Source organism: Homalodisca vitripennis, chromosome 6, assembly GCF_021130785.1.
Source record: "Homalodisca vitripennis isolate AUS2020 chromosome 6, UT_GWSS_2.1, whole genome shotgun sequence".
NCBI lineage: Eukaryota > Metazoa > Arthropoda > Insecta > Hemiptera > Cicadellidae > Homalodisca > Homalodisca vitripennis.
In genome coordinates, this window is record NC_060212.1 from 95,728,462 (window position 1) to 95,789,176 (window position 60,715).

Sequence of the window (60,715 nt, forward strand, 5' to 3'; positions counted from 1 at the left end):
TGTTATGGGGTGGAAAACAATTCTGCTAAAACGCCTACTTCAACTGCTTCAGCTGTATTGGGTCGACCGGTTCTGGGCTGATCAGTTCACTGAAACTTCTGAATTAATTTAGAGACTGCTGTCCTGCTAATAGTATGGCCAGGGTGTCTTCCATTAAATGATTCTTTAGCACCATTATAAGATCCAATTTGTTCATAGAGTAAGACGAGTTCTACATGTACTTCTATTCAAAAAAAGCCATGTTTTAATTATCCGAGAAACTCAATTACTAAAAGTGTACACATCACTGTGAATAAAACTACAACTTAACTCACTAGGCACTCAATGTTTGGTAACTGAATAACCCAAGACCTTTCAAGCAAACTGTTACAAATTTGAGAAAACTTGTCTTAAACTGATTACATAAGAGCATCACAGAAGTTAAGAATTAGATAAACAGCATAAGGTTGATTGAACAGTATGGATTAATCTGAAAGTTGTTCAGGCGAATGGTTGATCAGAGAACTGATGTGTGTAGGGAATTTGACCGCACGGCTGTCTGCAGACTGGCGTCACTATTAGTTCAGTCGAGATTTGGATGTGTTCGTGATACCAAAACACAACCTTACTTTCTTTTAACCTAAGTAATCTGACGACCAATCGGTATGTGTGTGAGGGACAATCGTTCTCAGATCAGACTGATATTATTCGTCTACCGTTTTTAATCGTCCTACGGATCGTTGCGTGTATGGTGTGCTTAACATGACAAAGAGGTACAACCACCATAAGTTCCACTACACTAATGGAGGCAACCTTGGATTGACCGGACTTGCAACCACATTGTTGATTACACACACTGTAGTAACCATGTGCCTTACACGGATTCCTTAAATATTTCGGTGATATCATCACCAATATGTCATCAATCTTCATTCATCAATAAAGTCGGGTGGCCCCCCTGTTTACACTTTTTTAACATCAGGGTATTTCGAGTTACAAATAAAAAACAAATAGCTGATGTAAAGTCATAGTTTTAGAAATCCAAGCAAAATGATGCCCAAGCGATCTATATAGGAATATTATAAACTATGTAGATATGTCCTAATAATAGTACAGATGGTGAAACAGTTCAGGCGGAATAGCTCCAGGAGAGAATTTTGTGATGCCAGAAGACATCCAAGGAGTAGTAGAGAGAATGTTGTGATGCCAGAAGGCAACAAACAAAGGGTAGTATAGAGGATTTTGTGATGTCAGAAGACATCCAAGGAGTAGTAGAGAGAATGTTGTGATGCCAGAAGGCAACAAACAAAGGGTAGTATAGAGAATTTTGTGATGCCAGAAGACATCCAAGGAGTAGTAGAGAGAATGTTGTGATGCCAGAAGGCAACAAACAAAGGGTAGCATAGAGGATTTTGTGATGTCAGAAGACATCCAAGGAGTAGTAGAGAGAATGTTGTGATGCCAGAAGGCAACAAACAAAGGGTAGTATAGAGAATTTTGTGATGCCAGAAGACATCCAAGGAGTAGTAGAGAGAATGTTGTGATGCCAGAAGGCAACAAACAAAGGGTAGCATAGAGGATTTTGTGATGTCAGAAGACATCCAGAGTAGTAGAGAGAATGTTGTGATGCCAGAAGGCAACAAACAAAGGGTAGCATAGAGGATTTTGTGATGTCAGAAGACATCCAAGGAGTAGTAGAGAGAATGTTGTGATGCCAGAAGGCAACAAACAAAGGGTAGCATAGAGGATTTTGTGATGTCAGAAGACATCCAAGGAGTAGTAGAGAGAATGTTGTGATGCCAGAAGGCAACAAACAAAGGGTAGTATAGAGAATTTTGTGATGCCAGAAGACATCCAAGGAGTAGTAGAGAGAATGTTGTGATGCCAGAAGGCAACAAACAAAGGGTAGCATAGAGGATTTTGTGATGTCAGAAGACATCCAAGGTGTAGTAGAGAGAATGTTGTGATGCCAGAAGGCAACAAACAAAGGGTAGCATAGAGGATTTTGTGATGTCAGAAGACATCCAAGGAGTAGTAGAGAGAATGTTGTGATGCCAGAAGGCAACAAACAAAGGGTAGTATAGAGGATTTTGTGATGTCAGAAGACATCCAAGGAGTAGTAGAGAGAATGTTGTGATGCCAGAAGGCAACAAACAAAGGGTAGCATAGAGGATTTTGTGATGTCAGAAGACATCCAAGGAGTAGTAGAGAGAATGTTGTGATGCCAGAAGGCAACAAACAAAGGGTAGTATAGAGGATTTTGTGATGTCAGAAGACATCCAACAAGGAGTAGTAGAGAGATTTTGTGATCCCAGAAGACATTCAACAAAGGATAGGAAAGAGTTGATTTTCAAATTTAATAAAAGAACAGTATTTTCAATAGAAATTTGTTGTGTGACAAATTGTATCCCCCAGTTATAAAACATTACCCACTGACCGAACTGTACACTTGCTATAGTCCAGTCATATTATGTGTCAACCTCAATAAGTTAAATTATACAAATATATTTAAAATTTAAAAATAAACCTAATTTATGTTCATATTAAAATGAAAAATATATTTTCTTTATGTATCAAAATATGTTTTTTTCCAACAGATGATTGACTTTTGGGCATGTACATTAAAAATATACATTAAAAGAGAAAAGATCAAAAGAAAAAGTTGCATGTTGTTCTATATTTTATTTGAGTTTCAAGAGCCACCAAATATATCAACAACTTAAGTTAAGAAAATGAATGACCATTCTATGGTTTGGGATGTATACAAAAACACCTAAGCTATAAAAAATATTAAATTATTTATTAAATTACATAACAAGAGTTCAATATATATCATACTACAGCACAGCGTTCATACAATAAAAATAAACATAAAACATTAAGATGGCAGCAGACTCTTTTAACAAATAGAAAATTATCTTTATAATCGTATAAGCTTTTTAGACACAGAACACAATAAATAATTGAAGTGTACAAAAGAAACAAACGATGTCATGTGGATGTGAGTGGGGAGTTCTGGGAGCAAGTGTAAACAACGACTTGTAGTTATACAATTATTGTTTATTGATCACAAGTGGCAGAATACCTATCAGCTGTACTGTTCAGTATTGTAAACAATGTAATGGCATTCTCGAATTAATTTATGAATAAATATCTCTAAGATTAATTATAATATTATAAAACAAAACAAAAAAAATATATAGAGTTCATATGTACAAAATCGATTAAAATTATTACAAAGTGTTAACAAGAAATCTAGAGCAAAATAATAACACGAAAAGCCTTTAGTTACAAAATTTTCACGAGAAGCACCTCGGTGCTTTTTATACAAATATATATACGTATAAACATGTGACAAGCGAAGGAGACCCTAGACTAAATGAACAGCAATCAGAGTCTGCGGACTTGCCTCCTCACAACCGAGGTAAGCAGCACGTGTTGGCACTCCTGACTGTGTACTGCCGACCTTAACAAATTATAAAACATTGTAACGATATCTAGCTATGCGATGAAGCATACAAGTCCAGATTAGATCTTATTCACAGAAAAACGAATACATATATATATTTCCACAACAGTAACACATCTCTTTTTAAACATTTGATATCAATAAAGTATAAATTCTTTTTTTGATTAGGCAAAAATAAAATACAGTTATACATTTATACTAAACAAAGATTTACAAAAAATACTGCATATGGTTTTGTACAAAAATACGTCTTGTTCATTGATAATGAAAAATAAATACAAAAACACAATCGATATCAGCCAATACATTAAATGTTGCGTAAGTACAGAGATGAAGAAAATAATTGGGTTTTTAACTACGAAACACAATTTTTAATTGCCGTTTCATCGTTATAGATCATTTATAAAAAAATTAAATCAAATCCTGCACCAATTTACGATCGGACCAGATTCCATCCTAATGTTGTGTCTTTTAAGTGCAGTTACTGATTATTCTTATTAGGCGGGATTAAATCTGTACTAGATAATACATTAATCTACTTATTAGAACTGATTTCAAATAATTATTTCTAGCGGCTGAGCTTAGCCAGTTAAGTTAAGTGGTAATTTGTTAGGAAGTTAATGTGAGCAGCTAGTACAGGTATTGCACTATATGACAAGGGTCATGTCGCGTTTGCTAGGCAGGTTCACTTTCTTGCCCTGCCAGAGGCTGTTGTGGATGGTAAATGCATCGATCGTCACTGTTAAATGCTTCGTGTGCACCTGAGAGAAACACTTTCCACCCGAGTTATACCTGGAAAATAACAACATATTTAGTCAACTGCCTCAAGGAAGCTATTGAAATAACAAATATTTACAGTAGTACTAATGTAAGTGTCAAATGATAATTAACAAAGCACAACTGCGGAAAGTTGTTACCAAAAATAAGGAAATATTGTATCTCCCAGAGGGCAAGCCAAGCACTTCCAGCGCTACTCTTGTGTTTACACGTTCCGACAAGTGCTCTCACTGCTACTCTCGTGTTAAAACATGTTTGATACACGGTTATTGTCTATTTTTTCCCGCTTAAGGAGCATTGACTGCTCTCTGGTGGCTACTGACCGGTGTCTCAATCTGGTTAAAAACTTTGGTACTACGTTGAGAACACCGGTGTACATCAAAATATTAGCCTGTGACTACTGCAATTATTAGCGATGAGTGTGTTTCGTTGTGTGACAATTTTATAATTTTGTTTATTTTATGTGAGGTAATTATAGCTGATAATCACTATAACAAAATTGAAATAAGGCAATTTCCTGAAGAACCCAGTTCACATTTAGACAACAAAACACCTGGTTGTCGGAAGATGATGGATTATAACCAGCAAATTGTTAATAAAAACTTACGTAAAGAACGGTTTTTTATATGAAGTTCAAGCAGTTGCTGTAAAAGCAACCATACTTGTTAATATGTCTACAGCTGTTAAGGGGTTACTTGTAAATCTTATTACTTATCCCATATTAATTATCTATTAGTGCATAACTAAAAGATCGGGGAAAATATTGCCAACTCATCACTGGCTTTGTGATGCAAAATAAGTTGAAAATGAACTAATGAGCAATAAATATTGAACAATGTTGTGTATTGGACTGTTACACAACATTCATGTTCAAAAACAAAACCAATAATACCTCCTAAAATTTGCAATTTAATCTTGGTTACAAAATTACTGATTGCTTATGGTAAAGCAACGACAGAAGAAACTTGGACGATATGATTCACGGCTATGGACTGAGCAGACTTCACCTACCCCCTACAAGAATAACCAGTCACAGCAAGACTTCTATAGATTTCATATGCACAAACATTAACGAAACTGAAATATCAACCAGAGTGCTAAAAACAGGCCTCTCAGATCACACTGCCCAGTTATGCTTTATCTCTACAAACATGACAAGCCCCACGCAGACACAATCATACAGAAGACAATTTAACACAAGAACCGTAGAAGAACTGAGGTATAATCTACAAGCATAGGACTGGTCACAAGTTATGCTCACAGACAATGTGGATGCTGCTTATAAAGCGTTTCATGGGATCCTCCAATCTGCAATGAACATAGCCTGCCCTCTCAAAATAGTAAAACATAAAAGAAATCCCACCAAGAATATATGGGATGATGAAAGCCAGGCGCTAAAAAACGCATACTTAGAGGCACTAAATCGAGAACACATTACGGGCCATCCTGACGACAAAAAAGAAACAGCCCAAAGGAACAAATCCTACGACTTAAAACTAAAAACACTAAGAAAACAGCTTAACTCCTCCTACATTGAAAGATCTGACAACAAATCAAAAGCCATGTGGAACGTGATTAACAATGAAAGAAAAGAGAGATTAGAAAAAAACTCAACTTGAACGCTTAAACATACAGGACTACGCATCAGACTCTCCAATAGACATTGCCAATTACTTAAATAGCTTCTTTGCTACAATTGCTGACAGAACACTTGATACCAAAGGAAATGAACAACGAACAACACACACAATAGAACCAAATTACATACCCCAAATACCAAGACTAATTTTCCATGAGACAAATGAAATAGAAGTCGGAAACATCATAGACACCTTAAAATCAAAAACATCAACAGGAGACGATGAAATATCTTCTAAATTGGTCAAACAATGCAAACATGAAATTATCACTCCACTAACAACTATTATAAACAAATCACTTTTACAAGGGACTTTTCCCAGCGGGTTGAAACTCGCAAAAATGTATCCAAAATATAAGACTGGAGCAACTGACGAAGCCACCAGTTATCGGCCAATCTCACTTATCTCCACTTTTTCCAAAATCCTGGAGCGAGTAGTGCTAACTAGACTACTGGACCATCTCAAACAGCATCACCTTCTTACTCCGAGACAACATGGTTTTGTAAAAGACAGATCTACAGCAACAGCTCTGGTCCAACTAATTGAAACCATCATTGATAAATTGGAAGCAGGATATATAGCCACAAGTATACTTTTGAACTTTACCAAGGCCTTCGATTGTCTAGACCACAAGCTCATTACAAAAAAACTGCAAACTCTGGGAATCATTGACAAAGAAATAGACTGGTTCAAGAGCTACCTCAGCAATAGGACACAGATTGTGGAAATTACTTACACTACACACAACACGGTCAAAAAAGTAAAATCTGAACCACTACCAGTAAGCAGAGGAGTGCCGCAAGGCTCTGTTCTTGGACCCGTCTTGTATATCCTTCTGGCTAGCGACTTTCCAGAATACCTTCAAAACTATTGTGAAATGGTAATGTACGCCGATGATACAGCCCTTATTGTAGCAAACAAAAACAAAGATCAACTAGACATTGACTCCTTTGTAGCTTTCAATATGGCTAAACAACAATATTGCAACCTAAATGATTTAGTTTTAAATGAATCAAAAACCCAACAACTAATTTTTACAGCTACTCAAAATAACTATCATGGTCTCCCAGAAGTAACTACAATAGAATTCGGAAAATATTTAGGACTCACCTTGGACCGAAATTTATCTTGGGAACCACACATCAACCAGCTCTGTCAAAAACTAAATAGCAGTCTTTACGCAATAAGGAGAATTGCACAAATCAGCAACACTGATGTAGCTATGACAGCATACTACTCGTTGTTTGAATCTCACTTGAGATACGGCCTGATAACCTGGGGAGGCACGACAATCTCAAATCTCCAAAGGGTGCTGGTTCTACAAAAAAGGACAATTAGAGCTCTAAAAGGACTAGGACCACTTGACACATGCCGAACAGCCTTCAAAGAACTGAGAATTCTGACTGTAGTAGGACTCTACATCCAAGAGACAATCCTCTATACAATCAAATCAGGGCAAGCAAGGACTGGAGACGGACACTCCTATAACACCAGACACAGGAGCAACTTTCTCCTAAATCAACATCATCTCAGCTTATTTGAGAGGAAACCTTCTTATCGAGGAGCAATGTTCTTCAACATTCTACCTGAATCCCTAAGAAGACTGCCAGAAAAGAACTTCAAAGCCCCCTTGAGAAACTGGCTACTGGAGCGACCAATTTACACCATCCAAGAATTTGTTCAATGTAGAACACACAATTTTTGACAAACACTAACTCATACACCAATTGTAACATAAACATGACTTTTGCCCTGTTCTCCAAGAATATGTGCAATAAAGAATATTCTATTCTATTCTATTCTATTCTAAGTTCACTTTAATTTGTTGTAAAATTGCTTTGAAATTTTATATGATAAACAATGGAATTTATTTACCACAATTTATTACTGATAAAAAGTTTAAATATTTACAAGAATGGATAAAAATTATAGAATTATATCAGAAAAACATGTAATAGCAACAAGAAATAACTGAACGTAAAACTGTACAGACAACTAACCAACACACAAAAGCATATTTCAATAGTCCAATTGTACAAATTCTACAAAAAGATTTAATGAGGTAAAATGAGGAACTTACTTAAAGAACTTATCGAACATTCTATCTGTGACTAGTTTAGGACCGGTTCCGTAGAGCTTGGTCACCTCCTCGGTCTCGGGACAGTAGGAGTAGAGAGCTCGGAACTGGCAGCCAGCATCGCGGAACAGGATTAGGAAATGTTTCGCTTCTGACCTCTGGATCTCCTCCAGGACAAGCCTCTTGGCCTCACGGTTCACAACGCCAGGAAACACACAATATTCCACTGCGTTTAAGATAATTCCCTGCAACCAACCAAAGTCTTAGGACTCTACACGTAAAATATCAAACTCATCGTATTATGTGCAGGAAAGAATTTAAGTTTTCACCATTTGTAAAGATAACCATATCTAGTTATTTAATTTACAAAAACATATCATTATTCCATTAATATAAAAAATACTAATTTATGTAATCTGACAAATAATATATCCTAAACAATATTTATAAAATTATAAATGTTCAAAATAATTTGCATGATTCTAGTAAGGAGCTCATCTCAGACTGTGTTACAAGTTAAGTATCATGTTTGAAAAATTCTAAAAAATTTAAAATTGTATCCCCATTGAATGCAGTTACACCAAAAGCATTAAGATGAGGATTTCCATCTGTTTAATTTTATAACTGAACAAGAAAAACATTCCTGGAAGAATGTACTTTTTCCAGAACATTTATGTAGTGATGTGAAAAAGCTACGTTAAAAAGAGTAAAATTAGTATATATTATGTTCTTTGTTTGAAGTTGGTTTTTGATGATGGAAGGATTGTGAAGAAAACATGATTTTACCGGACATTTGCCATTGTTCAGTGATACAAAAAAATCAGTTACAGTACATTTTGAGATCTGCAATCTGATCTCTTCTTCAGGTAAATACCTCACCTAACACATAATTTTTGTGATGTGTCTGATGAAGATAGCCTTGCTATCGAAAGGCCTAAAAAAATAAAAAGTTATTTATATTGATTGGTGTGTTCTTAATGAGTGAATAAATTAAGAATACCCAATACAAGTTCCAACTTCAACATTTCATTCAAGGCTGTTTATGGTTAAATGTTTGGTAATGATTTTTCAAACTGCATTGATTTTGAGAGGTTATCTTTATTTTGTCAGAACAGTAATAAAGTTTTTGCATCTAGCTTGAAATTGTTGAAGATGTGGAAAAATAACTTTAGAGGCATCGTTAAAAAACGCCTATTGTCTTCAGAATTTACTTACTTTTGACTATTTCCAGTGCTTGAGTAAAAAAAGTTGGAGTGGGGAACTTTACCCAAACATGTTGATAATTTCGCATGGCCTAGTGTCATGGATAAAAAAAAAAATTACAAGAAAAACTTACCAGAATATAGAAAAACATCTCAATTACAAATATTTTGCCCACCATTTTGAAATGGATACAAATAGAGTAGAAAACTAACTAAACTAAGCCTTGAACTATCACTTGAACTTTTACATTTTGACGTTTTCAAAATTCTAGACTTCGATTTTAAACTAGTTTTAAATAGTTAGGTAAATTTGATATTAAAGCAATAGATTACTCAAGAGAGTATAATTTTGTCTGGTAGTAACAACCCATATTTCTCTTTAGATGGGTGGTCTAGGGTTCTTGGTACATGAGTTAATTGTTTTTATCATTTTGATGATAGGGAATCTTAATTCCTTTTCCCTTTGGAACTCACTTGGTAACACAATAATTCTCGTAAAATGCTTGAACAATGTTACAATTTATCTTGTATTTTGATTGATATTTTATCTTCTGTTACCTTATTAGACTTGGTGGCGGGCTGCTTGTAGAGGCGGGGACCACTGTACTCGCTGCCGCCACTCTCCGAGGCCGCATCATCGTAGCGCCGCCTATGTGCCGGAAGTGACCCAGGGCCTGAAGGAGAAGGAGGATGCTGACCAGGCGAGGGTGCGCGGCGTGGTGGCGTAGCTCTACCCAGTCCTGAGTCCGTGTCTCCGTAACGGTACAATAGACTGTCCTGGTCACAACTAGAGCCTGCACACAATTATCCTCACAACGTAAAACTTTTTCTTCTACTCATAAAAACAGTAATCAAATGGAATGTTTACTACTGGAATAAACACAGAATGTTTGGTTAATAGGGATAACACGACCGTTGCACTTTTTATCAATACCATCGATCTTCGCACAGGCCAGTGCCCCATGAGGATGGGCAGAATAAGTCTTAAGAGGGAATCGGTTTCTCGTTTTTGTAAAAAAAGATAATTTATGTAACATAAAAAAATATCAAGTTTTACATCTTCAAAATTAAAAAAAAAAAAAAAAAAAAAAAAAAAAAAAAAAAAAAAAAAAAAACAATATCCATTCTCAGTGTCGGATTCTCTCCAACTCTTCCAGGATTATCTAAAAATTTAAATAATATTTATCCCTGTTCTACTGTCAATCGGTTCTAACTAATGCGAGTTAGTACAAGTGGGATTTTTACTTTCACTAATCCAACCTCAGAGACTTATTATGTTCCTTAGTCTTAAGCCCAAACTATCTAAAATAAATGTTCAGTGACAGATGCTAGATAAGACACCACTCTTTACATCCATTTTGGTCAAGGACATTAACCTTTAACATCTTTAATCCCCCCATAAGATTATTTATATACCATTTCAAACTGAAAGAATTGCTAATTTCAATGGTGAAATTTGTTTTGCTATTTTGGCAGCAGTGATGTCACAGTGACGTCATAAACTTGCCAGAACAATAATTGTCTTCATCTAGCCATTTGAAGCAGGTGTCTGTTTTGGTCTTTAGATTTAGTTACAAGAATTATTTATTTCACCAGATAGTGTTAGTTACTTATAAACCAGAATCTTTTTTAATTTATATTTATTGTTTTTGTTAGTAATTTCGTGGTTTTTAATATGTGATATGTTGTAATTAGTAAGCCTAGGTCAATCTAGGCTATTGTGCAGTGTAGTGAAAGTGTTTGGGAGCTAACAATATTACTGATATATTATGGGTATGGTTTATTATGTTGGTTTATAGCTCGTTATACTATTTTTAGGCTCTCATTTCAATAATGTCCCAAAATTTGGCTGATTTTTGACATTAGAGAACTTGTTGACCTGTCATACTTAGATAACCTAGGTTTTGACAATGACACCTAGTTTTTCCTTTATGCTTTCTAGAACCCCAAATTTGAAATTTGGAAGCCAATATTTCAGCAAAAGTTAAGAATTTATTTATTGTAAAATTAATATAATCAGTGAAATATTTCCATATGAAAATTTACATAAGAAGAAACTTTTGGTTTTTTTTATACCTGTGGCTCTCAACACTACTTTACACCTATGCTTGCACTGGGTAATGATTAATAATTTATTTATTATTTTGTAGTGCACAACATTCCCCGGTATATTTTGGAAATATTTAATATGAAAATTATATTTTTTATAATTAAAAAAAAATGATAATACTTGTAGCAACAAATTAAAGCACGTCCCACCATTTAAAAAATAAAGAAATTTACAGATTTGTTATTAATTTATCTATTATTTATTCTGTAGTGCATATAATTCTATACATTTTTGGTATATTTTGGAAACATTATTTAGTGTAAGAATTTAATTTTTTGTACATTTATAAAAATAATCGTACCCATAGTAACTACTATGTGGTACTATTTGTGGTTTTTACAATATATTTAATTTTTTTTAAGAGAACCGATTACGTTTATATATTTTCTGAAACTAAATGGAATGAAGAATAAATTTGCCATCTTAGATTCTGAAATTTGTTTTAATATTAAACTTGACAAGGTGCAGACTCCCACCACTTTTCAAAACTCAAACAATGAAAGAAATTATAAAAGTTACAGTTAAAAATTGTTTTTTTAATTATTTCTGCATATTTTGTATACCCTTATGATTATCTCCACATTCCCCTGAAAACAATAATGTATTATACATGTAGGTTTATAATGTAAATTAATTTTTACAAAATGTTTAAAGCACGGGTACAAAACAATAAAAAATTGCCTGTCAACTGGCAAAATATGATCGCCAGTACCAGGGTTAAATGTAAAAGACCACAACCAGTACTGTGCTGACTACAAATCTAAAATAAAGTGTTTGCAAATGGTAAAAAGCTATGCTGTAAAAATATATTGAACACAGAGTGATCTACAATAACTAGATATCTATGGCAGATCATTTAGAGGTGCTGTTATATTCGGCAAGGAAAGTACATCCATAGTTACATTTTCTCTGATGACAAAGATGAAAAACACAAACCTAAAATGGTTCAAAAAGTGTCATTTCAAAGGTATCCAATTAGTAAATAATCCAAGCTTGGGTGTTTAGGCTAATAATTGGATCTATAATTTACATTTGTGCGCTTTATTACATACAGAAATTTTAAGGATGGATAGCATTATTCTTACCAAAGATAACTTTCACTATCCGATATTTGAAACAATACATTTTATGAATCTATTAGGTTGGACTCTGTCACAGAATTATTTTGTCTGTTTATTTTCCACTAGTAATTGCAACCCACATCTCTGAGACACCCTCCACCATGATATGTACAAGACGCGACTGTTAGTGTTAGCGCAGGGAGTTAGTGTTTACACCCACCACCTATGTTGCTGGTGGCTTACCACTCAAGTTCATGAGAGAATTAGACTTGCGCCGGCTCTGATACGTGCTGAACTTGGATCTGTTTCTACCGGTGTCTAGCGACGAATCTGTAATCATGCAGCTACACTACAGATCTACAGTACTACCAACATTAGTCTCACAGCATTGCCAACTTGACCATCCCTTCTCGTAGCTTTCATATATTTACACTGTTATTTTATACAACACTTTCAAAACCACAGTTTCGTACAATTTGAAAGTTTGTTAACTCTTGAGTAAGGTGTGGCTTATTCTAACAAACTAAGAAACATTTTTATAAAAAATGTGGTACTACTTTAAAAGAGTGTGGATTCAATCAATTTAAAAAACTTTCTATTACTTCAAAAAGCTATCAGAAATTAATTAAAAAATAAATTTAATATGAACAGAGAATAATACAGAACACAAATTATTACAAAGGAAAATAATTATTGAGTTATTAAAGTTAATGTTAATCCAAAGAACTTATATGAGACTTTGTAACACTTTTATGAAGTGCAATCAATGTATCTGTTTTCCAGCTTAATCACTTTTACTCGGACATAGTTACACTTGTAATTTAGTTTATCAGTTAATACATTCCATTATTTTTTTTAAGTGATTTTTTGCATTATAATAATAAGAATTTTATCACAGATTAACCTTTTTTTAATAACAACATGTTTTGTTGAGAAGACTAAAACGACTGTGATTGCTCAGCTTCTACATGCAAGCTTTGCTACTAGAACTACAAGGGGCGTTCTGTCGGTAGCTTCTATTTGGTTATTAAAAGAATTCCAAAATTTATTAGAAAAATACTTGTTTATATAATGATTAACAATTTTGTTGATCTCCCATGAATCTGTACACTGTTTACCCTAGAAGTGGCACGCAAACTTACTGTAGAGGCACAGTGATATAGGGTACCTGGTATGTATCCTTCTAAAACTTATTTTAACTACAAACAATGCTCCAAAAGTAACACATTATACATAATGTTTCTCTGAAAAAAACAGAGGAACATGTTTTGTTGATTTTTTTTGCTTTAAACTTTGAACATAATTTTCTATTGCTCCAAAACTATCTGAAATTTGTTTTGTCATTCACCCCCCAATTCCGTTCTATACATATCTTGGGAGTATTTATAAGAAATCTAGGATATACATTTTTTTAGAAAATTCAGGTGTTTCGACGGACAAAAATAAACAAACAGTGCAAGTTGCCAGCTATTGCTTTGGGAAAAATTCATATGTAATACAACTCATGTTTTCTAGGGGAGAATCGTGTTACTAACACATAGCTGTTAAAATACATTTAATGCGATTACAACGTAAAATTAAAAGATCCGCACTCAAATTGTTAAAAACTATATCTGAGAAGTTTAGTTCTCTTTGCAACCATTTAAGTCTTATCGAAATCACATAATATTTACCACTTCAAATGTTACACAGTACGAAAGTACGGTAATGTGTCACATACACGGCACACGCCATATCTAGGGTTAATGATGAATATGACATGTCCTGCCCACCAACAAATAATGAGGCATACACTTCACACCCTCCAGGATTGTCAATCACAACAGCCATTATGGTATTTAGCAATTCTGATGAACGATGGATATCATAGGAAATTTCTTGACAAGACGTGCATAAGTCAAGCTATGTGGTTATGTGTTCATGCTCTCATGACCTCATACCACTGAATTAGTTGTAGATTTACAGCTTAGTTTCTCTTTGGTAAAATGTTTATCAGAGATTACATAATTCTGATTGTCCATTCTAGAATTACTTAATTCACAGCAACCGTTGACTCCAAAGTCTACATTTCACGCAATTCTAATAATGAAAATTACTACTTATTAATAGTGATACATCAACAGCAAAAATTATAAAACCAGCTGCGATTTCCGTTAAAAATCAACATATCAATTGAGAATTTATGTTGGAAAAATTCATAGCAGAGATAAACATAAACAATAAATAAAATCAACTGTGGAAAATTTGTATTAACATCACTTAGTATTTAAAAGATTAGAAAAATCTCAATCTACTAACAAATGCAGCATGAATTTAACTTTGTTGATAAAAAGATTAATATTTTGGAAGCAGTTTCAAATCAAATTCTTTTGAAATCAGTCCGTCTCAATTATTTAGTATTATTGGGTTTAAAAAATTTAATTCAACATTTAAAGATCAACCCTAGTTCAAACAAAAAACCACCCTATTAATGTACATCACTCACTATCACTTAATTGTGAACAAAATAACCAAATATAACAGTTAATTTCTAAACTAAATGTTAAATTAAAGTACTAAAATTCTACCCAGGTATATTTTCTAAAATAAGTATAATGAAATACATCTGCCAAATTATATATTTAGTTTGAATCTAATACAAATAACAGATTCAAAAATCAAGTTTAAAGTACACCTTAAAACAAATAAGTAAACATTATATCTGGCTGAAAGGAATAAACTCGACTAGTTGAACATTTACCTAAAAAAAGCTAATCAAAAATTCGAATGGCAAGAAATCATTGCATTTTATAGCCAAACAGATCAATAATAAAAGATTCTTGGAATCAAATAAACAATAATGTGAGGCGAGTAACGATAGTCAAGCTGACACTTGCAGGCCTACCTCTAGACGTCTTGTATGAACCGCGGCGACCCAGAGATCTGCCGGGGGAAGCTCCTCTGCTCTCGTCTCCCATGTCTGTAACACGGCAACACACTCACAACATGCCACGACACGCCACAACATGCGCCAACCACTCGGTCACAGTAGGGGGATTATGTCAAAAGCTCTACACCTCGCAAAGGTCTGCTTCATTCACACCTCGTAAAGATCGAAGCAGTTCAGCAGCAGGATAATAATTAGCGATAAAGTCCAAGTACTGTTGTTAAACGTTTTGTGGCAACATGCTGAGTCCGGTCAAATATCTTTAGTCGGCAATAATGATTTTAGTAACTACTCTTAAAATGTTAAACAAACAAAACATATCCGAGTACGTCTGCAGGCCAGAAAGTTTCAGATTAGGATGAATTTAATGGGTTTCATTTTCATTTCCTCTGAAAAATGACTTCCAACTTCCCTCCCCCTACACCTTTTTATAACAATAAGATTAACTTTTTGAAGAGTCCGAAAATCCCAACCTTCAAGAAATAATCAAAATAATAAAACATACTTTACATGTTTTTTAAAAATCCTACAGTTTTTATTTAAAACGTAAACATATTTTATTGTTGTAAACTGTAGATCCAAACATTGATCTGCACGTGATTACTTCTAGAATCGTGATATTGATTATTATCATATTAATTAGTAGCATTCAAAATCAACATTTCCCATCCTATTCCAACATTTTTACTTTATTGTAACAAGTATTTGAAGTGGTGTTGTGCAAGAATGCAAAGTCCAGACAACATTTTTAGGTGGCATTAATGAACTAACACAACAATTTATATAGGTGTTTCAAGCCATTTTAAATTTATTTAAAGTTTTCATTCAATCTACCACACGTACTTTATATATTTTTCTACATCTATTGAGTTTTGTTAAGAAATGCATAGATCCTTGTTAAAAAATATTACTCAAGGTATTTAAACGGGTATATAATACAAAGAACACTTAAAAAGTGGATTATAGGACATTAAATTTGGTAGTTATATTTAAATGTAACAAAAGAAGAGAAAGTTGCCTTCATAAGGGTTTTCATGACGAGTGATTAACGCATGTACAGGTTAGACACATACAGGGTCATCGAAAAATAATGCCTAGATTTTAAATAACTGTCATAAGAAAACTATTAAAGGTAATTTAAAGGTTGTAGTCTTAAAATGTGCGGAAAGATATAAATTTTTTTTTTCATACCTTAGTATGTTTCAATGTGAGCACCGTTCGTTGCCCTGCAGATATCAAGTCTGTAGTCAACTTCCTGCCACGTGTGTCCAATCATATCTGGCGTAACAGTTAAGATTGCGGAAGAAATTCGCTCCCGAAGATGGTCTAAATCCCGAATCTTTTCTGCGTAAACTATATTTTTTATGTACCCCCAGAAAAAGAAATCCAAAGGGGTAAGATCAGGACTTCTAGGAGGCCAGGAATTGGGGGGCTGCTCTACCAATCCAACCGTTTGGGAAGCGTGCGTTTAGTGCAGCGCGTACCTCGCGATGCTAGTGAGGTGGAGCCCCATCTTGCATAAAAATGATTCGCTGTCCAGTCTGTTGTTCGATATCGTCTAATTGGGGGAACACAAAAGGTTCAAGCATGTCCAGGTAAACTAGGCCTGTAATGGTTTTTTCTACAAAAAAGAAAGGTCCAATAACTTTGTCATGAAATAAATAACGCGCACCACACATTGAGTTTGGGAGAATCACGCACATACTCGTGGATTTCGTTTGGCTGTTGCGACCCCCATACACGGCAATTGTGACGATTTACACATCCATTTATGTGAAACGTAGCTTCATCACTAAACAACACTCTCTGTAGAAAATTTGGATTATCATCAATTTCATTTAACATAAAACTTGTAAATTCAGTTCGTTTAGGGCGATCGGTAGGTTTTATTTGCTGTTTTATCTGAATTTTATACGCATGAAGTCTTAGTCGTTTGTGCAGTACATTTTGTATTGTTGTTTTTGGAATGTTTAGTTGAAGACTTCGTCGAGCAATGGATTTTTTTGGGCTCCTAACACAAGATTGCCGGATACGCTCAACATTCTCTTCTGATGTTCTTGGTCGGCCTGGTCTAGATTTTTTGCCGACAGTCCCTGTTTCCCTAAACTGGTTAAACCATTCGAACGATAGCTTTGTTATTAGGTGCTGTTTGACCCGGATATGTTCTCCGAAAGAGCCGCTGTACACTGACAATTGACTTTGACTCCGCGTACCAAATCACGCACTGTGCTTTTTGTTGCACGGTCAACATCGTACTGAGCGGCGGCGCGTCTGTGGCCGGCTGACCTTGACGATTGCGCAGCTTGTCTGCGCATCACAAAGACAGGGAAACACAAACAGACGAACTAAAAACAAAACTTGCGTTCACCAGTTATCGTCCAGTGAAAGAATTACTCATTTAACATGAAAGGTTTTGATGTTATAATTTTATTAAATCTAGGCATTATTTTTCGATGACACTGTACAATTCACAAACAACACAGATATCAACAGTTATGACAAAATATGCATCACACTTACGACTCATGCAAACACACAAACTCAATGACCCTGAGTACTTACTACAGACAACACAGTACACAATGCAGTTCATTCTCCATTCTCATGATGGCTCTCATTTGTGGAGACCACCAATACAATCTAATGAGATTATTCTTAAAAGGCACAGAAACGTAACGTCATAGAAACTCTACGCATCTCGGATATCCCTGTACTCAAGTACTTCGGCAAACCTTATTGCCATGGATATCCCTGTACTCAGGTACTTCGTCAAACCTTTTTGCCATGGATATCCCTGTACTCATGAACTTCAAACCTTGTTGCCATGAATATCCCTGTACTCAGGTACTTCAGCAAACCTTGTTGCCATCTAGGATTGTGATACCACATTTCAAATCGTACGTCTTTGCAGAAGTGCTTAACTGATGAAGCAAACTGAAGCCGAAGCAGAGGATTGAAAAATATTCCTTTACACTACTGGCGAAATGTGACCAATTCCCCACAGACCTGTTTTCATTACCAAATCCTAATCCTAACTTTATTAGATAAAAAATGTAGAAAATAAAAATAAATCAAACAAAAAATTAATACTGTGGGTTAAGGAGTTCGTGCAAGATTTCACTGTATTAAAACCACTCGAGCGAAATGTTCACAAAGTTAAAACTTGGCATTTATTAATAATATAACTAATAATAGCTCGAATATTCTGGGACACAATCGTTACTTTTTACAATCAGCATTTCAGTATCAGTACAGTAAAATCTAAATGAACGTTTAATCTTATATTAACTAGGAATGAATATATTGACTAATCTTGCCCAATATGTGTTTAGGGTGTAAATTTGCATCCTACACTTTGAATTCATTATTCATTCAATTTTTTGAATACATGTAGATGTTTTATTTATTTGGAGAGATTGTGCTTTTCATAACCTACAAATCAAGAGTAAAAAGCTTTTGAACTTGTGTTTGGTGTATTGAAGCAGGGGTTTTCTGAAATAAATTTCCCTTCAAGCATTAGGCAGTATTGCTGGTGAAAGCTTGGAACCATCTACTTCTGCTTTCCATTACTTCATTGTTACAAGTCATTTCTGACAAGGGGCTGTGTGTACATCTCGGATTTAAGTAATTCACATTTAGTCATCAATATAATTATTAGGTTAGTGACGACAGCACCAATATTTGTTATATTGTCCATACACACATTTCCTCGAATACAACATTCATGGAAGTAAAATGGTTCATGCCCCGAAGTGTTAAAAAATTATTTATTATGCAACTCTATTGGCATTTTTTCTGCACGTTTTCTTGTCAAACGTGTCAATGGCCGAGCGGTATAACATGTAGGACTTTGGACCTGAGTTAGAGATGGCACAGGTTCAAATTTGATTTGTGTTTTTATCAGTACCGTCGATCTTGTACTGTACCGACTCTCCCCCTTCTTCTGTTTGATAAGATCCTCGCACAGGCCAGAGGCTCATGGGGACAGGCAGAATAAGACTTAAAATTGGGTTGATCTCTCTTTTCTCCTCTGCATTTCAATGACTTCAGATTTCTCAATCAAAACATATAATTTGGTGTTGCAACAATCCTCTAAAGATGACAGTAACGGAAAGGGGTAGCAGATGACTTAGTGGTTTCATCAGCAGTGCCGCCAATTGCAGGAAGGGAATACCTCATACAATTGTCTACTTATATAACAGTTAGGAACATTTTGTCTGTAACCTGGATATTTCAAACCTTATAACTACAACATCTTTCACATTGTGTTTTCCTTACATGTGGTAACATGTGACAAATAAATTTTCAATAATTCGGAAAAACACTTTCAGTTTGCTTAAGAAAACATACGGCTATGTTTGTGATATATGTTGTAATGAATCTGTCTGTCCAGATTATCGCTATGAACGTGTAGTACCTGAGATGGAGGTGGAAGTCCTCCTGGTCTCCGCCAAACAGTCCTGAGATCCTCGGTAGTAGTCTCTGCGCATTGTACTAGGAGGACTAAACACTGTACCCAACACAACCAAAACAACAACTAAACACAACGGAAACTACAGTACAATACTCAACATCAGTTAGTGCAGTGTTACAATAATAGTCTTCAATAAATAAATGCAACAAACAAAAATTAACACATTAAACCCAAAGAAACAATGCAAAATATTAAATAAAAATTAATGTTGGAAAAGTTAAAAGTGTCTAGAGCTTCTTTGCTGAACATGCTCGTGAGTAATGATTTTTGAAAATTGCCAGAAAAAATGTGTAGAGATCAGGTTTAAAATCAATCATAAAATTAAAATCATAACATTTAAATTTATTTACAAGGATGGGTCAGTTCTATTTTGCGTGGGTGTGTGCCATCCCACTTTTATACCAAAACTTTTGAAATGGGATGTGTAATTCGTAATAAAATATAAATATGAATAATTACTCTAGCAAATCCAAATAGATTTAAAATCAAAATATATTTTATCTTGTTCCTTTATACATAACAGAACAGTACAAGCAACGTTTATAGAGCATGACATATCTGAATGTCTTTTAAAACAGCTGGAAATCTTTACAAAACTTGCCTTATTATTAATTTAAATTAACATAAGTAAAAACTGGTAGTGGATATACTGGCATAATTTCTTCTTCAAAAAAATGTAGAAAAATTAGTTGGTATAAATTCACCAGCACACAATCAGTTTTACATCTAAATGTTTCACAAAAATGTATTTCTACAAAACTTCTTTTGTCCTGAACCTAAAAACCAATGCATTTTTCCTATTTTTCAGCCACCCGCAAAGAATTAAAATATTAATGATCTATTAATGATCTACGTATATGTAATTTCTTGTGAATAATATCTGCCCTGATAGATGTCAAAACATCCAAAACAATTAATGTTTCTTACGTAAATACTGTACAATGAATATGTTAACAACATTCTTGCATGTAATGAAATATTTACTCAGCATCTTGCAATTTTCCTTAAAATATTAAAAACATTAAAATATTAGTATTTGTGCCTCAAAATTATATTCAGAACTCCTTCTGTTAGTCTTATACATGATTTTGACAAATATTCAAACACATCCAAGATTGCATCCAATAACCAATTAAGATTGCATGCAATTAGAGTTACAAATTCACCCACTTTAGTGACTGACCCATACCTGACAAGGTGATATTATTGCAAACTTGAAAAGGAACACAAATTTAGAAAACAACTTTAAAACAAACATAGTTAATGTTTAAAGTAGCGTTTTGTTAACAATACATACTGATTATAAAGCTGGAGGATGTAATCATTTATTCTATAACATGGACTAAACAAAATTATTTTAGACTTCAAATAAAAGGTTTTGTCAATTAAAAAACTAAAAATATGTAACTTAATGTACATTACTAAACAAATGCCAGAAAATAGAGAATAGTTAAAAATTCTAGAAGATACAAGAAGATTGTGTTTGTATGTGGTGCTTGGTTTTCATTTCTGTATTTTAACCCTTCCACAACCAGGCACTGAATTTACATACACTGATATAAAATCGATATCAGTGAGTAAAAAAGGAATAAATGAGGAAGAAAGAAAATATGTTCAGTTTAGCATAACTTTAAAGGGGTATTAAAATCTTGCTATATTTGCGAATAAAAATTCAACATCTGCTTCAACGCACACCAACAATTTAAAAATTACAACAAAAAGTTAATAAAATAAGTGTTAGTTGTGAAGGGGTCAAAATGTAGAAAGAGAGTAGGCAATATGTACAAGATTGTGTATTGAGGTGTTGTACTGACCTGATAGATTGGATGAAGAACCTTTCTTGCCTCGACTGGGCGTAAGCATACCGTCGTGTGCGTCTGCACCGCTGTCGATGTGTATAGTCTTTGGACGGGGCCGCGCAGGCTGAGTCTTGCCCCTCAACTTCGGTTGGGGTGTTGGGTTGCCGCTGGACCCACCCTTGAGCGAGTTTAACAAGTCCTTGTCTATCAGCTTACCCTGTCAAGAGCAGACATTTGACATGGGTTTCGAAAGACAAAACATTAACTACGAACACAATTTTAATTCTTTCACTAACTAAAGGTTACCAGTAAACCCCTGATTTTATGAACTAGAAACCCCTGTAAAAGATCAAAGGTGTAACAGAATGGAAAACATTGTCCATTTTTAAACTCATTTATAGCATTCAAAAGCAAAATTGTATACCTTCAATTAAAAATGACTGGATAATCTTATAGTGGTGTATTTGATGTTTATGGGTAAAATTCATTAAACAAAATTTAAGATAGTTTAACACTGTACTGTTTGAAATAGCTTATACTCACTAATCAAGGATGGAAACTCTAAAGGCAAAAGACTACTGCAAAAATATTGATTTCACTTATATGGCAAATTTACTTGTATGAACATTACTATGATCATGAAAATTTCTCAAATTAAAATGTTAACACCATGAAAACTACTTTAGTTTTTTGTTCTCTTAGGACAAGAAGCTTAGAAATTGCACTTAGTCCTATAAGAACCTTAGCGCTGCTTCTGGAGCGACAGGATATTCTGGATGGGTAAGGTTAGGGGTAAGAGCTGTTTTCTGTCGAGATCCACGAGGAAGAGTTTTAGGGCATGTCCTCTCGGAAGAAGGGAAGACCAGCTCTGAACCAGCCTCTCAAGTCAAAGCAGGCAGGGGTGGTACACCCTTATGTCTATCAATCAATCAATCAATTCATTTATTGCCAAAAACATAACATGCATAGGCATTCGTCAAGAAAATTATAATATTCCAACTTAAAGTATACACTACTGACAGATCAAACACAACAAGACCAAATCAATATAACAGGAGTGATCTACAATTTATTATCCTCAACGTACTCCCGGACACTGTAATATTTTCTCGAAATAAAAAATTTTTTCAGACGATTTTGAAATTCCCTATCGTCCACAACAATTTTCAAGCAGGATGGCAAAGAGTTAAAAAGGCGGATGCAGGAGTAAAGACTGTTTTTTTAAAAAAAGATGTTTTATGGCAGGGTAGGATTAGGTTGTTTCTTTTTCTTAAGGAGTAATTATGGGCTGGATTAACGTTGACTGAAAAAAGGTGGGGATACTTTTTGTAAAAAGAAAGACACTGAAGGATATAAATGGATGGGAACGTAAGGATATTATTACTGCGAAAGAAACCTCTACAAGACTGGGAACGACTCAACTTGAAAATAATCCTTATAGCTCTTTTCTGGAGACGAAAAACATATTGAGTTTTTTTACTCTCATATCCCGATATAGAGACTCCATAGCAAAGGTAAGGATAAAAAACAGCCATAGTAAGTAAGCAAAAGAATTTCCTCACTAGCAAAACAGGATAGTCTATACATCAAAAATATGCAGCTGCTTAGTTTTTTTCGTGACTTTATCAATGTGACTAAAAAAGTTTAACTGATCATCCAAAACCATTCCAAGATAATTAACATTCAAAGAAGGACAAATTTCTGACTCTCCAATCATAATGATTTGAGATTCAATCAACGTTTTAGCAGACTTTCTAATTCCAAAATCAAGAAAATTGGTTTTAGATGTATTTACAAACAGAGAGTTTTCACCCAACCACTGCAGCAAATTACTGGCCTGAACAAAGGTTTGGATTTCAAGCTCGGCTCGATTGCAACCAGAGATGACCAAGGAGGTATCATCAGCAAACAAAAACAACTTTGAACCTTTCACACTTCGATGGATGTCATTTATGAATAGTAAAAATAATAAAGGACCAAGTACGGAGCCTTGGGGAACTCCAGTGCGTACTTCACGCTCCTCAGAAAATTGTTTTCTCAAGCACCCTGTATCATCAATAAAAGGAATTTCAACAATCTGTCTACGGTTCAGGAGATAAGAAGCAACCCAATCAAAAGCTTTCCCTCTAATACCCAAGTTTTCAAGTTTTTTGAGCAGCAACCTGTGATCCACAACGTCGAAAGCCTTCGTAAGATCTAAAAATAGGCCAAACACGTGATTCCTATTATCCAATGAGTTTGATACCTCAGTTAGAAGACTAAAAATTGCATTGACTGTAGACAACCCCTCACGAAAGCCAAATTGATGGTCATGTAAAATTCCATTGACAGACAGGTAATTGGAAAGTCTGGTTAGCACAAGCCTTTCAAGAACTTTTGAAAATGTAGAAAGGATCGAAATGGGGCGGTAATTGCTAAGTTCATTTGGACTTCCTTTTTTCTTAAATATAGGTTTTACAATTGAGAGCTTCAAGTGTGATGGGAACTTCCCAGATTCAAATGACGAGTTCGCAATCTGTGCAAGAGGATCAGCCAATATATCTATACAGCTCAACAAAATCCTGGATGAAACTCCATCAGATCCTGATGAATTGCTTGTTTTCAAGGACTTTACGACTGAGATGATTTCATTCTTATCAGTTGGAGCAAAAAATATAGAGGAAACTCATACTCGATGAAGTCAATAATTTTGGAGGAACAAATGAAGAACTACCTTCAGAGTCTCTCAAACTCTGGCTTATTTCTGCAAAATGGATGTTGAATTTCTCTGAAATCATCCTAGGATTGTTCATCAGATCGCCATTCTTGTCATTAAGCGTATTATATGTGAAGGCCTTAGCTTTCTTATCAGGAATGAGATCCTTAACCACATTTCTAGGCTAGCAAGAACCTTTGACACTTAGGGAACGAATCCGACCAACTCCAACAGTCATCTCCCGTAGTAGACTAGACCTATTGAATTACCTTTGCACCCCAGAATCTCAACATTTGCGGTTAGTGATGTGCTGCTCCTGGACATCCATAAGGTTGCCCAGATTTAAGTGACACGTCGGTTTTGGCTGTGCCCAGTGTGGATTCAACTGGAAGGTATAAACCAGCCAGAAGTGAGCCCTTCTGGATGATCTACTTAATTTTCACAAAACTATTGCTCTATTGCTTGTGTAGTTTTGATAGCGTTTCTTAGAACACAAAACTGAAAAAAGTGAAAAGTTTAGTGTTGTTTAGACAATATTGAGTCAAACCTCCATGTTTAACATTCATTACCTCTCTTTCCGCTTCTTCTATGGCTTTTTTGAGCTTATATTGATCTAAGATGGCAGCTCGCCTAGCCTTCTCTTCTTCTTTCTTTCTTGCTTTTTCTTCTTCTTTTAATTTTTCCGCCTCTTTTCGCCTGGCTGCTTCGTTTTCTTTCCTTGCCTTCATCTCCTCCTGTGCTTGTCTTCGTGCAAGCGACAACATGAGAATTCTTTCCTTTTTCCTTTCCATTTCATCCAGGGTTGACTGAAATCAAACAAATATTCTTCATTACAATTTATAGCCGTAAATTAGTAGAGATCGGAGCATATATCTACTCCATAAGAACTAAAATAAGTTAAAAGGAATCAGAACCAAACACCCCAATAATAATAGACAAATAAAATAAATTACTAGGATATAATTACTATGAACCTTTAATCTGCCAAACAGAAAACTTTGTAATACCCGCCTACTAAATACATTTTTTAAATCCCCCCACCCCCCCCCCCCCCCACCCCCCCCCCCCCCCACCCCCCCCCCCCCCCACCCCCCCCCCCCCCCACCCCCCCCCCCCCCCACCCCCCCCCCCCCAACAATGTTACATAGGCTATGGGATTCCTGTTCTTCATATCCATTCCATTTTGTTTGCTACCAGTATAATCATATTTGTAATGAATTGTAGAACTGATTTGAAACATTCCATTATTGGATCAAATAATTCAGGCAGAATATCGATAAGCGGATCCGGTTTTTAGTATCGCTTATTAACAATAATCAATACTTTATATTAAATACATATAACAGAACTATTAATTGATATTAACCGTATATAAAATAACTAAAACTTAAAAATCCACGATGTTTTCAAATTGAAGTGATAGAAACTGGATTTAGAACAATACATAATGTCATAAATAATAATAAATCCTATAAACATTAATCAAAACGAAATTAAATTAAGAACGGGTGATCAAGGAAAATTGACCATTTAAATAATTAACAATAACTTAAAAAACAAAACAGAACAAAGATCTTGAAAACCAAAGAAAGGACACGAACAAATCATAGTGGTATTTTGTATAGTTTTCTAAGTTTAACTATCTTATTTGAATTTAAAAGAAGTTATATTACTCAATTTCTATTGTAGATTATGAATATATGTGTATAAGTTGATGCAGATGATTTTAATTAATGTTTCTAATTAATTGCTATGGTTGATTATATTCGATGGGTATATATAATATTAAATATTTTTTGATAGTGTTGGATTATATATAAAATTTCGGGTCCGCTTATCGTTACTTCTATAACCCTACTAATGAAATACTGTAGTAAAAAAAAAAACATTGTTGACATGTAGGTCTGAAAGATGAAAATTTTTGCGGCATGTTAAATGATTCATTATTCCATTTTGAACCGTAATAAGGAAAATATAGGCTATAATATTAAGGTAATTCTGAGGTAATTATCTATTAGTTTCAACCTAAATTTCCTTTCTTATTTTAGTATGATTGGGCAACTCCTTAAAAAAAAGGAAAATGAACAATGAAGTTTTATGTGTAAAACCACATGTTGAGTTTTGGTTTGAGTGATCAGATCGGCTGCTTTATAAAGTGGCATGCATATGTATTTTTATGTATGCTTATCCACAGATTATGTTAACGAATTACGTTATTTATAAAAAACTAATACTTTTAATATGGTATCCTGTAAAATGTAAGAAAACAAAACAATTTAACAATATTAGTTACTTTTTGGCTGTTTTATTAAAGGATATACTATGATTCTTCTGTTGTTGGTGGCCTCTTTATTATACTGCACCCAGTGATGTTTTGTCGCTGACTTTAGGCTACATTTTTTAGATTGTGGTATAAAAAGTTTCAGGTTATTGTTTAAATCAGGCTATGTTGAAAAACGGATAATTAGTGTTTGTATGATATACAAAACTAAAAACTGCTTGTTAATATTTATTGTGTAGGGGCAACCCAATTACCAAAGTTTGCTCTAAATATTGTATTTTTAGCATGATTTTGCTGAACCACAATTTACATGATCTAAGAAATTAAATATACTTTATTAAAGAAATATACAAGACTTAAATATACAAACAAGGAAACTTACTCATTAATGTATACATATGTATTCCGATATTAACACAATTATTAAACTCATGTACTACAAAGTTGAACTATAAAATAAATTTTAATGTGAATGTGCAATATTGAAATAAATAAGAAAAACTTAAGCCTAGTACAGTGTAGCAACATACAAGTGTTGGTTCATGCAGTAGCTGGATGTTTGAAGCAACATGTGCTTGTTTCTTCACGTCACGTACTAATGTAGAAGTATAAAGAAGAGTTATCGCAATATTTTTGGTACCAATCGAAATAGGAGATTCCAGTATATAACTTATTTGTCAATAAATTTTATCATCTTAGTTTACATAAAAATGAATGCAGTAGGCCTACAATTAATACTAATTACAAGTTACTGTTCATGAATAGTCAATTATTAGTGTTTAGGTTGTATTGACTAGTGCTTGCCGTGATTTCTTATTAATAGTAAATTTATTTCTGTACTGAATTAAATAAAAATAGTATACTCATTTTTTGTAAGAAAATGCTCTAATGCTATAGATGGATATCTTATAAAGCTAAAAAAACATTTACTAACATATAGTAATCTATCATGTACTATAACTGTTTTGTTTGATAACCGTTTTTTACTCTTTTTAATATTGTTTCTTTTATTAGTACTTTAAAGTAAAGAGGAATGAGGCCAAACAATATATGCATACTCCAGATGGGTTATATAAAGGATTCAAAAATAATTTTTAATCCATCAATTGGAAAGCCCAGCATAATCTCATGATATATTCTTAAATTGAACTGAATGTTCAATACACGAAGTATTATATCCTCGGTAGAAGATCTGGCAGCATTATAACACCCAATAATAATAATAATAATAATTTTATTGCTTTAGAACATGTACAATGTTATAGCAATTGTCAAAGAAGAAAATAAGCTAAAATTTTGGATTCATACATTACATCTAGGTTACTTTCGTACATACAATTTATTCCATCCATCCTACTGCTCATTTATTCGAATTTCCCACTCTAGCACCAGCATCAGTCAGCCAATTATGTGGTCACCCAAACATGTGCCATGAACTCGTCTGTATTGTAAAAAAGCTTCTGAGAGCAATGCGCTTTTCAGACGAGTTTTAAATGCCTTAGGCATTGCGGCACTTTTTATGAAATTTGGCAGTTTGTTGACAAACTGAGCTCCTGCCTGAGAAGGCAAGCGCTCATGTACTACCGTCCTGTGTCTCCCAGTTCGTAGTTGTCCCTGCCTCTAGTCTCATATGGAGTGTATATCACTACCTCTGATGAGATTGCATTTTGACTTGAAAAAACATAGACGTCTTTAGAATGTAGAGGCAGGGTAATGTCAACAGTTTCAGTTTTCTGAATGCTGGTCTGCACGACTCTCTCTATTGTAGTTTTGCAATTGTTCGAAACGACTTTTTTTTGGAGTTTAAACACTCTAGAGAAATGTGTATTTGCACAGCCTCCCCACAAGACCACTCCGTATGACAGGTGGGGGTATATCAATCCATAGTACGCCGTCCATCAGTACCTGATTTGGGCAGTATTTGGATAGCTGGCTGCCTCAAAACATAAATTCCTGAGGACAATTTTGAACAAACGTTGTCTACATGACTATCCCATGTCAACCCTCGATCAAGGTGTATTCCAAGGAATTTAGTCGAGTAGACTTCTTCGATCTCAGTCTCCTCCAACATCACTATAGGACTTTGATCAGAGACGGATCGGCCGCAAACGAAATTGAACAAACACCGATTTTGACGGGTTTGTTTTAAGATTGAGCTCATTGAAATGTTTGAATTAAGTTGTTGAGCTCAGTGAATGTTGTCATTTCAAGTTGTGTGTTTGATTTTTCTTTGAAACAGAGAGTCGTGTCATCGTTTGCTAAAACTTCCTGAGCTAAAGCTTCGTTTGCTAAAACACGTTTACTAACATTTTATATCTATCATGTTCTATTTAACTGTTTTGTTTGATAACAGATTTTTACTTTTTTTATATATTGTTTCATTTTTTTTTAAGAGTTTGAGAAGGATTCTATGACGTCATGATATATTTTGTCAAGATTCTGGTTCATATCTTTTGTTATATAGTGTCCACTGTCCAGGTTTAGTGATATACATATATATAATATATATATAATACACAATTGTTAGAGGGAGCTGACGCACAGGGTAGATTCGGAAGTATAAAATATCGTACAGAAACAGGGGCTCAGGAATTTTCCCTTGGAAACATTATTTTTGTAAAAACTATAATATGTAACATATTTCTGAAAATCAAATATATCTTCCTATCCAATCTAACACCATTAACATTTAGACTACTTATGTTTATTTCTCATAAGGATTAAAATTTTATAGTCTTAGGTTTAAAATTTTTCAAGAATGTGAGACTTAAACGAATAGTTTTTTCATAATGTATATGTAATAAAAATTTGTATTACAATATTTCAATCACTGTATTTGTAATGTAACTGAATCGGATAAAGTATACTATATATATATATATATATATATATATATATATATATGTGTATTTAAAATATATACTATATGTTTAAAATATATTATTGAAAATTAATTGTTTACATACTTAAAACATTTATGTAATTTTCACACAAATTTTACTAAGGTTTTTTTTTAGTCTATGGCTAATTTGGTAACAATGCTTTGTTTTTTGTTATTTTAATACCAATAACAGTAAGTTATTAATCATTAAGTTTAAAATAAGAAATTTTCTAAACATTACTTTCACTATGCAGATTTATTAAAATTAAAGACTCATTCACGATCAGTTTAAAATGTGTTAACTAATTTTTATTAATACAGTACAATTAGGTCTAAAACCCATGTATCAATAATTAATTTCGGTATTTAAGTTTTTTTGGACCTTAATCGTAATAATTACTTCTAGAGCCCACATTACTTTTAGAGGACACAATTTTACACTGCAGAAAACCCAGCATAATTTTTCGGTTTCATCCCTTTTTTCACTGTATATTATTTTAAAATGACAAATTGTCGAAAATCATTTAATTTAATTTCCAAATAAATTTTAACAAAATAAATAGTTATTTTGGTATCAATTTACAATAACGTGACCATGGAAAGGTATGTTCATTTTTTTTTCCTGAAAACTACAATTTTCCCTGAAAACAGTAGTGAAGAAAAAATTCGTCGGCAACGAAAATCAAAAGTAGTTACGATTTTTTGAAATCCTCTGAAAACTCTGTTTTGACAGTACCTCTGGCTGAAATGATGCTGACTAGTACGTTAATCCTGTCAACGATGCCTGCCCGCTGCGCAGTGCTGCGCACTGCTTGCTCTTTTAGAAAAAAAAATTAACTCGAGCTTGCAAAAGTCGAATCCCCAGATCACGTGATGCCCCCGCTCCCTTAACCCTCCAAGTGTTGTTCGAAAAAATTTTTGTTGGTTATTTTCCATCCTGAACGCAATAATGCCCGAAAGGCATCAATATAATACAATAATATACTTTCCCCCCAGTTTATATGCACCTGTGATAATAATACTTGGCTATAAATGCCCAACCCCAGAAAAAAGTCCATTTTCCATGGTCACGCTATTGTAAATAAATACCGTTATTTTTTGCTACTGTCTTGAAATAGGCACATTCACATAAGAAACATATTTTTAGGCCTATAATCTTCTCCTTTTTTTACTTTTTAAAAGCATCAAGGTCTTAATCGCATTACACTAAAACTGTTAATTATTATGAATGACCTTTAGTATTAAATTAACATTAACAAGATAAAAGACCAATTAGTCAACCAATAAAAAAGCAAAATATTAATTATTTTTTTTTTTTAGGAAATGTAATATATGTTAAAATTTAAAGATGACATGTAGGCTTTTACTCATGAAAGTCAGCATATTCACAGTTTCTTATGTTACTTTGCCTTGTCACAGTCAGCAACAATGCAAAACTGGATTTTGCATTTGTCACAAAAATTCTTTTGTGTTTTTAACACTTTGATGCTTAGACTGAAATGCTGTTACATACCACCATTCGCTGTTGGCGAGTGATTGTCATGCGTACTGAAATGTCTTGATGACAAATGTTTAATTTTCTCTTTTCCAGCTGTAAAACCTCCTCCCCTAGTATTACAACCGATGATAGTATTATAGTGCATGTCTAAAGAACCTTGCTCTGAGCCTGAAGCAATAGTGTTGGTCCAGTCAAGCACAAACCATAGTTTTAATTATAGAATTCCATTATTAAGACAATTACAGTAGTACTAAATTTGTATATATAAACCAGGTTTCATAATTTATGTGCAAAAGTTTGATTTTGTTTTTTTATTTTGTGGTTTTAGTACTTTCATGTGTGGGTATAGCGTTTTACGTTTTGATAAAAGTAAATGAATTTTAATACAAAGCTGCTATCTTACATTTCTATTTTATTAATTAAATAACTTTATTTTATAAGGTCACTTCTCAAATGTTATAACAAGTAAAAAATAAAAAAAATATTGTGTTAAAACAAGATAAAATTCTAAATTTGTTTATGACTTATTACAAATGCAAATAGCATTCTTTGATTCATTATAACAAAACACTTAATTTAAATTTTTAGAAAATGTTTAAAAAAACTTTGTGCAAGGTTCTGAAATGGCCTGACATTAAAGAAGAATGGTGAGAGTTTCTAGGGGTTTAAAGTGCGGATATACAGAACAGATGTGGATTCAAGGATCACTAGTGAAAGAGGAGAGGAGGCAGGGAGGTGTGACGAGTACCCAATTCTTGTTGTACAGACAGGTACTTTACATTCACTAGAAGTGTTAATGTATCCACTTGCTTGACAGTACAGGAGCTAATCAGGGATCTTCGCGAGTACAAGTCGAGGCGAGAAGGTCACAGGCTTAAGTTAGTACTGCATCTGCTCAGCAGTGCCCTCAAGGGTACGAGGTTTTGTGCAGTGTTTCGTGCCTCAATTAGGCTACAGCATGAGTTATAAAACAATTTGTTGTTGTGTACGAGACAGTGATAACCTAAGTGGTACGATTTTGTTTTAGTATTAGTATAACACCCTAAATAAACCAGTGTACAATTTCAACAGTATTTACCACCCAAAAAATCATAAAAAATACAAATTCTGGAATGTCTTAATTTGGCGTGTCTCTTGGGTTCTAATTGTTTCGTGCGTAATTAGGTTTAAGCAGTTTTATTTTATATAGAAAAAAATATAAAAAAAAGAAGAGATTCTCACTAGATACTTAGTTCTTAAATCAGATTTTACATTCCAAATTCATTAAATTAAGAACATAATTGTTTTAATGATAGAGGGATGCAAGTTTGTATAATTTTGCTAAACACTTTTAAGTGGGTATAAATCATAGCATTTTTACTAATGCTTTAAAACGGTTTTTACCAAATTTGTGGTTTTGGGTAATAGCATACAAATAAAAAATGAGAAAGTAGGTATTGAATTTTTAAACTTTATTCACATGCTACTTCTGGCCTATTTCGTTTGGTTATTACCAATATCTATTACACACATGTATACATAAGATAAGTTAGGCGAAACATTTTTATGAAACCCGCTGATTTGATTTCGGTTTGACGCCTCTACTCCCAAAATAAATGCTTTAAAAGTCCATAATTACATTATTTACATACTCGCAAAATAGGTTAATATGAAGGGGAGGGAGGAATCAAAACTGCAACTCCATGTTGAGCCATGGGTTGAATCAATGGGTGCCACTTGTAATTCAACCTTGACATAATGATCATGTCATTATGGACAACACTCTCAATCAGTATCTGGCCTACAACAAAATTTAGCATTAGCATCATGATGCTCATCAATAATACTCTTCCACAGCTAGCAAACCTTTGGCCCTCACTTGTAATTTGAAACCCTAGCTGGGATCAGCATCACGATGATGAAGGTGAATTCTAAAATTCAAGAAACAAACCACCGGTCTCCACTATTCCATCTTATGTATCATCGAGATGATGTAGAATTCTCAATACATGACTGTGTGTTGGAAATCCTCTCATTGCCATTTTTGTCGAAGCGCTGTGGGCGGAGTGCGGTGTTTGACGCAGCATTCCTTGCGCTAGCCGTCGAACCTACCAGCGCGAGGTTGCCATCGTGCAGCGCCTTTCGTGCATCGGCGACTCGTAAAACCGCTGGAGCGGAGCCGAAGCGGTGCGGGCTCCGGAGATTGTGGGCTTGTAGGACGGAGGAGGAATCGGAATGGGAACACCGGAATGGAATGGTCTGGTGGGAGAATGGAGGCTGGTGGGAGAAGCCGGTTCGGTTCTGGTACAGGTATGTCAGTCGCGGCCTCGCGGTTCTTGCGTGTTTGTTGGAAGTTGTGTCTGTGTCCGAGTGTCAGTGTCAACAGGTCGGCCGGTACATTTATCCATACAGCCTGGTTTGTGTCACACTTACCTTCTAGTGATCGATAACAGTAGAATTTGCACCCGATGAGATTTTGGAACAATGAGACGAATCTCTGTACATATGAACTAATATCAATTAAATAGGCTAGAGATAATTTTCTTCTTCCAAAATACGTTTTTCAAACAGAATAGTATTGAAAACAACCACGTAGTATAACAACATTGAGTTTTAGAACAAATGTTGTAGCTCAAACCATTAAATGTCTTATAGGCTATATTTGGTCAGAGAGTTGTGTAAGATGTCCAAATTTGGATACGGCTTTATAAATTATGGGCTCTTTTATGGGTTTGTGTATTTAGTGATTCGGCGTTCGTAATGAATTGTTTGTTTATAAGTGGATTCTTAGGGTTTTTGAATAATTCATAATGCTAACGAAAAAATAAAAGCAGTTGAATGCGTTTAGATTCTTTAAAATGAGATAATGGAAGACGCGTAAATGTTGGGAGTGTAACTGTTAGACATGGAACAAAGATCGAGATGACCGATAATGATGTTGTGCGGTAGCCTAGAACAAAATTGTGATTTTAGTCCTAAGCTTTCAGTTTAGAATCTAAAACTAATTCATATTTGCCACTCTAAGATTGCGTATCTATCGACTCAATAATCGATTATTGAAACCGCGTTATTATTTGTGTCAGTTTTATAACATCTGTGTCAAGTGCCTTGCACAACACTTTCAGTTATGGAGGCACCGACAACTTTACTAGGAGGCCTCCTTGGTTTCTGTGTATTTGGAATTCCTCTGGGACATCCAGATTCACTCGCCAGATGATAGTCAAAAGCTTTACTTGGAGGCCTCCTTGGTTAATGTGTATTTGGGATTCCTCTGGGAGATCCCGATTCACTTGCCAGACGATAGTCAACAGTCGTACTAGGAGACCTCCTTAGTTTCTGTGCATTTTGGATTCCTCTGGGACACATCTCGATTCACTCGCCAGACGATAGTCAACAGCCGTACTAGGAGACCTCCTTAGTTTCTGTGCATTTGGGATTCCTCTGAGACACATCTCGATTCACTCGTCAGACGATAGTCAACAGCCTTACTAGGAGACCTCCTTAGTTTCTGTGTATTTGGGATTCCTCTGGGACATCTCGATTCACTCGCCAGACGATAGTCAACAGCCTTACTAGGAGACCTCCTTAGTTTTCTGTGTATTTGGGATTCCTCTGGGACATCTCGATTCACTCGCCAGACGATAGTCAACAGCCTTACTAGGAGACCTCCTTAGTTTCTGTGTATTTGGGATTCCTCTGGGACATCCCGATTCACTCGCCAGACTATACCCAGCACGGAGAGAGGGAGACAGACACACAGGCACTTGACTGCCCAATCACACACGCCCAGTCACGACATACTCTCTCCCATCTCTTTCACAAGCCTTTTACTCGAGCCCGAGGCTTGCACTCAATTAGGCCTCCAAACAGCCTGTTCCGCTCGCTTGCTCGCCATTACTTGCTTTACACGCAGAGTCGTTTTATCCAATTAGCAATTTTATGACAAAGAAATATTTAGTTGCAGAAAGAGGAGAAACCGTCAAAAGGAACTCTTGCAACTTTTTCCTAACTAGTGTATCTTGTGACCTATGGACGCTTTTATGGGAACAAATTAGAGTTAATGGCGTCTACATCACTGTTGAAATCGATTACGGGTACGTAATTTATTATTGGGCAATTGATCGATCATCGCTTTACGAATAAATTCTGTAGTGTAACCTCCACAATCTCTTGAATATTTCATTTTAGATTGAACAATTAAAATATTAAGAAAGAAAGTTAAGCTGCATGTGACAGACTTGACTCCTGGGATCTAGTCCGTATGAAAAAATAGCAAATATCGGCGAAGAAGACGTTCAAGAAGAATCGTTTTTAGGGTCTCTTCAGACGGACTTGAACTCCAGATCCTAGGAGTCAAGTGTGTCACAGTGCTAGATTTCTGACACTGCATTGAGTGGAAAGGTGGCATAGGGTTAAACCAACATTCGCATTAAATAAACCTTCCCTCCATATATACGTTGTGTGTAGAAAACAAAGTGTGTAGTTGTAAATTAAAATTTAGATGGCACTACCTGAGATGATAAATTATCATTGGAGGTCTTTTTAGTTCTGTTAGGACAGGATAACGTGAATTGCATTTGTCTTATAAGGACCTTTGCACTGCTTCCGGACTGACAGGATATTCTGGATCGGTAAGGTTTGAGGTAGGGGCCGCCTCCTGTTAAGATCCACGAGGAAGGATTTTGAGCACGATCTCTGTCATGTCCCCTTAGAAGGAGGAAACCCAGCTCTATAACAGCCTCTCCAGTCAGAGTGGTGTCTATCTAAGCTAGCAACAATCCTTAACACTTAAGGAGCCCCACCAACTCCAATAACAGACTAGACCTATCGATCTACCCTTGTACCCCAATACCAACCTAAATAGCATTGTCCAGATTTTAAGTGACACGTCTGTTTTTGCTGTACACAGTGTAGGTACAAGTGGAAGGTATAAATACGCTAGAAGTGAACCCTCCTTGGGACCTTGGAGGTCTTATTATAGGATACGTTGTTGTGGTAACGTTGGTTTGTACAAGCGTCGTCCCAGACAACTTCTGGAATGTCCCGATTGATGATTGAGGGGGGGCGATTTTATTAATAGTACTCGGACGATAAAGCGTTTGAAATTAAGAAGTTAACTTTATAATCACAAATGTTGGTTGGGTGGTTAAATTTTGCTAAACGCAACAACTGATCCGTGGAAAAATGTGTTTAAATCAGGTGGATTTCACGATATATTTTGTATTGTTGTACTCTGAAACTACACGACGATAGGGTAATCATTTGTGTTGTGTAAGTTGTGGAAATGAAATGAGCGATCTTTGTTGTGTGCAAAGCAGGAATGAATGAGTTTTTCCATCAAGATTTTACACTGTACACAGAAACAGAAAAGATACACGTAATAATAATTATTAAACTAATGAATAAATAAAAGGCACTAAATAGTTTTCTTGTAATAAATTATTATCTTATCTCCCTCAGTGAAAGGTTGCTGTAAGGAAATGGGTGTACACAGGCAATGTGGCCTGTGCGTAGACCCGAGTTGCTCAAGATAAAAACAATAATTGCACCAATTATTCGAAAAGGATGAGTTTCAACTATTGTTTGATTTAATCGATCAAAGCCACAAACCCCAAACTATACGCAGCCAATGCCAATCTATATATATATATATATATATATATATATATAATATATATATATATATATGTCTGGAGTCAATGTGACAGTGTGTCCGGGGTGGGGGGAGGAGAGGTAGGTTTATTAAAAACTGTTATTTATGTGTTAAAAAAAACTTGAAGGCGCAGACAAATATTAGTATTATTTAAATTTGAAGAAATATTTCGATATACAATTCTGGAGACGGAATGAATGTATTTGTGCAAGACTAATCATGTTACAGGACATTATTATGAAATGAGGTAGTGGCCTAACAAGATTCGCACACGCCGGGCGCCGATGAGAGCAGCTACCCGACCGTTCACCCGCGGGCAGGCTGGGGCTGCCGGTCGACGACTCTGCAGCGCCGCGATACATAATTAACAAGAGGAAACACCGGCCGGATTGACATGCTATCGGGATACCGCGTCTCATCCGTGTTACGTAGCGCCACTACACAACCACGTTATCAGTCGTCAGTAGTTATTAGTGGTCTGTACATAGAACTAACCCGGAGTGTCTTGTACCCGTACTAGAAACCTACATGTGTAATACATTACTTTTTCTGGAAAATGTGGAGACGATTATGGTCTAAAACTACTGTCAATAAAACCATACAAAGACTGTACTTCTTCTCCTTTTTTTTTTTTTGAAAAATTGTGGGACTGCCCCTGGCAAAGTGTGGTAATATAATAATAATAATAAAAGGTAATTAATAATATTAGGATCTTGTTTCAGAAAGGCTAAATTTGTTGCTAGGGTACGATTATTTTCAAAAATGTACAACAAAAATATAATTCTTACACCAAATGTTTCCAAAATATACTAAAATTTAGATCATTATATGCACTAAAAAATAACACTTTATTTTTGGAAAGTGGTGGGTTATACTAAATTTGTAACTATGGATACGATAATTTTTTAAATTAATAAAAGAAAGTTTAGTTTTTGCACTAATTATTATTTAGTTATACCAAAATTTAACATACGAGTAATATAGCCCAAAACAAAGCTACAACAAGCTATAAACTAACATAAACCATACCCATGATATATCACTAATTTAAAAAATGGCTAGATGAAGACGATCTTCCCGGAAAGATTGATGACCATCACCGTGACATCACTGTTGCCTAACAAAAAACAAATTTCACCATTGAAATCAACAATTATTTCTGTTTGAATTGGTATATACATATTGGTGGTAGTGTTGATTTATGTACTACGTCAAAACACGTATGTATGTCAGATCGACATTATAACATCGATTGCAAGTCCTAGGGGTAAAGTAATCGCATAAAATGGCAGTGAAAATTTAATTCCATTTAATTATTATTATTTCTTTTAGTGTTACTTACCTTATGATGATTGATCAGACACGATAACTTGTCTATAATGAGGCTATCTACCCAATGATAATGAGGTCTCTAAGGGGACAATCACTGTAATTATCTAATAACCAGTCTGGAAATAAACCTTTTTGGTTTCAGACCAAATGCTAGATTTTTACTTTAAAAGAGTACAGGTGAAACAAGTTAAGAAGACAGTCACGATCATTTATATAATTGTTTCTGAAATAGTGAGTTGATATTGTAGATCACAAGATTTTCAAAAATTTTTCGAGATTCCTACAGTGTGTGGAGTCATCATACAATGGGCTAGAATTAAGATGCACGATAGCAGGTACGACCACTGAACCAGATGAGCAGATTTAGTCCGGTCCCCGTGTCAGTGATGATATATCATCGTTCCTACAGGCGACATGCAGGCAGTGACCGAGATGTAATATCAGATCATCTATCATCCTCTCTGCACCAGTAGTCACTGCCAGTTATCTGATCTGTGTATCCCCGGAGCTACAAGGCTCTGGCCGGGGGCCCTTGTAATCTTGCCGGCATTCAGACCGTGATGGGAGCGGGAAATAATCGAATAACGGCCAAATGGAGAAAGTATTAATAAGCCAAATAATGGCCGCCTAATTGGATTTTTACATACGATCCCGTCAACACACTCTGGAAATTTAATTCGAAACTTTGAAATTGATTCGAGCCTGTCTACGCAATTATAAAAATTTTGTTGTTCCAAAAACGTCGTTTTCTCGTATTCACGGCGTACTTCAATATACAAGTATACAAAATAGCAAACTTAAACACCTATGTGTATTGTGTATTGTTTGCTTTAGAGGTATTGTACACTGAAGATGGCTTAATGCCGAAACACGTGTATGACAAATGAAAGTTTACTAAACAGGGTTTTAGTTGCTTGTATTGATTGTACGCTAATATAGAGCAGCCCTGTAGAGTGGAGTCAATAACGTGATAAAATATAAGATTTTGTCTATAACTTTACATATCGTAATAGGCACTCGGTGTTTTCGACAAATATAGGCCACATTTTGGAAAGTAATTAAAAGGGTTGAAATAATGAAACAATTTTCCCATACCTACAGCATTGTACGACGACTATTAGTGCAGTCATTGAAGCGAAAAATACGGCCTTACCTCCGAATTTTTTTTACTGTTAACCGATTTGCATGAAATTTTGAAATTAGGGCTCATCTTACCCTTAACTTCAAAAGTGAAAATGATCTGAACTCCGCCTATTATTTTTTAAGGGGTGTAAAACAAACCCCTTAATGGAAAAATCGACATTGAGCCCATTTTATCGCTAGAAAACATGTTTAATAGTAAGCTGGTGAAATTTTAAAGAAAGTGTTTTCTAACACAATTACCTCATATTAAAATCATTTTCAACCCCTTGAACATCTTACAACCCTTGTAAACAACCCCTAAATTGAAAAAATCACAAAAAAATACTTTGGTATGATATAAGAAGATGTAAGTATAGAGTTAGTAATATTTTATATTTTCTATAATAATTATCAAATTTTTAACCCCCTTTCAACCCTTGAAAACTACCCCTTGATAAAAGAATTGTTAAAATTTTTTTTTTTTGATAAAATGAAAAGGATTTAAATATTAATCCACACTCTCGAAAATGATTATCATATTCTTAAGCTTTTACTACCCTTAAAACTACCCCCTAAATTAAAAACAGTAAATATATATGATTACATATTATTTAAAAATAATTTAATTTAGAGTAAAAAAATTGCCATTTATTGGATAAAATATTTACAAATTATACAAAATTCACTCAAATGTGTTATATATACATATAAGAAAGTTGGTATGTATTTCATGCCTACGTTTCCAAAATATATGAGCCATAATTATGTATATATATATATATATATATATATATATATATATTATATATACACATTACAATAGTTTTGGGTCTCTATTATACTGCGTACTTTTCACATTGCTCCAAATATTCAGTCGGAAATTTTCAGTTACTAAGTAGAAAAAAATATGATTATTTTTTTGACCATAACTCCAATTTTCATGCTATCCACAATTTATAAAAAAACCATTGTAAAAGGTAATTAAGAGAGCTACAACATCCTATTGCAATATATAGTAAAAAACCTTTTTCTATTCAAACGGTGAAGGGTTAAAGGGCTTAAGAGAGGCTGTGATTGCGCTGCCGCCACGCGCTCTTTAAACAATCATATTTCCGTCAATTTTTGTTTTACAGAAAAATCAAAAAAATCCAAATTGTTTGTCAGAAATATACCTACATGTTTCATACCTACACTTTTATTCGTATATGTCGTCATTTTTGAGATATTATTAAAAAAAAGGTGGTTTTTAAAAATTTGAAATTTTTTTAATCGTGGACTTTTTTGAAAAATATGTGTCCTGAAGCAGCCAAACTGATACAATCTATTAAACTCTTCATAATAAAGTTGATTCTAGGCGGAATAACGATTAATTTTTAATTTTGATGGAAATGGCACTTATGAAAACCCATTGATTTAAAAGAAAAAAACATTAGATGCTCCTCTTATTTGCAATACAGCTCACTTATTTTTACGTGCAAAAGACTTTTAATAGTGCTCATTTTAAAGCTTATTTCAAGCACTAATAAAACTCTTTTTTTATTAGAATGCCTAAAATGCATCTGCTCGCCGCTAGATGGCATTGACCACATCGATTAAATTTCAGACAAAATAAAAAGCTGCTTTGGTTTTTAATATCTAGCTTAATATTGCACTTAGAATACTTTATAAAGAACAAAATTGTTTCATTCTTTTACCTGCTACAATTGTGTTCTTTATAAAGTTTTCGATAAAACGTAATATTTTTGGAGATATTTGCAAAAAAAAACCGATGAAAAACGTGAAACAATTGCGAATTTTCAATTGCCAATAACTTGAAAAGTAGTGGATTTTTCGAAAAACGTTATAGATGATTTTTTGCTTAAAATTAGGCCTTCTATCGATATCCGAGGTTATTTTGAAAAAAATAAAATTCACTTCCCGAGAAGGGGTGGCAACCACTCCCAGGGTGGTGGTTGCGGAGTTTTAAATCATTTTCACTTTTGAAGTCAAGGGTAATATGAACCTAATTCCAAAATTTTATGCAATTCGGTTCACAGTAAAAAAATTCGGACCAACAACGCTTCAATCAATGACTGCACTATATCTGTCAACGGCCACATAATGACATATTGTTTTCTTGCATTCTACCAGCGTATTCTTAATGGAATCAAATGCTTAATTTATGAACAAACACTCCAATAATTAAGAAATTTTATTTTTGTAAGATCTTTCGTGTAAAGTTTCTTAATTATTGAAGTGTTTGTTCCTAAATTAAGCATAGTTCCTTTAGTTTGTTGTTCTGCTACATATTGAGTGAATCGTGAAATAAGAACAGATAAGAAACGGCGGGAATTTTGATGTAGGAACAAAATCCCTACAGAAAATAATAGATTTAAAAGACTCAAATATTGCATTGTGTAATTAATACTTTGTATAAAATAAAACGAACAACATACATGAAAACGGCGGCGTTGCCTAGTAAAACGTAAATGAATTCATAGATCACATATTTACTGTATAAAACCGAGTATTTCCAGATATTTGTGATTGTATTATGAATTTTGATTTTCGTAGTGTTATGTATTTGATGTAATCGACGCTTTAAAGCCAGTCTAGGTTACGTAATTTGTCATCAGCGCCGTAAAACTGTTGAGGAGGCAAGCTTAGCAACAAGTCATCTTTCGAGATGTATGTGTAAGTGAAATTATAGCGCGGTAACTTGTTCAGTTTTGAGTGACGACGCTTCAAAGTAATGCCGCTAACAAACGTTAAACAAAGCTAGGCTCACGACACGACTGCAGGGAAACATTTGTTTATTTCAAGCCGTCACAGATTTCCAGGCTGTTGTACCACATTTTTAACACCCCGTGTTGTCGCATCAGAGTTATAGATGATAAAGTTTGTACCTTAAGTACAAATACATTTTTACAAATATCAAGGAGTTATTTTATTATGTATTAGACATTTTAATATCTTTATTTGTTCAGATATATATAATCAATTGATTAATTTTAAATATTTTTTTTAAATTTTACAATTCAAGGTTTACTAATCGATATTTACGTTATAGCCGATTGCATCGGAGAGTTAAAAGAGTACAAGAGCAAATCTTTGTTTAAAGTTTGTTTTTGACGAAGGAGCTTTGAAAGGATAACAGGATTTCGGGCGTTTTACATTGTTATACATTACAGAAGGTATAACACAACGTTTCGAGGATTGGAATCTATCCTCTTCTTCAGGTGGGGGATATTAATACATACAAAAACATTGTGTCTATCCCACCTGACGACGTGGATAGATTCCAATCCTCGAAACGTTGTGTTATTCCTTTTGTAACGTATAACGAAGGTAAATACGAAATCCTGATATCCTTATAAGAGGAATGTTTAATATACGCGCCATACTTGTTTGTCTCATTTTAAAGGCAAGAATTTAAACGCATACTAGTTCTTCGAAATGACTATAATGTTTTTATAATTGACAGTTTAAATACAAAATCCATGTTAGATTTTCTCTTGAATTACCACGACAATTTTTGGGAAAACTAAAATATAATTGTACGAGTATTTGAACATAGTGTACAAATTCTTAATATGAGATTTACCATTATTCCTATAGCCGTATGACAATTAATTTTTGTAACTTGAATTGCATAAGATACGTCATACATCTGTATTGAGGTTGATCTTCATTAGAAACAAAAGACATCTACAGTTGACTTCTAACGTAACGACACAGAACAATAAACAGTGTGAGGCGTTAACGATCGAACTGGTACTCGCACCGTACCGATTAAAGTGTCATTTAATCTGTTCGGTGACATGGTGAAGTGCTGAACGCTCGCTGACACTATGGTGCTGCGCCTAGCCACGCTCCTGAGGCCGAACAGGCTGGATCCCAAGTCCCACCAGGACATCTCTTCCTCCACCACAGATTGGGCCCAAGTAAGTCGTCTCTTACTGTTGAAACTAATTCTAAAACTTTAATTACGCTCAACGAACCAGTTATATCCTGATATTTTGATTGGTAAGTAACTCTTCAAATGAGCGAAAGTAATTATGTTTTTCAAAAGCGTTTATCCTAATACCCCAAACGGATTAAGATATCAATTTACAACCTTCACCATACTTGTTTAATTACTTTTTTGGGTGTTTTGGGGATAAAAAATGTCGCCAATCTCTTTCATAGAAGGGTATGGGGGAATAACTTTATATTTTCAAATTGCAACCCCTATCATACATACCATTTTAAAGGTCTATACAATAGAAGCACAATGGAATGAACAAAATATCTACGATGATCCTAGCAAAAGTTAGGGTCAATGGTTTTTTTTGTCTTAACATTTTGAGGTTTTTGTCTTAACCATTTTGTTAATATTAAAGGAAATAACTCAATATTTTTTTATATTTTCCTTTTACCTATTCAAACTAATGTGCCAAATTGAGTTTCTTTTAGCTGTACTAGTTGTAGAGACAATAATTTGTTTAAAAACACAAAATGGCGGCTAGCGGCTAAACGAAGTGCGTCATTACAGGAGATGATGCACGCCTTTTTTGCTGGCTGATTAACTAAGTAGTACGGAAGTAGAGAAATGGTTACTGCAAAGGAGTTAACGTTCAACTTGTGATGCAGTTCCCACGATTAAGATCGATTCAGTTGACATATTACTCTGCCGTGCGGTCATTTACTGTTGCGTCATTACAGGAGATGATGCACGCCGTTGTCGCTAGCTGGTAAACGAGGTGACCTTGTCATTGAAAAACAAATTATACAGTAGTAGAGTTTCGTGAGCTTCTTTACGCCCTGTCACTCCCATCAGACCCGGCTCCGTGTCGTCGTCCTTTCCGCTCTTGTCTTTGTGTCGTACTCTCCAAGGTTTGCGTACTTCTACTGTTCTACAGGACATTTTAATCGTCCCCCCCCACCCCCCCCCCCCCCCACCCCCCCCCCCCCCCACCCCCCCCCCCCCCCACCCCCCCCCCCCCCCACCCCCCCCCCCCCCCACCCCCCCCCCATTGAGTAAAATTATTTTTGAATCACTTTAAATAACCCATCTGGAGTATGCATATATTGTTTGGTCTCTTTACTCTTATCACTTTAAAGTACTAATAAAGAAACAATATGTAATAAAAGTAAAAAACTGTTATCCAACATAACAGTTATAGAACATGATAGATATTAAATGTTAGTAAACGTGTTTTAGCACTGAGTGTTATAATGCTGCCAGATCTTCTACCGAGGATATAATACTTTGCGTATTAAACGTTCAGTTCAATTTAAGAATATATCATGAGATGTTCTGGGCTTTCAATTGATGGATTAAAAATTATTTTTGAATCACTTTAAATAACCCATCTGGAGTATGCATGTATTGTTTGGTCTCTTTACTCTTATCACTTTAAAGTACTAATAAAGAAACAATATGTAATAAAAGTAAAAATCTGTTATCAAACATAACAGTTATAGAACATGATAGATATTAAATGTTAGTAAACGTGTTTTAGCACTGAGTGTTATAATGCTGCCAGATCTTCTACCGAGGATATAATACTTCGTGTATTGAACATTCAGTTCAATTTAAGAATATATCATGAGATGTGCTGGGCTTTCAATTGATGGATTAAAAATTATTTTTGAATCACTTTAAATAACCCATCTGGAGTATGCATATATTGTTTGGCCTCTTTACTCTTATCACTTTAAAGTACTAATAAAGAAACAATATGTAATAAAAGTAAAAAACTGTTATCAAACATAACAGTTATAGAACATGATAGATATTAAATGTTAGTAAACGTGTTTTAGCACTGAGTGTTATAATGCTGCCATATCTTCTACCGAGGATATAATACTTCGTGTATTGAACATTCAGTTCAATTTAAGAATATATCATGAGATGTGCTGGGCTTTCAATTGATGGATTAAAAATTATTTTTGAATCACTTTAAATAACCCATCTGGAGTATGCATATATTGTTTGGCCTCTTTACTCTTATCACTTTAAAGTACTAATAAAGAAACAATATTAAAAAGAGTAAAAAACAGTTATCAAACAAATTAATTATGACCATGATATATACTATATGTTAGTAAATGTGTTTTTAGCTTTATAAAATATCCATCTAGCATTAGAGCATTTCTTACAAAAAATGAGTATACTATTTGTATTTAATTCAGTACAGAAATAAATTTACTATTAATAAGAAATCACGGCAAGCACTAGTCAATACAACCTTAACACTAATAATTGACTATTCATGAACAGTAACTTGTAATTAGTATTAATTGTACTACATTCATTTTTATGTAAACTAAGATGATAAAATTTATTGACAAATAAGTTATATATTGGAATCTCCTATTTCGATTGGTACCACAAATATTGCGATAACTCTTCTTTATACTTCTAAATTAGTACGTGGGGTGAAGAAACAAGCACATGTTGCTTCAAACATCCAGCTACTGCATGAACCAACACTTGTATGTTGCTACACCTGTACTAGGCTTAAATTTTTCTTATTTATTTCAATATTGCAAATTCACATTAAGTTTATTTTATAGTTCAACTTCGTAGTATACAAGTTTAATAATTGTGTTAATATTGGTTATACATTATCAGCAAGTTTCCTTGTTTGTATATTTAAGTCTTGTATATTTCTTTAATAAAAGTATATTTAATTTCTTAGATCATGTAAATTGTGGTTCAGCAAAATCATGCTAAAATACAATATTTAGAGCAGACTGGTAATGGGTGCCCCTACACAATCAATATTAACAAACAGTTTTTTAGTTTTGTATATCATACAAACACTAATTATCTGTTTTTCAACATAGCCTGATTCAAACAATAACCTGAAACTTTTATACCACAATCTAAAAAATGTAGCCTAAAGTCAGCGACAAACATCACAGGGTGCAGTATAATAAGAGGCCACCACCACAGAAGAATCATTGTATATCCTTAAAAACAGTAAAAAGTAACTAAATGTTAAATTGTTTTGTTTTTTACATTTTATAGATATACATAACAGATAGTTTTTATATAACGTAATTCGTGTCAACATTTTTGTTTATATAGTTTAGATGATCGTAAATATGATTCTACTGTGGTGGTGGCCTCTTATTATACTGCAGCCACATCATAAAACATATCTGTGGAAAGCATAACAAAAAACATATGTATGCCACTTATAAAGCACTGATCTGATCACTCAACAAAGTCAACATGTTTTTTTATAAAACTTCATTTTCATTTTCCTTTTTATGAAGGATTGCCTAATCATAATAAAATAAGAAAGATATTGAAGAGGTTGAACTCATAACTACTCAGAATTACCTAATTATAGCATTTAACATTAATAACAATGCAAATTTCATCTTTCAGACCTACATGTCAAATCAAGAATCAAGAATCAAGAATCTTTATTTTGTCGTTGACATAATACATATGTATTGACAAAGTCATATTACAGCTTGAATTAGCTACAGTCAATTCTTCAATAATTTATGACATAAAAAATTATAAATATTTGAATATATCATTAGCTAACAGACATGGGTTTTAAGTTTTACTAGGCTATAATAAATAAATAAATAAATAAATATTGCACATAAAAATAGATATTGCACATAAAAGTAACATACATAAGAATAAATTATCACAGACAAAATAATTATTATGAAAGACAAAAATAGCATAAAAACACTGAAGTCAAATAACAAATAAAACTGCACATAAAAGTTTAAATATAACATATACAACAATATTGCATCAGCTCATAAATTTAAATGTATCACAAGTTTCAGTTATAGGCATATAGTTATCTAAAAAATATCTATTTGTTCCAAAAGCAAAAATTCTTGAACTGAATAGACTGGATTATTCAACAGCCATTCATAAAATTTTGTTAATAAGAACTTTTGATTGTTAAAGTAATTGCTAATTTTAATATATTTATTAATTTTATTATAGATTTTAAAAGACATTTCTACGTGACTATTGAGTGTTTTCTCTAGCCTGGAATGCGTCCTTGAAATATTACTACTATTTCTGGTGTGATAAGAATGCACATCATTTTGAAAAGTTAAAAGTGGGCATTGTTTCAGTGCATAAGATAAAAGTTCATAAATATACAAATTAATTATTGTTGGAATTTTTAATAATTGAAACAGCGGCCTGCAGTGGGCATCATCTACTGCATTTGCGAGAATACGAATAACCTTTTTTTGAATAATTAAAATCTCTTTTGTTCTACTGCAACCACCCCAGAAAATTAAGCCATATCTATAGATACTCTGAAAGAATGCAAAATAAACCATTTTTAAATAGCTCATATCAACAAGGGCTTTAAGACGTCTAATCAGATAGACAACTCTAGACAGCCTAATTGACACATGATCTACATGGGAATTCCATTGAAGTTTGCTATCTAAATGCATCCCAAGAAACTTGACACACTCATCCTTGGGTTGTAAATTTTGGTCAAAAGGCCTCAAACTAAAGACTAAATGTTGGGTTTTATCAGAATTCAACTTGAAATGATTGCTTTTAAACCAGATTTCCCCCTCATTTACCGCACTGTTTATTAGATGGGAAAGTTCGCCCATCATGCCAGCGGCTGCAAAAAAGGTGGTGTCATCCGCATATAAAATTGATTTAACTGGATATGAAATATTTGATGGTAAGTCATTTATTGAAATCAAAAAAAGTAAGGGTCCAAGCACAGAACCTTGAGGTACTCCATGCTCCACCCTCACCCTGTTTGACCAATTTCCATTAATACAAACAAGCTGTTCTCTATTGGTTAAATATGATTCAAAAAATTGTAGGGCAGATCCTTTAATACCGTAAAATTCTAATTTTAACAACAATTCCTGGTGATCGACACAGTCAAAAGCCCTGCTCAGGTCGCAAAAGGCGGCCCGAGCAAAAGCCTTATTTTCAAAAGCCTCAATCACATTTCGCACCAAGTCATCTATGGCATTTAGGGTTGACTTGCCACTACGGAAACCATACTGTGATGTGCAAAGCAGATTATTATGTTCTAAGAATTCATTAACTTGATCAAAGACAAGAAGTTCAAGCAACTTAGATATAGCAGGTACAATTGAGACTGGCCTATAGCTTTCCGGCTGGTTTTTTGGACCCTTTTTGTAGATTGGGCAGACCCGAGAAATTTTCAGTTCAGCAGGGAAAACACCATTGGCCAAACATATGTTGAATACAAAAGTCAATTGAAGTACTATGGATGGAACTATTTGTTTTAATAAATTATTTGACATATTGTAAAAATCACAACTATTTGAATTTTTTAATCTTTTAACTGCTTTTAAAACATCTTCTTGAGTAATTAATTTCCAAGAGAACTGAGCAGGAGTAACATTTAATTTTGACATATAACACTGGGGTGTTATATTAGGATTAGTGGCACTTTGCCTTAGTTTTTTAACTGAGTTTATGCAGAAGTCATTAAATTCTTGGGGTGAGATTCCAACTCTACAATTGCTAGTATGACCTTGAGTGTCTTTTTTTATTAAATCCCAAGCTGCCTTGCACTTATTTCTACTACATTCTATTTTTTCTCTGTAATAAGCCTGCTTGGCTTCACAAATAGATTTTCTGTACTTTAGTTTAGAATTGGCAAGCTGTTGTTTCAAATTGGACGAAGGTGTCTCTTTCAGAATTTGACTCAAAGCAATCAAATTATTTTTCATACATGTTAATTCTTTTGTATACCAGGGCTGTTTTTGAAAACCAACTGTTTTTGATTTTACTGGGCCAGAATCTAATTTAATAAGATTGCAATAAAAATGTATAGCTGAAGTAATTTTGAGGAAAAATTTTGAAAATAAATCAGTGGTGTTGAAATTATTGCTGAATACTAGGTCCCAATCAGTACAGAGAAGCATCACTGCCACACAACCAAATTTCCTCACAGGTAATACCATTTTAAAGAAGCCAATAGACCTGTCCTGTATGTTGTTTCTTTCAGATACAATAAACTTAATAGGCAAATTAAATAGTAGGGCATCATGATCAGAAAAAGGGAAGGAGATAACTTCACAGATCGCCCTTTCAGTAGCTGGAAGTCTATTACAAAAAATATTATCCAGACAATTTTGATTTCTGGTTGGTAAATAATTCATACAGTGATAATTATGTTGTCTTAATAAATTCAAAAATGTTTTAACACTATTTTTTGTACATTTGGTAATGTCAAATTCTCCGTTAAGGTCTCCTCCCACCACAACCGTGGAGTTGTGCCACTTGGAAAGAAATAATAGTAAACGCTCTAACTGTTCTAAAAAAACCGTGGGGTTGCCATCGGGTGACCTATATACGGAGACAACAATTAAGTTAAATTTATCTATGAATATCCCGGAAACTTCAAAATGCATTTCGTCACATAGGAAACCTAAATCTAGCTCTTTGGCGTTAGAAGTTAGATCATTCCTCACAAATATTAGAGAACCACCTCTTTTAAATTTTGAACGACAAAAGGAACTTATCAGAGAGTAGCCTATAGGATTTGAAAAACTAACCTCGTCATATTGTAGCCAATGCTCCGAGATGCAAACAACAGACACTCTTAGGCCAAGTAAAAAACCCTCCAATATAACAGATTTATCCTTGAGGCCTTGGACATTTAAAAACACTAAGTTCATACTGTTGTCATCTTCTTGAGTCCTTGGAACGTCATCCGGAGACTGCGGTCTTAGCCTTCGGTTTGGGTTGAGCTCTGCGAGTTGTCTTCCATGGGTAAAAAATGTTCGTTTGATGAAGTCCCGTTGATGACTGCTTCTTTTCGAAGAACTCCCTTGAATTTCGTAAGCAAGCAGCCACTAGGCCATATGTCAGCGTTGAGCACTTTGTCCATGTCCGTTTCATTCACCTCGATGTGGAACGATGCGTAGTCCTCATATTTGGTCCTTAATTGAGAACATTTCACAAAGTCTAAGGTCACCTCATGTTTTATATATCCTTCGATGTCAGATGCAGACACCTCTGGACACAGTCTTGATATGAAAAGAGCCTTTCTTCTGGTAGGCCTAGGTCTCACAGGAATCGTTTTGATGAAGGAATCCGTCTTCTTACCAATAATAACGTCTTTGAGCTCATTTCTTAATTTACGTTAGGATGTGCTAGTATCTTTGGAAAAATCATATTTAGGTGCTTTATATTGCCTTGATTGAATTGTCTTTATGTTATGTGAAACTGAAACAGAGTTTAAGTGAGTATTTGGAAGTCGATTGACACTATCGATGTGTACGTTCGAGTTGTTCGACTGATTCTCAGTCACGTCTTCTAAATCCGCAGATAAAATACTTTGTGTTTGAGAATAGTTGCCTTGATTTTTCATAATGTTTGTGTTTAGTGATGTGTTTGTATCTCTGAGACCACGACCTCTTCCACGGCCGTAGCTGTTTTTCATTTTACTCCATGACGGCATTACTAACTCAGAAACCACATTGGGGGTCGAAGAAATTTTTTTATCTATCAATTGATCCATTTTTGCATTTATCATTACGTTATCGTTTACAATTCCCTTCACCTCCTTTAATAGAACTTCGACTGTACCACGCAGGGCATTAATATCATCAATTTGGTCGCCTTCACTGGAAGCTCTTGATTTAATAAAGGATTTAATCTTTGGATCACAGGCTTTGCAGAACCAACTTATTTTGTCTGCCATTAAATTAATAGAAATGTAGTCTTCATCCGTCAATTCAACGCATTTAAGATGATACCAATTAGAACATATGCCATCACATAACATTGCGCAGTCATTAGGAACTGTCTCCTTACACACTCCACAGTTCTCAAAACAAGGTTCATCCTCTGTGCACAAATGTTCTTCCTCTTTGTAATGAATTTTTCGAGGTCGACCACGACCACGGCCTGACATTTCAGTAAAAAAAAATATATATCGGTACTATCGAACTATCAATAATATCGAATGTCTCAGTCTCAGTCGACTTGACTTGTCAATATGATTGCAATAACTAACCTCAAACTCACCTGGTCAACTTTTGTCGCTTTAAAGATATGTCAGCGGAAATAACAAGTAAAACTTATAACGTGAGTTGAATAAACACTTTTCGGATAACACTTAGAAAAGGTAAAATGTCACTTATAGAAGAAATTAATTTGTAAAACTTCAAAATGTTGTAAGCTAAAACACCATGCTGTTCTGTCAAACAAGTATAAACATGTCAACCATTTTTTTACTACAGTATTTCATTAAAGGGTGTAGAGTACGATAAGCGGACCCGGTTTTTTATAATCAAGTTATCAAAAAATATTTAGTTATTATACCCATCGATATAATCAACCAATAGTAATTAATTAGAACAATAAATAAATCATCAGCATCAACTGTACACATATTTTCATACCATAATCTAAATAGAATTTGTTCTGAACATGTAACTTCTTTTAAATCAATAAGATAGTTAAACTTAGAAAACTATACAAAATACCATTATGATTTGTTGTGTCTTTCTTGGTTTCAAGATCTTTGTTCTGTTGTTAAGTTATTGTTATTATTTAAATGGCATTTTCCTCTTAATGATCACCCGTCTTAATTTTTCATTTGATTAATGGTTATAGGATTTTTATTATTTATGACATTACGTACTGTTTAAACAATTTCTATTAATTTGAAACATGTGATTTTAGTTTAGTATTTTATATACGTTAATATCAATTGATAATTCTGTTATATGATAGAGTATTGATTATTGTAATAAGCGATATAAAATAATATTCTGCCTGAATTATATTACAATAATGAATGTTTTAATAGTCCTACAATCATTCAAAATGATTACTGGTAGAAACAAAATGTAATGAATGAAGACAGAATACCATAGCCTATGTAACATTGTAGTTCAAACATGTAGTTTGAATGAGAGCTTATTTGCAATTATGAAGAGACACGCAATCAACCAGTTAAAGCTTAAGTAGTAAAGACTGAATCTATTCCTGATTATGAAGCACAGACTGCGACAACCAGCTATTGCTCTCCGACATCTAGTGTCTGTGAAGACATGAAAGATAGATGTAAGAAAAGATCTTACTTCTTTTGATATAGGTGTAATATCTCATAGCCGTATAGCGGTGAAAAGATCGTTATGACCATTGGTTTAAAACACAAGATTTTTACCGAACTGTTTGTTCCCGAATTCATTTTATTATGCTATAAGTAAACATAACAATAAGAAACGTAAATTTCAACATAGCTTGTCAAAGAAATGGCATTGCCTTGCATACTCTAAGGATAAATATTGGGCACATTGCAAAAATTGCATTGCTTTTGGAGCTGAATTTATTGGCAAATGAATTCATCAAAAGTTATTGTTTCAGATGCATGCTCCATTTACAAAATGGAATGACGCAATAGAAAAGTTCACAGCTATGCTAATTCGGACTACCATACATTTTCAACAATCATAGCCGAAAGCTTCCTCCGATTGTACAGTGGTAAAGTAAGTAATTTATTGAATTTATTGTTACAACATTTTCACAACCTCAGATTACATTGGACAAACTATCACAGGAAAGTTCCAATTTATTTAGTTTGTCTAACACTTGTAATTATCTCAAATGTTATTAAAAACAGTACTTCATCGTATTATCCGGAGGCCACTATTTTTGGAAGATTTTTCCTTATCAGGGACCTAAATTAACTAATTAGAGCATTAAAACAAACTGACTTTATTTAACCTATTTTTAAATTCAAAAATCATTAGACGAACTGTTATATTCTGCCCCCCAAAAGGAAGCGGTCACCGAAAATTGAGTTGAATGCATCGCCACCGGTCACTGCTAACTCCCGATCGCCACATGTATTCTGTCAGTAGGAAGTATGACTCATCAGGTATTTTTCAATTCATTATGAAACAAGGAAGGTACTATTAACATATAATGTTGTTTATTTTGGTCTTCGATAAAGAAAACTCATCCAAAAATAGTGGCCGACGGATAATATCAAAGTACCTAAAAAACTTTGATCTATTATATAATTTCAATAGTAAAGAAATATGTAGTATATATTGTAATTATAATGAATTAACAGAGAGTCTAAAAGCTATTCATTATAGAATTCAAATTCAGTAGGCTAACCTACCAAATATTGATAACAAAATAGCATTAATTTAAATTTCAATTTATTCATTACTGAATATCCAATCTTCATATAATGTTAAAAGACAATTGTATCCGCAGTCTACCCTTGGGTAAACTTTAATAAGCAGCCAAATTGACTCATTTGGTTGTTTATTAAATAATTCAATATTACAATTTAATTTAACTTTAAATATGACCAATTACTTATAAATTATAAGAATGTTTCATTTAAGCGATAAGTAATTTTTGAAGAAATTGAAAATCGCAATGAATATGAGAGTGCAAGTTCATGGAGAGTGGTTAGAAAGGAGTGGAGTACAGACTATCTAGCAGACGTCTTAGTGATTTCTAGCATACCAGAGAAGTGCACCTATCAGGGACAAATCCTGCCCTTCGTTTCTCAAAAATGGTTGCTGCAAGTATTGTTAAGTATTTCTGATATGTAGTCCAATATTTAAGTTCATTTTGTAATTATAATGCTATTGTTAACTTCCTTTTGTTATTTTAATGTTTTATTCTTGTTGTTAATGTAATTCTTATTGCGTACAATTCTGCCCCCATAACTTAAAAGGCCCTAACTCCAAAATCTTTTTAAATTGACTTTTTTTGTTGTTTTTTCGATTTACTGGGATAAAATACGTCTTTTTATGACATAAAAAGGCCCTAAATTCAACTCCATGGTCACTATTACTACAATTTATATTGGCCCTAACTCCGAAATGTCGTAATTTTTTGACATAAGATTGGCCCTATGTAACAATTAAATGTTTAAAAAACACCCTAAGTGCATAGGCATGTTGCAATTAGGGCCTTTAGACTTATGGTTCAATAGTCCACCCCGAGAGCATCAAGGAACTTGGGGCCTTCTCTCATAAGACTAAGTAGGAGATTTCCTGGAATTAGGGCCTTCTTTCATCAAACATAGCAGCATGACTAGGCTAGAGTTTTTTGTTGTTGCAGCTGTTCTCACTTAGTAACTCAACAACCTATCAAGTTAATGTGTCATGAACGTGTGTTTTGGTTATCATTAGTTATTCTTCTGATGATACCTTATATTTTTTGTGCTGATCTACAAAAAGTTATCATGCTGCCAAGGATGGACAACTTCAAGGAGGTAGTTTTTACAAGAAGAATGGTAGCATTCAATGAAAGTTTTGTACCTCTTGGGACCAAATAAAAAACTAGGCCTCTAGCAGTCTTATGGCACGAGGCAATAATGGAAGAAAATAAGAAGACAATCTTAAATGCATTTTTATTTCCTTTTTTCTATCATTTCAGGGATATCAAGCATATTGATGTATTTGGCTGGACAATTGTGCGGGACAAAACAAAACAAAATTGGGCTCTGTTCACCTTCCTTGTTTATCTTGTAAATTACTGCCCCGAGATTTCCGTTGATAAAATTGATGTTTTCTACTTTGAACCAGGCCACACGTTTATGGCTGCTGACTCCTTCCACCATCAAGTTGAGTTAGCTATGAAACACAGTGGAAAGGTCTATGATTTCCAGGATTTTGTTAAATGTGTTGAAAAAGCTAATGTAGGAAAGGTAGACATCAAAGAACTTGGTGAAAGTGACTTGTATGAATGGAAAGACTGTTCTTCTAAACAAAAGTGTCGAGAAAATGTGCCATATCTCAAAGATGTTGTGAAAGTAACTGCTGACAGAGGTAAAACTACGCTTTTGTACTCTACGAAATATGAAGAATCTCCTTCAAAAGAGTTGAACTTTATTCAATCCAAGTACTGTATATCAAAAAGTTTCCTATGCCAGAAAAAATAAATAAAGTTCGGGGTTTCAATAAAACCAAAAAGGAAAGACATTATTGAAAAACTGTGTCCCCTTATGCCATCCAACCGTCGGGGGGTTTTTGGACAAGTCTTCCAGAGTCAGGAGAACGAGACTTTGATTGACTGTGATGAGTAAAAACTAATTTCCAAAAGTTAATGCCAAAAGTTAAAGTAGATAGTGATCAATTCTATAAATGGCAGAAGTGTTTTTGTTTTCAATTAATCTTATTATTATTATTACTGTTTCAACTGTAATAAGTGGGGACTTATTTATCACCAGTATCTCTTAAATGTGTAATAGGTCTACAATTTAAACTATTCTAATGACTTTGTGCCAGAAAAAACATTGTTTGTGCATAGATTACTTCTAATTCTTTTTATTTAAGTCATGTCTAAAACACAACAATGTATATTTAGTTTTTTTCTAGTAGTAGGCCGCCTACAATTTAACACTTTTTCTCATTTAAAGTAACTTATTTTTACAAGTTTGTAAATTGTTGAAATATTTGTATGTACTTGTTAACTTTACTGTTTTAAATTGATTAATGTCAACAAATATAACGTGACAGGTTTCTTATTTCTATTAATTAGCTTACAAATTAAAATTGATCATTGATTAAAGGAATATATTGTTTTTAACAAGCTTTTAAATTTAAAAATAAACTTTTACTTGATAAATATTTTGTTTGTACTTGTTCAATTAGTTTTTATGTGAGTAAAATTCTAATAAATAACATTACATGTTGGTTTGTTTTCTTAAACTGCAGTTTTAACACTAAAGGAAACATTTAAAAATATGATTATGCCTATTAGGTGTAGCAACTAAACAAGTCCATTTTGACGATGAAAAGCCTTAACTCCCATAGAAGGAGTTAGGGCTCTTCAAGGGTGCGCCTCAGACCAAACAAACTGTGACATAAAAAGCCCCAACTCTACTTTTTTTCTATTAAAAAAAAAAAATAATCCATGAAATTTCACATCAAACATAAATATTTTGTAGGTCTATCAATAACATTTTAGCATAAACCTTTTTTTTAAAGTGCTAAAATGTTAATGCAGGTAAAAAAATTAGTAATCCTCATTTCCTGAAAAGTTTTTTGTTTCTTGGAGTTAGGGCTTTTATTCTTATGGGGGCAGAATTATTGCATAAAATAACAAAGTTTGAAACATACTGAAACGTTTGATGCCAACAATTGAATAATTAGAGCAGGCTGCTTTTTAAAATCCTCCCCCTTCCATATTTATATTATGGGAAAAAACCTACAACAGTCCAGTTCAAATACTTGCTCAGACTAGCTATAATTTTACCTAAAAGAAAATTGCATGTTTGGATTATTAATACAGCAGGAAACCTGTAAGTTTATAATATCGAAGTTGGAAAATAAAATGAATCGTTACATAATAACAACCAAAGGGTAGACTTTAATAAGCTACCTACACTTGTTATTCGGTTGTTTTAACGAATTTTCAATGTTTTTATCTGAAGACATAATTCGATATTACAATTTATTTAATTTAACACATGATTTCACTTTATTTTCAGCAGTTGTAATGTAAACAATAAACGGCAAGAAGTAACTAATATTTTGAGACTGAAAATGGTGATGAATATGAGGAAAATATGTGAGTTTTTCTCACAAGCGGCGAAATTAGTTTTAGTAGCTTCAACATGTACGTTTGGCTTCTGGTAACCGATGAGGATAATTCTTTCCTCCATTTCACAAAAGCTGTTATTCATTGCTATCAAGCTAGGCAAGTTGTAATATTGTAAGGTTTCTTTGATATCTGAGTCTAGACCATAGTTAGTTTTGTTGTTTTGTAATGTTATTGTTAAATTTGTTTATAAAATTGTAATGTACAAGATTCTTCTTGTTATGGTTATTTATAACTTATAACTTATTGTATGTGATTTTTACATATATCGAAAAGGGATAGCATTATATCGAATTGTTCAATAACAGCAATCGAAAAACGAGTGTAGGCCGCTTATTAAAGTCTCCCCCAATCGAATAATTAGTGTAGACTGTTTATTAAAGTCTCCCCCTTCCATATTTCTGTTATAGAAAAAAAGCTAAAACAGTCTAGTTCAAATACTTGCTCAGACTAGCTATAATTTGACCTAAAAGAAAATTGCCATGTTTAGATTATCAATACAGCAGGAAACCTGAAAAGCTTAGCTTACTTGCAATAAATAAAAATTCAGCTAAGTACATGGTTAAGAATACGGAACGATTGCCAATGTATACACAATACAGAACTTAAAAATTTTGCAAGCCAATCTTACCTGTCTGCTATCATACGTAACCGTATCGCTGTCATTACTACTTGTGCGTCGACTTTCTGCTTTATCCATTGTGTGAATGTTTCCGGGATTCTTGAGGTAATAAATATCAATCAAACTGACACCGTATCTTCTATAATGAAGTACGAAATGCACTGCACAATCACAAAATTAGTTGAATTTCTTGTCATCTCAGTCGATCAGCCTGCCTACGCACATTTGACAGGAGTGACAAGAAAGTCTTCAGGTGCACTCTGAAACTCATACGAAATAGAAAAAACACAATTTTTAATCTAATCTACAACACTCACACAACCTAAATATTGTCAAATTATCAAATGCACATTAAATACACATGCAAAACTTCCATTTTGGATAGCAAATTTGTAGATGTCCATTTACAAACGAAAACCAGCAAACACCTGAAATTAAGCTTAGCACAGGAAGTCGGCAACCAAAGAGGAATGTTAAACCTCATTCAAACTCATATAATACAATATAACGTGACGTTTCATCGATAAATACGTAATCAAATAAAATACGTAAGTAATACAATGTAATCCAATATTAAATGTCCATGCAATTATGTATCTCCTTCAGTTTATCGTAATCTTCTAACCACTTATTTCAAATTTCTGTCAATGAAAATTAACTTTGAGTGTACGGTACTTGAGTACGGTATCATCTTTTTCATATAACGCATAGCACGCAGTTTATATTTCAAGGGTGAAATAAATTCTCTTTTAAGGTTTATGAATTATATCAATCAATTTCTTTTAGAAAATTACCTGCGATTACAACGCCAACTTTCTTTGAGCAATCTGGATAATATGTTGCTCTTCCCCTCCATCAAAACTACTTCTGCTAGTTTTATTTCAAGTGTGATTGTGCTTATTAAGTCTAGTATTCCATTAAAAGAAAGAAAAATATCAGTTACCTTGAGTGATATTGTAAATAAAATCCACCATTTTCTGTGGAAACATTCTGCTTATTGAAATATGAAGTGCTAAAGAAGTACGCAACGTCACATGTTGCATAGAAGACTACACTTCAAATCTATCAAATCTATAGATCACTTCACTAGGCTGCACGAGTTACTGTAATATGATTGTACGAAGTTTCTTTGCAAACAAATTTATTTATTCTGTTTTTTTTTTAGCTTTAATTACTGGGTTATAACTAAACATTGTTATAAAATTGATCACGTTCCTAGCATTTACAAACAGATAGTAAAATAAAACAATTATAAAGAATTTGTCTCGTTGCCGTCGATTACACACCGTCAACGCAAAATTAAAATGAATAATTTTTATACGATTTAGTCTCTAGAATGCAAACATGGCTTGGCCGATTATATTAAAGATATTGAGATTTTTATTTTATGTGCATAACATTGATACTGTGTTAGTATTTGAAACTCATTTCACAAACAAATTACTTTTATAAATCCCATCTCTCTTCTGAAAATAAAGTGTTTCAGTATAAAGATTTTTTAATCTGCCAAGACTTATGGGATTCAACTATTAGGCACTGCATCTCTATCGAATCTGAAGAGTTCAACGTTTCCCAATCCAAAGTGCTGAGAACAATAGGTACTGCAAGCTCTGTGGTTCGTTACAAGTACGGTGATTCATAGAGACACTGGAATTACATATTTATAAGAGGAGATCTCAAATGTTAGTTTACGAAACGCAACTAAGCTTGAAGAACACCAAAACCATCTTGTTTTGGACGATAATGAGCATGTGTATAGACTTAAACAAATTGTGTTTTTATTTTACATCCCGGCATATGTATCATACATTAGCGTGAACCCTGCTGAGTGGAATTTCCAACTCATCCTCTGGAGTGATTTCCCTTGGCAAGGAATGTTTCTTTACAAGCTTGCAGTTTGTCAACAATAATTAAAAAATAATATTATATTACCATAATGACACGTTGCGAAATTAAACTGCTAATCCATTCCGACAAAAATGTAATAACTCGCATCGTTATTAAATAAACAGTATTCTCTTTGCTTCTTGTCTACTATGTAACAGTTATACCCTACTTATGATGATCTTACATCGAGTAATACTTCATAGTTGATATTGAAAAGATTACATAATTTCCAAAAAACGGTAAAAGATGTTAAAAATGTGTCCATGCTTTGTTAATAATAATTAAATCCATGATAAACTTGGCATTACTGTACAAAAGTTCAAGATTACAGGTTACAAGTCACAATATAGTGATTTCATAGAAACCATTCAACCAGTAGCATGAATGTTTTTTGTTTCAAACGTAAAATGCCATCAACTTCTAGTTGCAAATTCTTCATGATCTGCTACTACAGAAATGAACCTTACAATGCATCATGAACCATTACAATCTTGCATTTGATCTCTTATCCCTGTTTGTTTTAGTTATCGAAGGACCGTAATCAACTGACCTATCACTGATACTCTATATTTTAACAACTTCTTCTTTGAGTTTATCAAGTATATTAAATTGTATTGTTGAAAGTTTAATACACTTCAGAGTATAGTTTGAATCATACATTGTAACAGCCTGAAATGTGTTATAACAAATACTTCATAATATCAGTAACCTTTAACTTAGAAACTGGCGTAAAGAAAAAGAAGAACTACAACAGAGCTGTTTTGTAGAAAAGGAATCCCTTTCTAAAATATAACACTAATTAGATATATTAATAAAACGTAATAGCATTTGTAAAGTTAGTAATGTATTTTAAGCATTATACAATATTTATTTTGTACCCTGTCTTTATTTATTTTATTTCATTCAAATTTGAATTTAAAGAGTTTAAAATTACATTTGGCATTTCAATTACATACAGGTACTATAGCTAACTGTAACTATATAATACCTAGATTTGATCTATACTATCTTGTCAACCATATGTAATGTCGCCTTCTTTATAAAGAATCATATAAATATTTAGCACAATAAAATCACTACATTACAATATTTCAACTTTCATAATTTTTAAACTGCTCTACTTCGTAAAGACTCTTTAAATTGAAGTTTAAATTAACTCAGATTTCTAAACTTTGATAGCAAAAAATAATAATTTTCTAATGGAAAAATAGTGTCGTTAAACTACTCATTTCCACCTTTTAGGTAAAATCTTAGACTATGCATTATCTGCAATATCACATAATATTTAATATGACACACACACACACTCCTTTAACACATAATCCATCAACGAATAGAGGTAGTAATCGAACCGCTACTTGCTGACAACCAATGCGGTTTTCGGAAAGGGCGGTCAACGCTGGATGTCGTCAACCTCGTCGTCAGCGCAGCTAGGGATGCCACCGCAGGGGATAGATGGAAGAATGGTCTGTATTAATACTGTCTAGTGGCTAGGCTAAACATCAGAAACGACTTCAACTCCGCCAATTGGGACTGCATTAAGCAGGCCCTTGAAAGAATGAACGTGCCAGGATACCTGCATAGGTTAGTTGCAAGCTACTTCATGAACAGGGTCCTGGCATACGACGCGAAGAATGGTCAAAAGGAGTATGATATTACGGGATGAGTACCTCAGAGTTCTGTTCTTGGTCTGATTTTGT

At 33.9% G+C, this 60,715-nt stretch overlaps 2 protein-coding genes across 3 annotated transcripts; one reads left to right on the forward strand and one right to left on the reverse strand.

The window, feature by feature from the left end:
- Positions 1–2,758: 2,758 nt before the first annotated feature.
- LOC124365478 (patronin-like) lies at positions 2,759–30,914 on the reverse strand. The gene is made up of 9 exons (XM_046821460.1): positions 30,885–30,914; positions 24,779–25,015; positions 21,530–21,731; positions 19,659–19,751; positions 15,200–15,274; positions 12,559–12,645; positions 9,703–9,938; positions 7,946–8,187; positions 2,759–4,240 (listed from the first exon to the last, which is right to left on the reverse strand). Exons 1-9 carry the CDS (start codon positions 30,912–30,914, stop codon positions 4,096–4,098), a joined length of 1,347 nt encoding a protein of 448 aa, XP_046677416.1. The 3' UTR covers positions 2,759–4,095.
- A 402-nt stretch (positions 30,915–31,316) lies between these two features.
- Positions 31,317–42,882, forward strand: LOC124364567. Of its 2 annotated transcripts, none has more exons than XM_046820124.1 (2): positions 31,317–33,264; positions 42,553–42,882. In XM_046820124.1, the coding sequence occupies exons 1-2, from the start codon at positions 32,764–32,766 to the stop codon at positions 42,565–42,567; spliced, it is 516 nt and encodes a 171-aa protein (XP_046676080.1). In that variant the 5' UTR covers positions 31,317–32,763; the 3' UTR covers positions 42,568–42,882. The 2 variants fall into 2 exon arrangements, with proteins under 2 accessions (XP_046676080.1, XP_046676079.1); XM_046820123.1 differs by having other exon boundaries at positions 42,592–42,882.
- Positions 42,883–60,715: the final 17,833 nt, after the last annotated feature.

Excerpts from the sequence above, each read along its gene's own strand:
- LOC124364567 (XM_046820123.1), top strand. The coding sequence starts at position 32,764 with ATGATGAAGGTGAATTCTAAAATTCAAGAAACAAACCACCGGTCTCCA. Across the intron at positions 33,265-42,591 it reads ACATTTATCCATACAGCCTG|ATACGTCATACATCTGTATT; the intron begins GTTTGTGTCACA and ends GAATTGCATAAG.
- LOC124365478 (XM_046821460.1), bottom strand. The coding sequence starts at position 30,914 with ATGACAATCACTCGCCAACAGCGAATGGTG. Across the intron at positions 21,732-24,778 it reads TAGAAGAAGCGGAAAGAGAG|GGTAAGCTGATAGACAAGGA; the intron begins GTAATGAATGTT and ends TGCTCTTGACAG. Across the intron at positions 15,275-19,658 it reads GACTTCCACCTCCATCTCAG|ACATGGGAGACGAGAGCAGA; the intron begins GTACTACACGTT and ends GCCGTGTTACAG.